At 40.3% G+C, this 72,089-nt stretch overlaps 2 protein-coding genes and 1 pseudogene across 3 annotated transcripts in view; all 3 read left to right on the forward strand.

The window, feature by feature from the left end:
* The first annotated feature begins 26,490 nt into the window (after positions 1–26,490).
* On the forward strand, positions 26,491–54,025 carry LOC131242841 (protease Do-like 5, chloroplastic). 2 transcript variants are annotated; one of them, XM_058241751.1, is made up of 8 exons: positions 26,492–26,801; positions 29,865–30,011; positions 31,143–31,205; positions 31,944–32,033; positions 32,143–32,265; positions 50,183–50,270; positions 51,644–51,718; positions 53,767–54,025. In XM_058241751.1, exons 1-8 carry the CDS (start codon positions 26,520–26,522, stop codon positions 53,871–53,873), a joined length of 975 nt encoding a protein of 324 aa, XP_058097734.1. In that variant the 5' UTR covers positions 26,492–26,519; the 3' UTR covers positions 53,874–54,025. The 2 variants fall into 2 exon arrangements, with proteins under 2 accessions (XP_058097744.1, XP_058097734.1); XM_058241761.1 differs by lacking the exon at positions 51,644–51,718 and having other exon boundaries at positions 26,491–26,801.
* Positions 42,652–42,750, forward strand: LOC131222812 (small nucleolar RNA R71; annotated as a pseudogene).
* An 11,342-nt stretch (positions 54,026–65,367) lies between the features above and the next one.
* Positions 65,368–72,089, forward strand: part of LOC131242856 (probable glutathione S-transferase parC) — an 11,442-nt gene continuing 4,720 nt past the window's right edge. The window contains exon 1 of the mRNA XM_058241786.1: positions 65,368–65,896. Within this exon, the coding sequence (XP_058097769.1) occupies positions 65,579–65,896 (318 nt within the window). The 5' untranslated portion in view covers positions 65,368–65,578. The remainder of the gene's footprint in view (positions 65,897–72,089) is intronic.

The raw sequence follows: 72,089 nt of genomic DNA on the forward strand, positions 1-72,089 counted from the left end.
AAGTGTTACCGTTGAAAATTTCTTGGGGACCACAGAAGTTTTGGATGGAGCTGATATTTGTGTTTTCTCTTCATCCAGGTTTATGTAACTTTATGAATAGGTTGGATCCCAAATAAACATCACGGTGGGCCCTTGAAAAGTTTCAACGGTGAGAATCATTATCACCACTGCTTCCTCTGGTGTGGTCCATTTGAGCCTTTTATCTATCTCATTTTTGGACATATTCCCTAAAATGATAGTCAAAAATGGATGGATGGTGTGGATAAGATCCATACATCACAGTGTCCATTTAAAGCTCCTGCCCATTCCCAGCTGGAGCGGCCCATTGGACCACGCCCGGAATTTATCGTTTATATCAATTTTAACAATTATGAGCCAAGTCTTCTAATCCAGACCAATGGTTTTTTGGGTCCCACTGCGAATGGAGAAAGAGCCAAAATTTTAATAGAATAGAATAACGAAGTGATAAAAATAAGGACATCCTTCGGCTGAATGTGGATGGTTGGTTGATCTCTTTGTTTTCTCCACCGCCTCTCTCACTTTATAAGATAAGGCTAGGTGTCATGTCCCAAACCCGGAAATCGGATTCACAGGAATCCCAATTACCGAATTCGGTGCCGACAGTCTCCGTAGTACCCCATTCTCAACTCCTAGCGTCCATACGCCAGATTCCGATCCTGAGATCCTATAAAGAGGATTTTTTTTTTAATGTACATTTAACTCATAATAAGCATAACCACAAGATCACCCAATTCACAAAGGCAACATCAACAACACATATCCACTAATATAATCATTTGAGTACAATGCTGAAAGGAAAATACATAAATCGAAAATCAAGCTCCACAAGACCGCTGCACGCTCCAAGCTCAACAATGCTGCAACCTAACATCTCCTGCATGCATCTATCGTGCATAAGCTTATAGAAAGCTTAGAGGGTAGTGTAAGTGTGTGCACAAGATAAGTGCCAAGTATTCGATACAAAGTCATCATCATACAGTACCAGAAATACTGGTAATCCATAAATCGTACAATATCGAAATAAACAGATATACGGACAAGATCATGAATTATCAGAGTAAGCAGAAGTACTGACAAGAGCAGGAATTATCAGAGTAAACATAAATACTGACAAGATCATAAATCATATGATAACAGAGTAAGCGAAAATACGGACAAGTCCATGAGTCAATCAATATCAGAATACACAATATAGGATAGCTATCCAAATGAGGAGTCATAAAGAGCCAAATATCAGATGTCGAGGATGCGATGCAACATGCAATTCCTGATGAGTTCACGAATAGCGTCAGTCGTATCTAGACCATATAATGCAGAAACACAGTAACCCAAAATGTCATATGCTATGAATGTAATGCAATATGCGGTGCAAATGGAACGACCATGCTGGAGTGTGAAGTCGGGATGATAGTACGCAGTATCGCAGGCTATGGGGTTCATCACTAGGGACTTCTATCTAAACCAGTCCTATACCTAAATTTAGATAGTTAGACCCAATGTGGTAAACTCCTGATCTCAGGTTAGTCGCGCGCCCCAACCGAAATCCTGGTCATTGCGAGGGCACACGTAACAAATAGTTGCGCACCACCAACCTGAGTGGATAGTGAATGAATGAATGCATGAATGAGTATGCAACTCCTGCTCACTAAATCTACATATCAGTACAGTTCCTCTCTGGGATCATCACCAGGGTTTAGTACACTCCAAATGGCACTGTCGCTCTCCTAGCCGCACAGTCCAAGTGAGCGTAAGAAACCTCACTATCCGCCTGGCCAATAGTCTGCCAATACGTATCCGGCACGTCGATAGCGGACCCATTTACGAGCTGGTCAAACTTAGCCTAGTATTACCCCCTACCCTCGGGCAGGTAAGGCCACACCCCCTCCCAACCGACTACGACACAGTAGGAGACGCGACCTCCTAGTATTCGACACTCAGGTGCTCATGTATCCACTAGGTCTCGACGTTGGGGCGTCTCCTGGCCACAGAGGTTTAGAGATTTTTACCCAGAGACATCTATGACGCCCGTATGCTAGAACTAAATATTTCTGGTGTCCCATTTGGCCGTTCACAATATTCTTGTGGAGGCTACCGCCCTGATATCGCTAAGACGTACAGTAATCATAATACGAAATGCATGAGTCATACAATCCAGTCATGTATCAATCCTACGCATACCGTGTGCTCATGTGAGATAACCTCCGCCTATCAGAGAGTCTCATAATAACATGCTTAATGACATATGCAATGATCAACCATATCTCATAACAAACATGCAGATGATGCGTATGGGCATGTATCATGATGCTATGCTGTCACATACTCATAACCGGTATCAACAACCGGTATCGACAATCGACCTCGACAATGTGGACATTTAACCAACATTGCCCCCAAGGAATGGACCACATAGAGCCAAACATATAATGGACCCACGGCCTCACACAAAGGCCTGATATACAACACAGTGGGCCTTACTCAAGGGACACATATACACATCAGGCAAGCCCTGCTCATGGGCCTCAAATACATGACATGTGGGCCCTACACATGGGTCTCGAACACATCAAATTGGTCATGCATCATGGGCCATGAATACATCACAATGGGCCTTTCTCATGGGCCTAACATACATCATAATGGGCACCATAGCTTGATCCTCAAATGCATCACAATGGGCCTCAACAATCGAAATCGACATTCGGAATCGGCTTCAATACTCGGCCTCGACAATCGGGATCGATCGATAATCAGAATCGACAAATCGGTCATGACAATCGGGATCGATCGATAATCAGAGTCGGTAAATCATTCACGACAATCGGATCGATCGATAATCAAAATTGGCAAATCGTTCCCGTTAATCAGAATCGGCAATCGGCCACAAAAAATTGGGATCGATCGATAATCAGAATCGACAAATCGGTCATGATAATCGGCCTTGATCGCTAATCGGCAATCAACCATGACAATCGGAATCGGCAAATCGGTCGAACAAGGCCTAAGGAAGGTCACAATGTAGACATTCAACCATCATTGCCCATCAATGTGGCCGTTTAACCAACATTACTCCCAAGGAGTGGCCCATACAAGGGATTCATACACAACTTAACGGGCCATACATACATCGCACTGGGCCTCAACCATGGGCCTTGCCAAATGGGTCAGAAATACATCACAATAGGCCTTACCAAATGGGTCGGAAATACATCATAATAGGCCTTTACCCATGAGCTCCAAATACGTTACATCGGGCCTCATCAAATGGGCCCCAAATACATCTAATGGGTCGTAACCATAGGACTCAATATACATCAAGTGGGCCGTATCACATGGTCCACACTAATGGGCCAGTATACATCAAGTGGGTAGTATCGGTGGGCCAGGCCTCATATACAAAAGCACTAATGGGCCTCATGAACATCGCAATGGGCTACATTACATCAAGGTGGGCCCCACAGATGGCTACATATACATCAAAGCAGACCTCATACAACATGTGGGGCTCATATATATCAAGTGGGCCTGATGGGGCAGCCCAAGGTTTAACAAAACAGGTGGACAGCATGGTTGAAACACATTCATCATGGTGTGCCCCACAACACACACATAGGTGGGCCTCATCCCAGAAAAATGGATGGACAGCATAGTAGACTCAAGCATCAAGGTGGGTCACTACACAGACTGCGCAGATCCAATACTGCATCATAGTACAAATAACATTGGTGATAGTGGTCAAAAGATCAGTTGGACCACATCACAAATAGCAGTGAAGACGGTGATGTCCACTGTACAAAATCTCACAGGAGCCATCATAACATGTATTTTCCATCCAGTCTATTCATAAGTCACAAGGACCTGAACCAACTTGAGAAACTAATATCATATTGGTCCAGAACTTTTATGACCCAAAACGGGTTTCAATGGTAGACGTCCAATCTTTATTGTTTTGGTAGTGTGGTCCACTTGATAACCAAATCTGTTTCTTTCTTTTTTTTTCTTTAATATTATTTTTTATCCCAAGCCCTAGGATGGGCTGATCAAATGGATGGACGGTGAGGAGTACATATATCAAGGTGGGTCCCACACAGGTGGCCCACCAAAAATCATATTAATATATATAACATACATTATATACCCACTCCAGCGTCCAGATGGATGGCCTGGACGGTTGGATACAATACATACATTGAGTGCGGGTCTCATGTTCATGGATGGTGTGAATAAGACATACATCAGTGGGTCCCATCAGATGAACGGTCTAAATATATCATGGACCTCATGATCAGATCTAGAGAACTGGCGTCAATCCAGCAGTTGCATGCTGCTGGGGTCCACATCAACGTCCTGATGATGGACGGCCTGAGATGAAACGCCTATATCACAGTGGGATCCACGGATGGATGGCGTGGACATAAGATACATACATCATTCAGTCCCCCATGGGCACTGACGCCAATACAGCAGCTATATATATATATATGTATATATATATATATAGCTATGTGTGGTACACTTCCCAATCCGTTTCCATGCAAGTGGGTCCCATGTAGGGCCCACCAGAACATTATTTTCCATTCCATCCGTACATAAGGTCACATGGACCTGGACTAAGAGGAAAAACAATTTCATATAGTTCCAAAACTTCTATTGCCCAAAAAGGGTTTCAATGGTGGACGTTCAATCTCCACTGATTTCTGCAATGGTCCACCTGATAGATAGCGTGGATATAAAATACATCAATAGTGGGTCCCACCATCCAGCCATCTGGACGGTGTGGATAAGACCCAAACATCACAGTGGCCCTCACAGCAAAGTGCTTTTATAGGCTAAGCACATTTTCACATGATTTAAGATGGTGTGGGCCACCTAAGTGCCGTGAACGGATGATTTTTGGGATGACGCGCTGATTAAAGGGGGTCCATCAAATTCACGGTGTGGATGCTCCATATGCATCACGGAGGGCCCAGCAGCAAGTGCTGCATGCCTAACGTTTTTTTTTTTTTTTTTTGTTTTTCTATGAATTTTACTAGGTGGGGCCTACATACGAAGAATCTGACCCAACAATTGCATCCCATGGCTCAAGATCGACCAAAACAAGCCCAATATTGGGCATGTTTCGATGTGTAGAATCATCAGGTGGGTTTTAACAGTAGAAAATACTATTTATTATGGTATGGCCCGCCAGAGAGTTTGATCAGGTTCATTTTTTGACTCAACACCTAAAATGAACTAAAAAATAGGGTGAACGGTGTGGATTAAATCTATACATCAAAGTGGGGCCTGCATGAGCAGCCCACTAAGAATTTTTGAATCAAACTAATTTTTTTTTCTATTTTCCTTCCCAACCTCCAGCGTCCAGGGAGGTTGGCAGTATGGGTGAAAACACCCATCTCTCACGGTGGGTCCCATCATCAGATAGATGGTGTGGACACCACACGTGCCTCGCGTGGGTCCCGCTCCTGATAAACGGCGTGGGTATAAAACTCATACATCATAGTGTAGCCTGGGATGGGTCCCATACACATACCTCATGATATAGACCCACAAAACTTGCTGCTGTCAACACAGCAGATGGGTACATGTCCAAATAAATGGACAGTTGCATCAAGGAGAGTCCACGTAGGTGGGCCACCCACTACTAGAATGGAGCTGATATTTGTGTCTTCCTCAAGACAGGTATGTCCAGACGGTGGGTCCTTAAATCACATCAAGATGGGTCCATCTTTGGTACAAGATATACATCAAGATGGGTTCCACCATATGTGAGCCCTTAAATCACAAAAAAATAAAATAAAGATCACCCACCTTTGATCTCCTATTCCTTCTTCCGCCAACGTGATCTAGAGCTCCAAAGGACAAACTTTCGTGGTTAAGATTGTTTTTGGAGGGTGGGGATGAGAGATAGGAAGTGGGCCACACAAAGCCTCTCATGGAGTTTTTTTGCTTGGACGAGGGTTGCTCCCATGGGAGTTTCTTGGAATGATGAGAGAGAAAATGGGAGGGAAAGAAGTGGTGAGGTGGAATGATGGGATGAGAGGGATGGTGAGTGATGGGTGATGGTTTTTGTTGACTTTTGGGTGGAAAGAGGAATGGGTGTCATTCTTTATTGGTGAAAAATGGATGGATAGGTAAAATTGTATACTTACTTTCATTAATGGATTGATGTGATGTTTAGGGTAGAGATTTTCTTGGAGATTGCGACGCACAGTGTTTTTCTCTGACTGAACGTAGGCCTACATCTCTTGGCCTGGGTACCGCATCGGCGTGCAAGACACGGCATCGGAACTGCAACGACGGCGCGGTCGTAATGGTACAAGTTTCGGTTCGAACCGACTCCAGTATGCGGGACCCGGTTTAGGATCGCGCGCAAACGTCGGATACGGGTTGAGGGTTGCCGGAATTCGACCGAAAGGATGGCGGAAGCCAACGGAACGGTACGGACTAAGACACGTGTCTTACATTAGGATTCTATCAAGATAATTATAGCCATTAAAATGGTGGGACCTAATGACGTGTGTTGCCGAACCATGGCCCCAGCTATCATGATAGAAAACTAGTGTAACAATTTCAAGGATAAAGGTTTGAAATGGGCAGGAGCTTTGAGTGGACACCGTGATGTATGGATCTTATCCACACCGTCCATTCATTTTTTCGTATCACTTTATTATATAATCAGGATAAATGAGGCATATATAAGGCTCAAGTGGACTACACAATGGGGATTAAAGTGTTACCGTTGAAAATTTCTTAGGGACCACAGAAGTTTTGGATGGAGCTGATATTTGTGTTTTCTCTTCATCCAGGTTTATGTAACTTTATGAATAGGTTGGATGCCAAATAAACATCACGGTGGGCCCTCGAAACGTTTCAACGGTGAGAATCATTATCACCGCTGCTTCCTCTGGTGTGGTCCATTTGAGCCTTTTATCTATCTCATTTTTGGACATATTCCCTAAAATGATAGTGAAAAATGGATGGATGGTGTGGATAAGATCCATACATCACCGTGTCCACTCAAAGCTCCTGCCCGTTCCTAGCTGGAGCGTCCCATTGGACCACGCCCAGAATTTGTATCGTTTATATCAATTTTAACAATTATGAGCCAGGTCTTCTATTCCAGACCAATGGTTTTTTGGGTCCCACTGCGAATGGAGAAAGACCCAAAAATTTAATAGATTAGAATAACGAAGTGATAGATATAAGGACATCCTTCGGCTGAATGTGGATGGTTGGTTGATCTCTTTGTTTTCTCCACCGTCTCTCTCACTTTATAAGATAAGGCTAGGATTCTGTCAAGATAATTATAGCCATTAAAATGGTGGGACCCAATAACGTGTGTTGCCGAGCCATGGCCCCAGCTGTCATGATAGAAAGCTAGTGTAACAATTTCAAGGATGAAGGTCAGATGTCATGCTCCCCATGAGCGGGACTTGGCTGCTACCCGGAAGAGGATGTGGGTGAGATCCTGACCGCAGGACACACCTCTATGTATTCATTGTATATCCACTCGGTCCATCTGTTTTTTTAAATATTAGTTTAGGTTATGGTCACAAAAATGGAGCAGATACAAATTTCAGGTGGACCACACCACAGGAAACAGTAGCCATTGAACGCCCACTATTAAAAACTCCTAGCATCCACCGTAATGTTTATTGACCATCCTACCACACCACAGGTAACAGGTGGACCACACCACAGGTCACACATAACTAGATAAATTAAAGGGAAAAAAAAAAAAAAAAAACAAATATCAGCTTGATCCAAAACCTTCGTGGCACACAAAAGGATTTTAATAGTTAATAACCACTGTTTCCTGTAGTGTGGTCCACCTTAAATTTGATCTACTTCATTTTTGGGACCATGGCCTAAAATAATTTAGAAAAACAAATGGACGGTGTGGATATATAATGAATACTTCGAGGTTGGTCCCTAGCGTCTGGGCCACAACTGCACTACTGGTGTTTTTTTTTTTTTTTAAAGGGGGTTGGTTTATAACAGAGTAGACATTTGGTCTGTCTTAATTATGTAATTAGGCAGCCTTTTAAACTCTTTTTTTTTTTTTTTTCCGGACTAAATTGCTCCTACACTATTGAAACTTTCATTGGATGTAGTGCATGGCCATCCTGTCGTACATTGAATCTGTCACACGTGTCTAGATGAGTGGAAGTCTGCATTTTTGCCTTAGTAGAAAGGCCCACTGGCCCACACAGGCTAGCAGCCCAAAATTACATTATTTCTTCCTTTCCTTGGGATAGGTCTACCCCTAAGTTAGATCAAGCTGATATTTTGTCCCATGCCCTAAAATTAAAATAGGAATCGTATGGGGTCTACCCCTCTGGAAGGCTCGACAGTTATTTTATTACTTGGTTGGAAACCTAAAGTTACTTGGTCCAACAAATCCAGAGGCACAACAAGTAAGAGAATGCACTTCTTTTATAATGTGGAAGGTGACGTTTGTGGGTTTGAGGATTGTGGGAGTCTCATTTGGAACGTTTGTGGGTTTGACGTTTATAGTAATATGCAAACCAAGACCTTAACATTCAACATTATATTGAGACTCTTTCCCATACAGGGAACTCTTTACAATCCTAGGATTTCGGAGTTTTAGTTTCATGTGAGGGATCTCTTTTGGAGAACTAAGACCCTTTCCCATATAGAACTCTTTACAATTCTAGGGTGTTAGGGTTTCAGTTCCATGTAAGGGATCTCTTTTAGAGAACTAAGACCATTTCCCATATAGGGAAATCTTTACAATTCTAGGGTAACAGGTTTCAGTTCTTTGTAAGGGGTCTCTTTTATAGAACTGAGAACCCTACACGGAAGGCAATTGGGAATAAAGACCCTTACAAAAATGCGCAACTAAGAATTGAAACCCTCGAAAGAAAGGGAACCATGAACTGAAACCCTTACATGAAGGAGCAACTGAAAATGAAGACCCTTAAAAAGAAAGAGCAACCACAAACTGAAACCCTTACAGGATTGGGCAACTGAAAAGGAGACCCTTATATAAAAGGTCAACTGCGAACTGAGTCCTTGAATGCAATATTGAAATTGAGAACTGCGAACCAAGACCTTATGAGTATTCTTCAAAGTGAGAACCGAGACTGTTGTAAGGGTGAGCCAAAATTGCGGCCTAATACACTTAAGCAATGAACCAATACCACTATATAAGTCAAGTACTATTTAATTTATTCATTATAATTATCTCTTTTAATATTCTTTCTTTTACAATGTTATTAATTTTTCTTCCATGTTTTGTAGTATCCAAAGTTTCATAAAAGGCTCCCTACTTGCACTACTACAAATATCAGATGTTAATGGAAGTGTACAATTCAGTTTTTAAAGTATTTTTTTACACACAAATACCACATGCACACCCACACTCACACACATACCCGAAGTACACAGGCACTCGATCCTATAATCTCAGTGTTGAAACAGAGTATATATCTTACTGGGAAATGATTTTGACAAATGCGGTGTTCAGAAAGATATGTTTAGAAATAGTTGCTTCAAATATTTGTTGAAATTTAAATTATAAAATTTTAAATATAAAGGGCAAGTAACACAGTATTATAGAGGCACATTGGTAACATCCGATTTAATTTGCAAATGATTATTGTATCTTTCATCGAAAAAAACTTAGCATTGATTATAAGAATTATGTTTATAAAAAATAACCTTATGAAAAATATAAATGGAAAAGGCAATTGAATCGGTGAGAAGTATTACTCCGACGACAGTACTAGAGGGGTCACTATGGAATACGAGTCCAAAGGTATTCACTTCCTTGTATAAGTTGGCTGACATCTTCCTACCTTCACTTTCAGTCCTTGGTGGGGCCCATAGTGTATGTTTTTTTAATCCACGCCGTCCATCCATTTTTCCAGCTCATTTTAAGGCAGGATCTAAAAAACGAGGCAGATTCAAATCTCAAGTGGACCACAAACAGTGGGGATTGAACTGTTATGTTGAAAAGATTTTGGGGGCAACAGAAGTTTTGGGTGAAGCTGATATTTGTGTTTTCTCTTCATTCAGGTCTGTTGATCTTATCAATAGGTATTGGCAAATAAACATTACAGTGGGCCCTAGGAAGTTTTTAACAGTGGACGGTGTGGTCCACCTAAGATTTGGATCTACCTCATTTTTTGTTTCATGCCCTAAAATGAGCATTCAAAATGGATGGATGGCTACCGTGAAACACATACATCATGGTGAAGCCCACAGAGCTTTGACACCAACTAGCGTGTTGGGTCACTAGCCAAATCTCGTATGGGCGCCATTGCTTATTTTAGCTTTTAGCACACGTGTCAATGCCCACATGTGCAATCACCACAAAGGACCCCTGACGGGATGGCTGCCAATGAGCCGGGTTCGGATTGGGCCGAGTTATCTCCAAGCCTGACCTTAAGAACAAAATCTTAGCCTAAACCTGACCCTGGCTCATGACCAGCAAAAACAAATAGGGCCGAGCTGATCCATGTTAATTATCCACCTCACGGGTCCAGACCCGAACCCGGCCACCTTTTTTTTTGTGTGTGCGTGCACCTATTGCATGCCCTGCATGATATGTTTCAAAACATGCCTAGCCTGAGACTGGCCGTCGACTTAACAGTCTGTAATCTTAGGCCCAAGCATGGTCCTTGGGCCTTTGTAGCCCAAGCTCATCTTAAAGTGAGCCAGGTCGTAAAGACCAACAGGCCAACCCGACCCATCAACGGTCCTACTAATTTAGATCTCGATCCATATTTTGGGCTTAGTAATAATGTTCCTGCACCTATTACATACCAAGTTAGTGCGTTTGCCATTTGTTGCATTTAAAAGCATGTGGGCCCACATCGATAAGGGTTGGCTTGCATCGTAACCTAGTGTTATTCGTTGTTGCCCGTAATTGGAAAACTCAGAAAAAAAATTCAGTTGTCTTCAGGTCCAAAGTTTTTAAATCACATATGGGATGAGCTCTTGTTGATTTGAACGGTTGATTTACTCTTACAAATATAAGAAAGTTATGGTGCAAAAATCATTTCAATTGGATCATGTAAGTTACTTATGCCATAAGTAGCTTATCTTGGTTTTAACTTATCCAGTAGGTGAGTATGCATGTCTAGTAACTAACATACTTATGAACGAAAATGTATAAAAGCATGTTTAGTTTCCAACATCACAAGTAATTATCCCTCAAGTTTATTTAGTCCCCCTCACATTCAATGTTCATTATGTGGGGCCAACTTTTGATGTGGACCCTACCTTTCATGTGGACCATCTATCATATTGGGCCCACCTTGACGGTGAGCCATTCATTATTATGGCCTGACCTTTAATGTGCACTTATGTAGGGCCCACCCTTGATGCTGGTCATTCATCAAGTGAGGTCCACCATCAATGTTATTATCAATCATGTGGGGCCCACCTTCAATATTCACTACCCATCATGTAGGGCTTGTTGTAGATGTGGGTATTTCTTTGTTAGGGGTTGACCTTTAATGTGGACCCTCCATTATGTGGGGTCACTTCAATATAGGTTGTCCATCATGTGGGGCCCAGCTTCAACGATCACTGCCCATCATATGGAGCCCACCTTTGATGTGGATCATCCATCATGTAGGCCCGCCTATGAAGTGAGTTGTCCATCATACTAGCTCGCTTTAGATGTGGGCTTTTTATCAATATGGGTTGACCCTTGATGTGGACCATTAATATGTGGCCCACATTAATATAGGATCATTCATCATGTAGGGCCCACCTTTTTATATGGATTGTCCATTGTATGAGCTCCACCTTTGGTGTGGATGGTCCACCACATGGGGCCTCCAATTTGATATGGACAGTGAGAGAGAAGTAGAAAAGTCGTGTGTTAAAAAACTAAAAATAATTATTTATTAAGATAAATAATTTTTTACACAAATGATTTTTATCATGATACTTACTGAACTAACTTAAATGAAAAAAGTAACTTAATTACTTAACATAAGTTAAAAAATAAGTTATTTTGTGGTATTCAAATGGACTTGATCTGTGTTTGGATACCACTTAATAAGTAACTTTTTAATTTATGTTAAGTTAATAAGTTACCTTTTTATAATCATTATTTTTCCTGCTAAGGACCTTATATAGCTAATCATTCAAATTTTTGTAATTTTACTCATGAAACAACCTTAACAAGGCAAGCGATTCAGTTTAAGGTACTGCAAGTGGCTTTGCTTGAGTTGACTGAATAATAAAATCTCACTAAGTAGAGTTGACTGGCATGGGTTTTAGACCTATATTGCTAACAAGTCCACATCACATCGTAACAACAATTATCAATATGCTATGATCATTATATTCATAACTATTAGATTTTGATTATAAAAATTTCTACATTCTACTAACTTTTTTAAAAAATCTTTTTATTAAGTACCTTAGTAAATTTCATGAAACATGATTCAAGTAGCAGATCTTACTCACCCACCCACCCACAACATGGGTACTCAATCGGCGGTCTCAACATTAAAACAGAGCTGGTCTACCATTGAGCCATGGAACTTGATCTATAATTGCTAGAGTTATACTCTATCCATCATAAATAATAAGAAAGAATTATTATATATCAATTAACATATTTATCGGCCTCTTACGTACTCTTCCGTGTATTCTTCTCATTTTCATTAATGGATTACCGTTGATCCAACGTCAGATCACTTGTTCAATTGATTATGCCAAATCCATATTAACCCTCCCTGTCCATATATGAATTCTCTATTTTCATTGGCTCACATTGAGGTAAATTAAAATTTTAGAATCCTCGGTGAATCATGAAACATGATTCAAGTACCAAATCTCAGTTTATTGGAATAAGGAATTAGATGATAATGATGGTGATGGTGATGACTTTATTCATAATAGTTATAAGAAGATGACATTTCAAATCATTTTGGGCCATTTCACCATGCATGCCCAGTGGATAGCTGCCACAAGATGGACCCCCTAGTTGCGGATTAGTGGGTGTTACCCTTACCACAGGGCCCACCTTGATGATGTGTTGTATATCTATGTTGTCCATCTGTTATTTCAGACCAAAAACTTAAATAGACCGAAATCACAGGTGGGCCACACCTCAGGAAACAGTGGTGATTGAACGACATCGTTGCAAACTTCACAGGGCCTACCATAAGCAGATCTGCGGTGTTTATTGGCTATCCAACCCATTGATAATGTCAAATAGACCTGGATGAAGAGAAAATATAAAGAGCAGCTTGATTCAAAACTTTCGTAGCCTGCAAATAATTTTTAATGGCCATTCATCTCTTCTTCAAATGCTATGGCATACCAGAGATCCAAATATGTTAAGTTTCATAATAATATCCTAAAATAAGCTGAGAAAACGGATGGACAGATGCATATAGTAAATTCATCAAGGTGGGGCTGTAGCGTATTGCATAGCGAGTAAACGGTGGGGCCCACTGTAATATCTGTTTTATTCACGCCGTCCATCCATTGTACCAGTTCATTTTAAGGTATGGTCCTAAAATTGAAGCACATAAGCTCAAGTGGACCACACAACATGAAACAATGTGAATTAACACCTACCGTTGAAACTTCTTAGCGACAATAGAAGTTTTGGGTCAAGCTGATATTTGTGTTTCCGTTAATCCATGTCTGCCTGATCTTACCAACAGGTTGGATGACAAATAAACATAACTGAGGATCCTAGGAAGGTTTTAATGGTGGATGTTATTATCGCTCTTGGTGTGGTCCCATTAAGCATTGAATATGCTTCGATTTTTGGGTCATTCCCTAAAATGATCTGGAAAAACGGATGGACGGCGTGGATAAGACACATACATCCACGGTGGGTCCCAAGAGTTTATTCAGTACGCAATACCATCCGGCAAAATGAACTCGGAAATAAAAAGACAAGAAATTTATGACTGTGGACCCCACCTTTTATCCAAACAATACAAACTTAACATACGCACTTAGACCTCCTTGTACGGACACCGAATTTGAGGACGAAAATACCCCTGCCTTCTTCTGGCTGACTGACGGTCCGGTGATGGGAACTCATGTGGGGCCCACTGTGATGTTTGTGAGAAATCCTCCCTGTCTAAGTTCATTCATAGGGTCACAAAGACCTGGATGAAGAGGAAAACCAAATTTCATAATCCAAAACTTCTGTAACCCCCAAAAAGGTTTCAATGGTAGACGTTCAATTCCCCACTACCTTTTATAGTGTGGTCCATCTGATAGTGAGGTCTATCTTATTTTTCGTCTCAAGCCTTAATATGAGCTCGCCAAATAGATGGACGGTTTGGATATAAGACAGACCTCATGATGGAACCCACAAAAGCAAAAAAAAAAAAAAAAAAAAAAAACAACAATACTTTTTTGCTTTTTGTTTTTTTTTTTTTACAGGGAGAACTTTTTCTCCCTTACATTTTTCTCTAATACATAATTACGTAAATATGTATATATAAGTATATAAAAATATTTTTCTATCTTTTAATTCATTTCTTTGCCTATTTATTTAACAAGCATATCTCCAAAACTAGAATGATTTACTTAACATACCACGTATGATTTTGGGGTAAGAGAAGCTAATTTAGCCAACCAGCCTAGTTATTTTCCAAGATTCTATTGGGTCGATGGTTGAAAATCTATTTCATTCACTTTGTGGTCAATTTCAATCACTTTGCGGTCAAACTGAAAATTGAGCGGGGCAAACATGAAATTGAGCGGGGCAAACATGAAATTCAGTGGGGCAAACAATAAATTCAGCGGGGCAAACTTGAAATTCAGCGAGGTAAACTGAAAATTGAACGGGGCAAACACAAAATTCAGCGAGGCAAATAAAGAATTCAGCGGGGCAAACATGAAATTGAGCGGGCAAACATTAAATTGAGCGGGGCAAACTAGAAATTGAGCAGGGCAAACTAGAAATTTAGTGGGGCAAACATGAAATTGAGTAGAACAAACATAAAATTGAGCGAGGCAATCTAGAGATTAAGCGGGGCAAACATGAAATTGAGCGGGGTAAACTAGAAATTCAGCGGGGCAAACATGAAATTCAACATGGCAAACATTAAATTGAGCGGGGCAAACTAGAAATTCAGTAGAGCAAACATGAAATTGAGCGGGACAAACTAGAAATTCGGCGGGGCAAACATGAAATTGAGCAGTGCAAACTAGAAATTTAGTGGGGCAAACATGAGGTCTATGTTAGGGACCGAATGCATTTTATATAGGGGAGTGGCTATAGGAGAGAATTCACCCATTGTAGAACTCTTTTACTTACCTACGTCTTCTCAATCTCTCACTTACAATGAGAGAAGTCATTCTTCAATACAATTCTATCTTGAGTTGTCTATAATATTTCATGCCTATAAAACCGTATATACTCAATGTGATTAATTTAAACCAATCATTGCATTACTAGATGAAAACATGCCATACATGGCCAATGATTCCAACATTCTCTAACTTGGGATAATCATGATATTCTTCAATATGCAATGTATTATATGGTAATTTATTAATGATCGAGATTCTACTAAATATTTTAATAGATTCTATAAAGTATCCTAAATTAGCTTGTTAGTACAATCCACTGTCAGTGCACACTCCACTATTAGCCACCCCCACTAGGGAATCGATACCAAGACCTTAATGTTAAAATGAGGTATCTTCACTTAGTCTACCACTTGAGATATGATCCAGGGTGTAATCTTTTCTAACCCTTAAGCATGTCTAGCAGTAACCCTAATATCTATTACACCAGTATATATAATCAAAATTAGAAATAGAAACAAATTGCATAAAAACACTCAAAACTGTGTAACCTATCTATCCATCGAGTCAACCGGTCGAAGCGCTTTGATTGATCAGTTCGATATGTTAACTAAAGTTTTCGATATGTCGAAAACTCCAAAAATTGTATAAATTTTTTTGTCAAAAATTTAAATTTCTTTGATAACCTTCAACCTTCATGTTTGCCCGCTCAATTTTTGATTCACCCCAGTGAATTTCATATTTTCCCCGCTCAATTTCATGTTTGCCTCGCTCAATTTTCTATCCATCTCATGCTAAGCTCGCTCAATTTTCAGTTTTCCTCGATCCCTCTCATGCTAAGCTCGCTCTAAGTGCAGTTTTCCTTGCTCCCTCTCATGCTAGGCTCGCTCAATTTTCATTTTCCCTCGCTCAATTTCAGGCTACTTAAACAATATTAATAATATTTGATCCTCTCTGATGCAATAGATCCTTGTTGCATCATAAAAGCATGAATGCTCACTAAGGTACCCATGAAACAATTTCTATGCACTGTAAATTCCTTTCATTTGACTTGGCATATCCCTTCTTTCACATCTAATGAAATTGTTGTCTTTCATTAGATATTGGAGATTGGATTGACAAATACAATAACCACTGTTCAAAACACATCAACCAAAGAGAAATGTTCTTAAAGGCTAAGTTGAAATGATGTTTCCTTATCACTAACTTGTGTTGGTGTAAGGTATTTGGCTTTTAGGGCCTATTTGGATATCCCGAAATAAGTTACTTTGTATACTTACAGTAGTAGATAAGTAGCTTATTCGAGATAAGTAAGCTTGCTAAGCTAGGTTTAGGATCAATTATAAGTAACTTTTTTACTTAAAGTTACATAATCACTTCAGCTCGGTCAGCTTGGTTTAAGATACAAGTATCGACATATATCGAGTGTCTCGATAATATCGAGATTCAATCTTCGATATATCAAGCGTTACTCGATAATATCGACTTTGCCTTTGAAATGTTCAGCAGCCAACATTGAAATTTCAATAATTTCTTAATATATTGAGTATGTCCTGATAATATTGACGTTTAAATCTCGATATATCAAGCAATGCTTGATAATATTGAACGATCTCTCGATGTTTGTTCCGCCGAAATTCAAATTTGACCCGCTGAATTTCTAGTTTGCCCGCTCAATTTCATGTTTGCCCCGTTGAATTTCTTGTTTGCCCTGCTCAATTTCGTGTTTGCCCTGCTCAATTTCTATTTTCCCTCGTCAAATTTCAAGTTTGCCCCGCTTAATTTTATGTTTGCCCCGCTGAATTTCTAATTTGCCCTGCTCAATTTTATGTTTGCCCTGCTGAATTTCATGTTTGCTTCGCTGAATTTCTAGTTTGCTCCGCTCAATTTCTAGTTTGCCCCACTCAATTTCATGTTTGCCCTACTTAATTTCTAGTTTGTCCCGCTCAATTTCATATTTGCCTCGCTCAATTTCTAGTTTGCCTCGCTCAATCTGTAGTTTGTTCGGCTCAATTTCATGTTTGTCCCGCTCAATTTTATGTTTGCCCCCCTCAATTTTCAATTTGACCACGAAGTGATTGAAATTAACCACAAACTGAATGAAATGGATTTTCGACCATCGACCCGATGAAATCTTGTAAAATAACTAGGTTGGTTAGCTAAATTAGCTTCTCCTACCCCGAAATTATGTGGTACGTTAAGTAAATCATTCTAGTTTGGATCTTCTTGCTCGAGTGGTAGACTCTCAGGAGTTTCAACACCCAGTAAAGCGTTCGAGTATCCATAGGTGGTGAAATTCCACTAGTGAGAGTGTGTGAGGGTGTGTGTGCGTGTGTAAAAAGAAAAAAAAATAAAAAATCATTCTAGTTTAGGAGATACGCTTGTTAAATAAATAGACAAAGAAATGAATTAAAAGATAGAAAAATATTTTTATATACTTATATATACATAATTATGTATTAGAGAAAAATGTAAGGAGGCAAAAGTTCTCCTAAAAAAAAAAAAAAAATTTACCAGACTGCCGCGTACCGGCAGTAGTACTGCGGCAGTATGTTTATTTTTTTATTTTATTTTTTTGCTGGTGCTTTTGTGGGTCCTATCATGATTCCACCATTGCTTATTTTTGCTTTTAGCACACGAGTCAATGCCCACATGTGCAATCCCACAAAGGACCCATGACGGGATGGCTGCCAATGAGCCAGGTTCGGATTGGGCCGAGTTATCTCCAAGCCTGACCTTAAGAACAAAATCTTAGCCTAAACCCGACCCTGGCTCATGACCAGCAAAAACATATAGGGCCGAGCTGATCCATGTTAATTATCCACCTCACGGATCCAGACCCGCACCCGGCCACCTTTTTTTTTGTGTGTGTGCACCTGTTGCATGCCCTGCATGATATGTTTCAAAAGATGCCCAACCTGAGACTGGCCGTCGATTTAACAGTCTGTAATCTTAGGCCCATGCATGGTCCTTCGGCCATTGTAGCCCAAGCTCATCTTAAAGTGAGCCAGGTCGTAAAGACCAACAGGTCAACCCGACCCATCAACGGTCCTACTAATTTAGATCTCGATCCATATTTTGGGCTTATTAACAATGTTCCTGCACCTATTACATACTAAGTTGGCACGTTTGCCATTTGTTGCATTTAAAAGCATGTGGGCCCACATCGATAAGGGCTGGCTTGCATCGTAACCTAGTGTTATTGGTTGTTGCCCGTAATTGGAAAGCTCAAAAATTTTATTCAGTTGTCTTCAGGTCCAAAGTTTTTATATCACACATGGGATGAGCTTTTGTTGATTTGAACATATGGTTTACTCCTACAAATATAAGAAAGTTATGGTGCAAAAATCATTTCAATTCGATCATGTAAGTTACTTATGCCATAAGTGGTTTATCTTGGTTTCAACTTATCCAGTAAGTGAGTATGCGTGTCTGGTAACTAACATACTTATGAATGAAAATATATAAAAGCATGTTTAGTTTTCAACATTATGAGTAATTATCCCTCAAGTTTATTTAGTCCCCCTCACATTCATATTCATCATGTGGGGCCAACCTTTGATGTAGACCATTCATTGTGTGGACCCCACCTTCGATGTGGACCATCTATCATATTAGGCCCACCTTACTGTGAGTCATTCATCATTATGGCCTAACCTTTAATGTGCACTTATGTAGGGCCCACCTTTGATGTTGGTTGTTCATCAAGTGAGGTCCACCATCAATGTTATTATCAATCATGTGGGGCCCACCTTCAATATTCACTGCCCATCATGAAGGGCTTGTCTTAGATGTGGGTGATTCATTTTTAGGGGTTGACCTTTAATGTGGACCCTCCATTATGTGGGGCCACTTCAATATGGGTTGTCCATCATGTGGGGCCCAGCTTCAATGTTCACTGCCGATCATGTGGGGCCTAGCTTCAATGTCCACTGCCCATCATGTGGAGCCCACCTTTGATGTGGACCGTCCATTATGTAGGCCCACCTTTGAAGTAAGTTGTCCATCATACCAGCCCGCTTTAGATGTGGGCTTTTTATCAATATGGGTTGACCCTTGATGTGGACCATCCATATGTGGTCCACATTAATACGGGGTCATCCATCATGTGGGGCCCACCTTTTTATGTGGATTTTCTATCGTGTGAGCTCCACCTTCAGTGTGGATGGTCCACATGAGGCCTCCAATTTGATATGGACAGTGAGAGAGAAGTAGAAAAGTCGTGTGTTAAAAAACTAAAAATAATTATTTATTAAGATAAAGAGCGATTGACATAAATTATTTTTACCATGATGCTTACCAAACTAACTTAAATGAAAATAGTAACTTAATTACTTAACATAAGTTAAAAAATAACTTATTTTGTGGTATTCAAATCCACTCGATCGGTGTTTGGATACCACTTAATAAGTAACTTTTTAATTTGTGTTAAGTTAATAAGTTACCTTTTTATAATCATTATTTTTCCTGCTAAGGTCCTTATATAGCTAATCATTCAAATTTTTATAATTTTACTCATGAAACAACCCTAACAAGGCAAGCGATTCAGTTTAAGTTACTGCAAGTGGCTTTGCTTGAGTTGACTGATTAATAAAATCTCACTAAGTAGAGTTGACTGGCATGAGTTTTGGACCTATATTGCTAATAATTCCACATCACATCATAACAACAATTATCAATATGCTACGGTCATTATATTCTTAATTATTAGATTTTGATTATAAAATGTTTTACATTCTAGTAACTTTTTAAAAAAATCTTTTTATTAAAGTACCTTAGTAAATTTCACGAAACATGATTCAAGTAGCAGATCTCACTCACCCACCCACCCACCCACAACATAGGTGCTCAATATGCGGTCTCAACGTTAAACAGAGCTTGTTGACCATTGAGCTAAATTAAAATTTTAGGATCCTTGGTGAATCATGAAACATGGTTCAAGTAGCTAATCTTAATTTATTGGAATAAGGGTTAGATGATAACGGTGATGACGATGATGATGATGATGATGATGATGATGATGATGAGTTTATTCATAATAGTTATAAGAAGATGACATTTCAAATCATTTTGAGCCATTTTACCGTGTCATGCCCAATGGATAGCTGCCACAAGATGGACCCCCTAGTTGTGGATTAGTGGGTGTTACCCTTACCGTGGAGCCCACTTTGATGATGTGTTGTATATCTATGCCGTCCATCTGTTATTTCAGACCAAAAACTTAAGCAGATCGAAATCGCAGGTGGGCCACACCTCAGGAAACAGTGGTGATTGAATGGACATCGTTGAAAACTTCACAGGGCCTACCATAAGCAGATCTGCGATGTTTATTGGATATCCAACCCATTGATAATGTCAAATAGACCTGGACGAAGAGAAAACAGAAAGGTTAGCTTGATTCAAAACTTTTGCATCCTACAAATAATTTTTAATGGCCATTCATCTCTTCTTCAAATGCTATGGCATACCGGAGATCCAAATATGTTAAGTTTCATAATAATATCCTAAAATAAGCTGAGAAAACGGATGGACAGATGCATATAGTAAATTCATCAACGTGGGGTTGTTGCGTATTGCGTAGTGAGTAAACGGTGGGGCCCACTGTAATATATGTTTTATTCACGCCATCCATCCATTGTACCAGTTCATTTTAAGGTATGGTCCTAAAATTGAAGCACGTAAGCTCAAGTGGACCACACAACATGAAACAATGTGAATTAACACCTACCGTTGAAACTTCTTAGCGACTATAGAAGTTTTGGGTCAAGCTGATATTTGTGTTTTCCACTAATCCATGTCTGCGTGATATTTCCAACAGGTTAGATGACAAATAAACATAACTGAGGATCCTAGGAAGGTTTTAATGGTGGATGTTATTATCCCCTCTGTTTCCTGTGGTGTGGTCACCTTAAGCTTTGGATATGCTTCGATTTTTGGATCATGCCCTAAAATGAGCTGAAAAAATGGATGGACGGCTTGGATAAGACACATACATCCACGGTGGGTCCCAATAGTTTATTCCGTACGAAATACCTTCCCACAAAATGAACTTGGAAATAAAAAGACAAGAAATTTATGACTGTGGACCCCACCTTTTATCTAGTGGTTTTTACGAAACAATACAAACTTAACATACGCACTTAGACCTCCTTGTACGGATACTGAATTTGAGGACGAAAATACCCCTGCCTTCCTCTGGCTAACGGACGGTCCGGCGATGGGAACTTAGGTGAGGCCCATTATGATGTTTGTGAGAAATCCTCTCTGTCTAAGTTCATTCATAGGGTCACAAAGACCTGTATGAAAAGGAAAACCAAATTTCATAATGATCCAAAACTTCTTTAACGCCCAAAAGGATTTCAATGGTAGACGTTCAATTCCCCACTGCCTTTTGCAGTGTGATCCACCTGACAATGAGATCTATCTTATTTTTCATCTCAAGCCTTAATATGAGCTCGCCAAATAGATGGACGGTTTGGATATAACATAGACCTCATGATGGGACCCATAAAAGCAACAAAGCAAAAAATTAAAGAATAAAAACAACAACAACACTTTTTTTTTTTAACAGGGAGAACTTTTTCTCCCTTACATTTTTCTCTAATACATAATTATGTAAATATGTATATATAAGTATATAAAAATATTTTTCTATCTTTTAATTCATTTCTTTATTTATTTATTTAACAAGCATATCTCCTAAACTAGAATGATTTACTTAACATACCACATGATTTTGGGGTAGGAGAAGCTAATTTAGCCAACCAACGTAGTTATTTTCCAAAATTCCATTGGGTTGATGGTTGAGAATCCATTTCATTCACTTTGTGGTCAATTTCAATCACTTTGCGGTTAAACTGAAAATTGAGTGGGACAAATATGAAATTGAGCCGGGTAAATTAGAAATTGAGCGGGGCAAACATGAAATTGAGCGGGGGAAACATGAAATTCAGCGGGGCAAACATTAAATTGGGCGGGGCAAACTTGAAATTGAGCGGGGGAAACTGAAAATTGAGTGGAGCAAACACAAAATTCAGTGATGCAAATAAGAAATTCAGCGGGGCAAACATGAAATTCAGCGGGGCAAACTAAAAATTCAGCAAGGCAAACATGAAATTCAACAGGACAAACTAGAAATTCAGTGGGGCAAACATGAAATTCAGCAGGGCAAACATTAAATTCAGCGGGGTAAATTAAAAATTCAGCGAGGCAAACATGAAATTGAGTGAGGCAAACTAGAAATTCAGCAGGACAAACATGAAATTGAGCGGGGCAAACATGAAATTCAGCAGGGCAAACATGAAATACAGCAGGGCAAACATTAAATTGAGCGGGGCAAACTAGAAATTGAGCGGGGCAAACATGAGCAAACATGAAATTGAGCGGGACAAACTAGAAATTGAGCGAGGCAAACATGAAATTAAGCGGGGTAAACTAGAAATTTAACGGGGCAAACATGAGATCTATGTTAGGGAGCGAATGCATTATATATATGGGAGTGGCTATGGGAGAGAGTCCACCCATTGTAGAACTCTTTCACTTACCTATGTCTTTTCAATCTCTCACTTACAACGAGAGAAGTCATTCTTCAATACAATTCTATCTTGAGTTGTGTATAGTACTTCACGCCTATAAAACCATATATACCCAATGTGATTAATTTAAACTAATCATTGCATTACCAGATGAAAACATGTCATACATGGCCAATGATTCCAACATTCTCTAACTCGGGATAATCATGATATTCTTCAATATGCAATGATATGGTAATTCATTAACGATCGAGATTCTACTTGATATTTTAATGGATTCTACAAAGTATCCTAAATTAGCTTGTTAGTACAATCCACTGTCAGTGCACACTCCACTATTAGCCACCCCTACTAGGGAATCGATACCAAGACCTTAATGTTGAAACGAGGTATCTTCACTTAGTCTACCACTTGAGATATGATCCAAGGTGTAATCCTTTCAAACCCTTAAACATGTCTAGCAGTAACCCTAATATCATTACACCAGTATATATAATCAAAATTAGAAATAGAAACAAATTGCATAAAAACACTCAAAACTATGTAAACTATCTATCCATTGAGTCAACCGGTTGAAACGCTTTGATCGATTGGTTCGACATGTTAATTAAAGTTTTCGATATGTCGAAAACTCCAAAAATTGTATAAATTTTTTTTGTCAAAAATTTAAATTTCTTTGATAACCTTCAACCTTTATGTTTGCCCCGCTCAATTTCATGTTTGCCTCGCTCAATTTTCTATCCATCTCATGCTAGGCTCGCTCAATTTTTAGTTTTCCTCGCTCCCTCTCATGCTAAGCTTGCTCTAATTTCAGCTTTCCTTGCTCCCTCTCATGCTAGGCTCGCTTAATTTTCATTTTCCCTCGCTCAATTTCAAGCTACTTAGATAATATTGATAGTATTTGATCCTCTCTGACGCAATAGATCCTTGTTGCATCATAAAAGCATGAATGCTCACTAAGGTACCCACGAAATAATTTCTATGTACTGTAAATTCTTTTCATTTGGCTTGACGTATCCCTTCTTTCATTTCTAATGAAATTGTTGTCTTTCATTAGATATTGGAGATTGCATTGACAAATACAATAACCACTGTTCAAAACACATCAACCAAAGCGAACTGTTCTCAAAGGCTAGCTTGAAATGATGTTTACTTGTCACTAACTTGTGCTGATGTAAGGTATTTAGCTTTTAGAGCATATTTAGATATCCCAAAATAAGTTACTTTGTATACCTATAGTAATAGATAAGTAGCTTATTCGAGATAAGTAAGCTCGGTAAGCTCGGTTTAAGATCAATTATAAGTAACTTTTTTACTTAAAGTTACATAATCACTTCAGCTCGATAAGCTTGGTTTAAGATACAAGTATCGACATATATCGAGTGTCTCGATAATATCGAGATTCAATTTTTGATATATTAAGTGTTGCTCGATAATATCGACTTTGCCTTTGAAATGTTCAGCAACCAACATTGAAATTTTAATAATTTCTTGATATATTGAGTATGTCCCGATAATATCGACGTTCAAATCTCGATATATCGAGCAATGCTTGATAATATTGAATGATTTCTCGATGTTTGTTCCGCTGAAATTTAAGTTTGCCCCGCTGAATTTCTAGTTTGCCCCGCTCAATTTCTTGTTTGCCCCGCTCAATTTCATGTTTGCCCCGCTCAATTTCCATTTTCCCCCGCTGAATTTCAAGTTTGCCCTGCTCATTTTCATGTTTGCCCCGCTCAATTTCTAGTTTGCCCCACTCAATTTAATATTTGCCCCGCTGAATTTCATGTTTGCCCCGCTCAATTTCATATTTGCCCTACTCAATTTCTAGTTTGCCCCACTCAATTGCATGTTGCCCTGCTGAATTTCATGTTTGCCTCGTTGAATTTCTAGTTTGCCCCGCTCAATTTCTAGTTTGCCCTACTCAATTTCATGTTTGCCCCGCTCAATTTCTAGTTTGTCCCACTCAATTTCATATTTGCCCAGCTCAATTTCTAGTTTTCTCCGCTCAATTTCTAGTTTGCCCCACTCAATTTGTAGTTTGCCCCGGCTCAATTTCATGTTTGCCCTGCTCAATTTTATGTTTGCCCCGCTTAATTTCCAATTTGACCACGAAGTAATTGAAATTGACCACGAACTGAATGAAATAGATTTTCGACCATCGACCCGATGAAATCTTGTAAAATAACTAGGTTGGTTGGCTAAATTAGCTTCTCCTACCCCAAAATCATGTGGTACGTTAAGTAAATCATTCTAGTTTGGATCTTCTTGCTCAGGTGGTAGACTCTCGGGAGGTTTAACACCCAGTCAAGCATTCGCGTATCCATAGATGGTGAAATTCCACTAGTGAGAGTGTGTGGGGGTGTGTGTGCGTGCGTAAAAAAATAAAAAATCATTCTAGTTTAGGAGATATGCTTGTTAAATAAATAGACAAAGAAATGAATTAAAATATAGAAAAATATTTTTATATACTTATATATACATAATTATGTATTAGAGAAAAATGTAAGGGAGAAAAAGTTCTCCTTAAAAAAAAAAAAAAAAAAAAAACCGTCAGACTGCGGTGTACCGGCGGTAGTGCCGCGGCAGTATGTTTATTTTTTTATCTTTTGTTGCTGTTGCTTTTGTGGGTCCCATCATGAGGTCTTTGTTATATCCAAACCGTCCATCTATTTGGCGAGCTTATATTAAGGCTTGAGACGAAAAATAAGATAGATCTAACTATCAAGTGGACCACACTGTAAAAGGAGGTGGGAAATTGAACGTCTACCATTGAAAACTTTTTAGGGGTTACAGAAGTTTTGAATCATTATGAAATTTGTTTTTCCTCTTCATCCAGGTCTTCGTGACCCTATGAATGAACTTAGACAGGGAGGATTTCTCACAAACATCACAGTGGCCTCCACCTGAGTTTCTAATGGTTGACGCTCATTCAATACCGTTTCCTGTAATGTGGTACACTTGAGATTTGGACATACCTCATTTTTGGCGTCATACCATAAAATGATCTGGAAAAATATATGGACCGCATGGATGAAAAGCATACATCATAGTGGGGCCCACATACCACCGACGATCCGCCATTGGCAGGGGCAGGGGGAGTACCCAATCCGTTTCCGTGAAAAGGAGGGGTATTTTCGTCCTGGAATTTGTCGTCCATACGAGGAGGTCCATGTTAAGTTTGTATTGTTTCAAGAATATCCAATGGATAAAAGGTGGGTCTACAGTCGTAAATTTCTCTAAAAAGACAATGAAAAGAGGATAATGCACCGTGTTAGGTGGAACTATATGATACGCTACTCCTCCATCTTTCTACTGTATTTTTGGCTTTTCAGTCCTGACAACTCGGGCCATACTTAAGTAATCCATACCGTTGATCCATTGAATCTAACCACCGATAGACTATGATCCAGAAATTTCTCAGAATATATGAACTTTTTCTAAGTTGAATGTAGACCATTGTAGTTTTCTCTTTTTAGCTGTTTATCTCTAGGACATAAATCAAATGGTTAAGATCATGTTATCAATTATCTGTTGTGTGGGATGCAACATACGTGTGGTCTGATTATTGAAAAGTGGACCCCACTTGTGAAATCCAAGAAACCCCGTGTACTATTACAAAGACGCCGGCCGTGTATCATATAATTTCTCCTTTTAATATAAAGATTTTATGAAAAAAGCCTGTGGACAGCAATGGTGGTGTTAGGATTCCTCCCATGCCATCTCTCTTCTTTCCATCCACCGACAACGGCAGAATCTCCTAAATCCAACGGTCTCAGATCAACGGTCTACGCTTCTTCTGACCTTCCAAAGAGGGTTTTGATCAGGAGGCGAGAATCGATCGTGGTAGCCTCTTCTTCTATTCTAGCTGCTCTTCTACCAGTGGGCCCCACCTCCAATCCCTCATTTCAGAATGCAAAGGCCGAAGAAGACGAATTTCAGCGGGATGAAGAGCGAGTCGTTCAGATCTTCCAGGTTCTCTCTCTCTCTCTCTCGTGAAAATCATGGCTCGGCCGAGTTAAATCGGTGACTCGGACGAGTGGTATTCATAAGACTCGTCCGAGTCACATCGAACAGATCATCCGTATATGATCCACATTAGATGGCCCATTCCACAAACTGACAACGATCGGACGATCCGAGCCATTCATTATGTTGTAGACAATACATTATTGTGAAAAATGTCAAACGATGTACCCTTCACTGTCAATTTTTGTTTTTTTTGTTTTTTTAACTAATGCATCATCTAATCGAGGGGTTAGGATTCTTCAACCTCCGGCATGGCCCACCTGAGTCGATTTATGTCTCGTTCACGTTTACCTCGTGTGCTAAAAGCTAATCCGTTGGCACTGACGTTCAAGATTTTCTAATTGGCAATCGCACGTGGCGCACGTGACAACCATAGAGGAACTTTCAAAAAGGGCCGGACCCCATTACGCATGGCAGAGATGAATTGATCTGGTCCTTAAAAAAGCATTGGCAAACATGGCCCCAGCACATACGCTTTAGTTGATGGGCCTGCCAATTTTTCGTAGGCATATCCGTCTTGTAATAATCGAGCCGGAGCCCGTCTCGTCATGGATGGGTCCAGCCACAGAAGCCCAATGGACCCTCTAGGCTCACTGATAGCAATCCACCGAATCTGGGCCATTCATCAGGTGGGGCTCACCTTAGGGCCTGTTTGGGAGTGTGGATTTGGAACCCCCTGGATTTGAAATCCTCCGGTTGTGTTTGGCACCCCGGATTCAGAATCAACTTTAATCCAAAAGTAGTTATCTGTAGTATATTTACTGCGGTTTGAATTTAATTACTAAATTAACTTTAATATCTCTAATTAGTGAACGTATGTAATGTTTGACACAATGTTTGTAGTATGCCCGATGAGTTATATACTTTGCCTGAAAATGATGAAATTCCAAGTCTCGGATGGGCCACAACCACAAGATCATGTCCGGGTGATTAACCAACTATTTTTAACCGTTGATTTACATGGACAATGTTTGGACGGTGCTGATCATCGTATTAAAGTAATTATAGTGACGCAATTGATGATCTATTTATTTTGGGATATGATTAGTGGACCATGTGTCCAATAGATTAATAGTCTAGTGACACACATGTTACACATGTAATTCTTAGAAGGATTTTAGATGTAATCCAAGCTTTCACCGTGAATTTCAAACCCCTTATTTGAGGGGATTTAAAACCCCCTGGATTAAAACCCCTAGTTACTTTATGGTGTCAAACAACCAGGGGATTTCAAATCCCCCCAAATCCATGGTGCCAAACGACCCCTTAGTATTACCAGGTCCAGAAACTAGTGTAAACACCCCATTTTCACTCGTCAATTCTCACTCTTTTCCTTTTACAATGCTTCCATTCCTCTTGCATACATGTGTGCGAATTCACACATGCAGGCTTTGAATATAGAGTTCCCGCCACTTACTCTTAAAACCATCAATCTTCCTCATGAACATGGGGCCCATTCGATTGGACCGGTCTGCTTTTTGGTCTATAGTGGGCCCTGAATGATAATTTGGTTGGATCTACAACATACATGTGCCATGGATCACCACTTCAACCTTTCCTCGCACCAATCACATTAGCATTTTTGCTCGTGGGTGATAGTTTTCATGACAGCCTTATATTTGAAGAAGGTTGTTTTTCGAATTTCTTGAATAGTATTTCATGTGGGCTATAATTGTTTGTGCCGATTCGTTGACAAGGGAGTGTGCAACAGCTCAAAGTACAATGGTTTGTGTGAAAATCCTCCGTGATCCATTAGATGATGATACAGCTTGCATTGAATATCCTGGCCAAACATGTTCAAAATCAAGGCCCAGATAATCTCAGGTGCAGCCCATTGAAGTGCTAATTGAAGACTTAAGGGGTCATTTTGAAGCATGAGTTGGTGTGAACCGGTGTGTTTGGGAGGGGTGTATTTGATGTGAATTGGAATCTAATTCACATCAAATACACCAAAATGCACTTTTTGGAAATCACAGCAAAACCATGTAACTCCATTTCACATGGATTCCGATTGCTATTGATAACCACCGATTCACAAGTTATGGTCATCTCTCTCTATTCTAAATATAGGCTTCCAAACACGATTCGGTGAATTTCGATTACTAAATTGTTGGATTCCAGTGAATTCTGATTACAGGCTGCCAAACACTTCTAGTGATTCCAATTCAGTTGGATTCCATGATAATTGCCAATGCATACCAAATACAAGCTACCAAATGATCCCTAAGAGTAAAATGATAGTGTGTTGTATTTGGGTCATGATCTAGCGGAAATGTTTCCATTGTAATTAGAGTGCAGACAAGTTGGGTGGGCCCCACCATGATGCGTTCACGACATCACGCACACCATCCCTTGTTTGGCCATGGGCCCAAAAGTCAGGCCAATCCATAACTTAGGTGGGCAACACCAGCAGGATGGTTAAGAGGGAGACACCTACCATTGATTTCCATCTGCCCCATCCAAGTTCCAGGCCTGATTTTTTTTTTTTTTTTTTTTAAATTTTTAATTTTTTTTTTTGTTTTTAATGTTTGCCATCATCTGTGGCCATCATCTGTGTTAGATGTTTGGTTTCCATTGATTGGATGACATACACAACACGGTAGGCCCTCTATGAGAATCATAGATGGTCATCTCCTGCTTGCGGCTCATGAATTCATATGATTCTTGGGTGAATGGCACTCAGCAACCACATTTGCACTTGATCATTCTCCTTTGTACACATGAATCATTGATTACTCGAATCATTAAATTGGAATGACATTTCAGTATGTAATCTTTAAATTCCAAGTCTAATGAGTGAGACAGGTTGTACTTACACAGTTGAGATCCAATCTCATAAGCTTGTTTCTTCTTTGAATTTCACATTACTATGTAGGCCATATGCATTCACATTTCTTGATCATGAATGCACTGCTTGGATCTTCTTTCACTTTGTTCCAATGAACACCCTATATAAACACCAATTATGTTTAAGTCCATTGATTTCATTTATCTATTTTAATGGTGTAGGGGACTTCGCCTTCAGTTGTTTTCATCAAAGACATTCAAATAGTGGACCCCAGAAAGAGAACTGGCCAAATCGATGTGGACGAAGATGAAAATACAAGGGTTGAAGGCACAGGGTCAGGATTTCTATGGGACAAAACAGGCCACATTGTAGGCATTCTTCACTTGTATGCATTCTGCATTACATTTGGTTGTACAGTTAGTGGTTCCAGTGTGAAATACAGTAGATGATCCAATAGAAGAATAATAATTAAAAAAAAAAAAAAAAATCACCCTAGACAAGCAATCCTAGCTGTTGGTTTGTGATCTGCAAATTGAAGCAGAAAATCAAACAATATTGACAGTTTTGATTGAAATGGGGAAGGTCTATTAATCAGATGCTAGTACTATTCACTATTCACTATTCAATGGGATTGGTTTCTGTCTGTACCATCAGCTACATAGCAAGGCCCACTGTTTGGATGGTCTGGAATAGCCAACTGAACATTAACATGTCCTGTAGTGAGGAAACAAACCATAACTAGTTCACTCGCTACAAACTGGAAAACTCTTCAACACCCAACCTATGATGCCCATACACGATATTGGTATGATATAACGTACAGGCGTATATGGAAAAATACAAGTAAGATACCTTTTTTTATGCTCATGAAGAGGGATGATCATTCCAAATATTTGCCTTTGTTGCATGCGGGAAGCAGAAACGGTTGATCACCTTCTTGTCAACTGTCCTTTCATTCAACCTGTTTGGGCGGGTTTACTTAGCTCTTTCCACGTTAGTTGGTGTCTGCCGGAGAAGACTGACACCCTGCTTTTATCGTGGCATGGTGTGCAAATAGGCAAGTCCAAAACTAAACTTTGGAGGATGGCGCTCCTCGCGGTCTGGTGGTTTGTGTGGGAAGAGTGAAACAATTGTTGTTTTCGGGACATGGCTAATTCTGCTGTCTTTGTGCTGTCTAAGGCTAAAAGAGCCTTAATCGAATGGGCCGCCCATGTTGCTTCTTTTAAAGATAGTGATTATCTTTTTGTACGATTTTAGTATCAATCTGCTATCTCAGCAGATCTTCCTTGTTTCTATTTTCTGTTTTATCTTTTAATGAAATCGTCATCTTTCAAAAAAAATATGCTCATGAAGATATTTCCCGCTAGTTAATGTACAAGAATTATCCTCTCATTTTCTAATGAAATCATGATAATTCCAAATCTTTTTTGTTTTTGGGAATTTACATGATTTTTTATGAAATAACGACTCTTATTTACATCTAACATGGTTGTTTGTAGGTCACCAACTACCATGTCGTAGATAAATTGGCGACAGACACAAGGGGTGTTCAGCGTTGTAAGGTCCAGTTCAGTTTTTTTATTATTATTATTATTATTATTATTATTATTTTTTCCTGATCATGATAAATGCTGCTGAACTCGACCATGATTATATCTACTATATATAATGCCAATAGGTTTAGACATGTTCCCCCTCGCGACTGATCTTCAAGGCGTTGGTTAAGAGAGCGTAAATTCATCATAAAAATGTAGCTGGACAGTCGAGAGTTTACTCCACAGGGGACGGCTTAGATTGGACCCTCTTACTCTCACTTTTGTTTAGTGTGTAGTCCCCATCGAACTTCTCTTCCCTGCTTGTAGCCCACACAAAGCATCCTGCATAAAACACACAAGCTCGATGGGGTCCACCATGTTGTATATGTAAAATCAACTCCGTCCATCAGGTGAGACTCATTTTTTCAACTGTGCAAAAGATAAGCCCTATTAAAGACCCGCATGTGCAACACCTTACAGGGACAATGTAAAATTGCTCCCAAAACTGCTTAGTTCACACGGTGTGGCCTTTCTGAGTTTTTCATCAGGATGATTCTATATCTTCTCTTCATCATGGTGAGTTAGACACTTAAAACTTGATTAGTAGCCCCACACACAAACCTATGGTCAGCATCCCATTCCCACTGTTTCATGTGGTGTGGCCCTTCTGAGTTGTGGATCTAGCTGATTTTTGAACTTGACCATTATCATATGTATTGGGTTTTTCCTGTATAAGAAGAATAACATGTTTTTGTCTTGCTGTAGGTTTTTCTTATAGACGCCAATGGTAATACATTTTCCAAGGAAGGCAAACTTGTAGGTTCTGATCCCGCATATGACTTAGCTGTTCTAAAGGTATGGAGTTTAACTTATCATGTAATTCTTTTGTTTGAAGCTATACTTTTAGAACAAATCCCTCGACAGATTTGCTTTTTCAGTTCTTATTTTGATGGTCGGGCTGTAGGTTGATGTCGAAGGGAACAAGCTAAAGCCAGCGGTGATTGGTACTTCTCGTGATTTGCGTGTAGGTCAGAGCTGCTTTGCGATTGGGAATCCATATGGTTACGAGCACACTCTAACTACTGGGGTATTTGTTCTTTCTTCCTATTCTCATGTGCAATGTAATCGTTACAGTTGATAAAGGCATTGCTTGTAATCAGTTTGCACATTGTCCCATCAATTCTGTCAAAGTATAGACTCTGACAATGTATCGAAAATCTTCTCTCCACACGATCACTGGCAATGATGCCGGTGGCAGAATATGGTAGAATTCTTAAGACTGTTGTGTCTTTGAAGAGAAAATGTATGATGTTCAGTTAAGCAATTTGATCGGCCCAATAAACTCTACGTGTGGGTCCCACGTTTTGGTGACTTAAACAGTTCATAAGGTGGAGATGTCCAAACGTCTCCCCCCTTGGGACAATCGTAATCATATGAGTAGGGCCTGTTGAAAAGAACCATTGGCTGTAATTGTTCATTTACTAGCAATCAATCAGATGGCTAGATTATCTGACATGAAAGATATTGGGGTTGTTAAGATGTGGAGCCACATCTGGGACCGTCCTCGACTGGTTGTGAGACATGCTCGACCTGTCGTAGGGTCCGGCTTGACCGGTCGTGGACCGGCTCGACTCAAAGTCCAGTGAACACTGTTTTTTATCCCGAGGTGTTCGACCGGTCGTGGCCCATTCACGACCAGTTGTGGGGTCCTCTCGACCGGTCATGCAGGCTGCACGACCAGTCGAGGTTACGCAGATTCATATCGCGATTTTACGCGGATTTCGTGTCGCATGTCCTTTCGCAACTGGGATGCAGAAAGGGGAGTTTCTAAAACTATAAACAGGGGTTCCTAGGGTTTTTCATATTGAGAAAAAGCAAGGGAAAATTATTCTAAGGTGTGGGCAAAGGGTTTTCTATGTGCTTCCAAGGGAGAGGTTAGTATATTGCTTTGTAATCTTCGCTCTTCATAGTGGAAGTTTGCATCCGTGGTTTTTTACCCTAGTTTGAGATTTTTCCACGTATATCTTGTCTCGTGGTTTGTTTTAAATGATTTGATCTATTTCTAGTTTATATTTCTTCCTATTTATCGTTTGTGGGTGAGGCCTGAGATTGGATCTAGGCTCACTGCGTTGTTGGTGTGCTGCGTAACAACTGGTATCAGAGCTATTGGTTTAGTTCTATTGAGAGCGATGACGGAAGAAGGGAAAACTAGAATTGAAAAGTTTGATGGTTCAAACTTTGCCTTCTAGAAGATGCAGATGGAAGATTATCTATATCAGAAGGACCTCTAAATTCCTCTAGGAGGAAAAGAGAAGAAATTAGAAAAGATGACAGATGATGAATGGTTCTTACTGGATAGGAAGGCTTCAGGAACGATCCGACTCTCTTTGTCTAAGAGCGTCGCCTTCAATATATCCAAGGTAAAAACGACAAAAGAATTAATAGAAGCCCTAGCCACCATGTATGAAAAACCCTCAGCATCTAATAAGGTTCATCTTATGAAACAGTTATTCAACATGAAGATGTCAGATGGTGGGAGCGTGCCTGAACATCTAAACAAGTTCAATACAGTCACGAGCCAGTTGGAATCTGTTGGCATTATTTTTGAGGATGAGGTAAGGGCGTTATTGATCTTATCCAGTTTACCAGACAGATGGGATGGTTTGGCGATTGCTGTGAGTAATTCTTCAGGGTCAACAAAGTTAAAATTTGATGATGTGGCCAGTCTCATTCTTAACGAAGAATCTAGAAGAAAGGTATCAGGAGTTTCAGGGGATTTAGGGAATGCTCTAAATGTTGAAGAAAGAGGAAGATCGCTGAACAAATGAGGCAATAAACATGGGCGTTCTAAGTCGAGGAAGAAGTCCAAGGGTCCGAAAGATAGAGACGGGTGTTGGCATTCCGGCAAGAAAGGGCACATGCAACGTGATTGCAGGACACTAAAGAAACAAGAAAGAAGCTCTCAAGGCGGGAAAGATTCAGTGAATCTATCTGAGGAAAGTGATACAGAGGCCTTAATCTTATCTCTTGATGCGAGGAATTAGTCTTGGATTATAGACTCGAGTGCTTCGTTTCATGCCACTTCATGTAAGGAAGTTCTACGTGATTATGTGTCAGGTGACTTTGGGAGAGTGTTTACACCCCAAGTGCAGGGTTGTGATGTAGTAATAAACTCGGTAAGACCGAGGTCGAATCCACAGGGACTGAAACCTGTACGTTATCTGAAAATAACCAGATCTAGAACTAGGCTAAGATGAAATCTAAACCAATTATGATTTGAGGAATAATTATCTAATAACTTAAGGAATTCAGAGGAAGGAAACTAGGGATTCAGAGGATCCACTTGTAGAGATCAGGGAGATCTTATGCCTGCTTCGAAAATCATGGAAATCAACTAGACTTCCTTTGATATAGTTTTCAAGAGATGAAAGGTATATGAATTAGAATGGATTCCATCACCAAACCATGCCCAGGAGACAAAGTAAACAACATAATTAAACTAATTACCAACCAACCAACAATGTATGAAGATCAGGAAGGGTACTGTCATCCTACCATGCCCATGGAACAATGATGAACAACAGGGCTTCCTGACTTCATAAACATAAAAAGGGGAAAGAAATACTCAAAGCCATTGCAAACCCATTGTAATTTCAGTCACAAGAGACCATTAAAGACTAAGAAAAATATTCTTTTAATAATCAACTAAAATCAAATTCAGTTTATGAATTTTAAATTAAAGGCACAAATAGAATCTCCCATCTCGCTACAGGCTTCACCTCTTAGCCCTAGCTAAGAGGTTTAGCCACACACAGGCATGATGTGGCTGGATTTAAAATAAAAAGAGAGAATAGAGGAAGAACCAAATCTCTCTCTCTCAGCTCATGTGCAGCTACGTCCAGCCTTACATCCACGTTCCACCCGAGATCCAGCCCACGTCCCCGTTGCTCTCGCCGTTCCCTCCTGTGTGCTCCACGTTCAGCCCTCCTGCTACCTCCAATTCCCCGTCAAAAAGCCTTTTCTTTCTTTTTCCTTCATAAAACTCCTGTTCTCTCCCTTATATCCTCTTCTCTGGTCCCCTCCGACGTGAAGACTTCATGCCGAAGTCTAAGTTGCTGCGTAGGGGGAGAGGGACAGCTGTTTACGCAACAACGTTCGCATGCGCAGCGAAAGCGCAAGACATCTTGCATTTGGAGTGTATTTCCGGCGCGATATCAATCTATCCGTCATTTCTGAAATCTTGGCTAGGTTATTGGCCTCCCTGTGGACACATTGGACGGTCTGGATCACTCAAAATATTGATGACCGTGGCCCACTACCCCCCGCAAATCCCGGACTCGACCGGATGCGGAAACAGGGCCTGCGCACGCGGGGATCACTGTCGAAGTTAGTGGGGCCCACTTTGATGTTATTTTGAGAAATCCACTCCGTCCACTGGATTCCTCTCGAAATTTCAGTCTGGAATGGCTGATTTTGAGTCCGTTTCGGTGTGACCCCCGTGATCTTTGTTCCACCGTCCGTCATCCGTTTTAACGCTCGAAAACCGATCTCTGGTGTCTTTTGACATTTATCCACCTAGGCCTGAGTGATAGGGGACATGTGAGTCTCATAGACGGTCCGGATCTGACCGTTGATGCATGGTGGGGCCCACAAAGATTCGTCCGCACGTCCGTGTGCGGACGCTGGAAGAAAAATCACTGACTTGGAAGGAGTCTCGGTCAGAGACGGATTTAGTTTTTTTTTTTTAATGCCGTGCACAGCTAGTGCACTTATGCACTATGCACACCTGTCTCATATGGGATCCACATATGATGTTCGCGAGAAATCTGCACCGTCCATCTTCTGAATCGTCAAAATTAAGGGGTTGAGCCCAAAGTTGAAGCATATCCGAAGATTAGGTGGGCCCAGAATCAACTGTTTATGGGCTGATCCGACAGTTGTGCCACTTCCAGAAGCATCCAATGGGTGAAAGTTTACGTGTACGGTTAATTTATGGCCCTTAAGCCATGTATGAAGTTTCGAGCCAAACAGATGATGGAAACCCAGTGATCTTGCATTTTGGCTGACTTTCAGGCCGCTTGAGCTTCAGTTTCTTAATTTTCTCGGACCCCTGGCGTGTAATTTCGTTAATCTTGGTCCCCTGGAGTCCGTCCCTTGCCTTGGTGAGTCTGGAGCGTCAAATCCATGCATTTAGCACCCCAATCCAGTCCCAGCTCGCAAATCCACCTTGCAACAGAAACATGATTAAAATTGGCTATTAAACGGTACCATGTTCATAAGTCCAGGCAATAACTGGGTTTGATATGCAATATTTGACCCTCAACACAATCCCCAACCAGCATTTTGCTAGTCCCGAGCAAAATATGCGAAAAGTAAATTTAGAATTACAGAACAATTTTTATAAACTCGAGTGATTTTTGCAGAATAATCCAGATGTGAGAATTCTCAGATTCATGAATGCTGGGTACTACTTTCTCCTAGACTCAGGCGCACGGTAAACTTCATAATCAAGTTTAAAGAATTTATGTATTAATTAGAACAATTCTAAACAATGAGTACCATGAGTGTATAATGAAATCTTGGCTTATCATCATTAAGAAATCCAATAGATAATTTCTATGATAACATTGATAATCAAAAGAGCATTTAGGATACTCAAAACCTAAACCAGAACTTACCTTACAATTCTTTCTTTTCATTCTTCTCGCTTTTGATTTTTCCATCAAGGGAGAGGAGAATCGAATGCGCACCTATAGGTAACAAACCTATGGTAAAGATCGTACACCCAACCCTTTTCACCTATCATCCATGGGGAATTAAATCTACACTTATAGGGAGCAAACCTATGGTGAAAATTATTTGTACAACCCTTTACAAAGGTATCTGTCTTTTTTTTTTCTTTCTTTTTTTTTTAGGTATTTTCTTTTTCTTCAATTGATCATGACGGGCAAATTTTTCAGGCTGGTTCCTTACATGCTTAGTGATTACTAAATTAACCCTTCCATATCAAACTGAAACCTTTATGTGAAAGCAAGATGTGTCTTGTGAAATCATGACTCAATCAATGTTTAAAACTTCTAATCATGGATTAACAATTCAAACTTAACTGTGAAATCTAAAAGATACTGAATCCAAGAGTCATAAATTACCAACATCACTTATCTTGTAATTCTAAATCCAAGATGGCCGTAAAAATCACTTCGAATTCATACAAAATTCCAGAAAAATTTAAAAATTTTCACAATTTCTGCTCAAGATCAAGAAAACACTGATTAGGTAGCCTAATCTCCCACCCCCAACTAAAAATCTACATTGTCCTCAATGTAAAAGAAATAAGCATGCAATGCACATGGGACAACGAAAATGTAGGAGTGATGGAAAGATAATACCTGGATGAAAGAATCAAGAGGCTTTCCAAATATATCTACGTAAGAGTGCGTCAGCACAAGAGAGAAACCAACAGAAGTAAAATAAATATTACAAAAATAAAATCCTACCTACACCACTTTCGCAAGTGCTCTCGATTGCATTTAGCGTATGCAACAAGCCTTTAAACCCCTAGGTTGCCCCTAGTGGACGAGTTGTAGTCTCATGAGGGTTTGCAGTAATGCTACCCACAAACATTGAACTAACTAATGAAATGAAATGAAGAGTTGGGTTGCCTCCCAGGAGCGCTAAGTTTACCGTCTTTAGCCAGACAAATAAAGCAACTACCCTAGTCCTATGAAAGCGATAAACCTACCTATACCTCCATCAGACTAGGAGATCAATCCTGGTAAACAGCAGTCAGGGGCATGGACATGTCCTCTGAATCAAATTTCTCGACAAATGGTTTCAATCGATGCCCATTGACTTTAAACTCCTTGCCATTGTCGGGATCTCTTATCTCAACGGCCCCATGAGGAAAAACAGTAACAACAATGTAAGGGCCGGTCCAACGAGATCGAAGCTTACCCGGAAAGAGATGTAATCGAGAATTGTACAAAAGGACCTTCTGACCAGCTGTGAATGATTTTCGCAGAATGTGTTGGTCATGAAATGCTTTCATCTTGTCCTTGTAAATTCTCGAATTATCATACGCATCATTCCGAATTTCCTCGAGTTCATTCAATTGAAGTTTGCGTAGCTAGCCAGCGTTGTCCAGATTGAAATTAAGATTTTTGATCGCCCAGTACGCTTTATGTTTCAGCTCCACAGGTAAGTGACAAGCTTTCCCATAGACAAGTCTAAAGGGAGACATTCCAATAGGGGTTTTAAAGGTAGTACGGTATGCCCATAAGGCATCGGTCAATTGGATTGACCAATCCTTACGATCAGGGTTAACCGCTTTCTCCAAAATCTGTCTAATTTCCCTATTAGAAATCTCAGCTTGCCCACTTGTCTGTGGGTGGTACGGGGTGCTTACCCTATGAGAGATACCGTATTTCTTCATTAAGCTCTCAAATGGTTTATTACAAAAGTGTGAGCCCCCATCACTAATGATGGCTCGAGGCGTTCCGAATCGAGAAAGGATGTTTTCTTTTAGGAATTTAATGACCGTGCGATGGTCATTAGTTCGACACGGAATCGCTTCGACCCATTTAGTGACATAATCCACGGTGAGTAAAATATATAGATTTTCAAACGATTGGGGGAATGGTCCCATGAAATCGATGCCCCAGCAATCAAATGCTTCAATGATAAGGATGGGATTCAAAAGCATCATATTTCGACGGGACAATGCTCCCAATTTCTGACAACGCTCACAAGCTTTGCAAAACTCATGAGTGTCCCTAAACATAGTGGGCCAGTAAAAGCCACACTGCAGAATCTTGCCCGTGGTCTTTTTAGCAGAAAAGTGACCACCACAGGCCTGTGAGTGACAGAAGGAGATGACGCTCTGATGCTCATCGTCTGGTACACATCTCCTTAGGATTTGGTCTTGGCAATATTTAAATAAGGGTCATCTCAGAAAAAGTTGCGCACCTCGGTGAAATTTTTTTTCTTATCTTGCATAGTCCATTGTGTCGGTATGGCACCTGTAGCAAGATAATTAACAATATCAGCGAACCAAGGTGAATGAGAGACTCTGAACAGTTGTTTATCAGGGAACATGTCGTTGATATGGGTCGTCTCAAGGGACTCAGAGGTATTAAGGCGAAAAAGGTGATCGGCCACAACATTTTCTACTCCCTTTTTATCTTTAATTTCCAAATCAAATTCTTGGAGTAGAAGAATCCATCGTATTAGGCGGGGCTTAGAATCATTCTTAGAAAGAAGATACTTCAGTGCCGCATGATCTGTATAGATAATGATCTTGGATCCGATCAGGTATGACCTAAATTTGTCCAAGGCGAATACTACGGCTAAGAGTTCTTTTTCCGTAGTTGAGTAGTTCACTTGGGCTGGATTTAAAGTCCTACTCGCGTAATGGATGACGTAGGGTTTCTTATCTTTTCTCTGGCCTAGAACCGCTCCAAGAGCATAATCAGAAGCGTCGCACATAAGCTCAAAAGGAAGGCTCCAGTCGGGTGGCTGCATGATAGGTGCAGTGGTTAACGTGCCCTTAAGCTTGGTGAAAGCTTCCTGGCATTGCTCAGTCCACTCGTACGGAGCATCCTTTTGAAGAAGATTACATAAAGGACGAGAGAGGAGACTAAAGTCCTTTATGAATCGCCTGTAAAATCCTGCGTGTCCTAAGAAGGATCGCACGTCTTTGATGTTCTTGGGTGGAGGTAGGTTAGAGATAAGATCAATTTTTGCCTTATCTACCTCGATTCCCTTGGACGAGATGATATGCCCAAGGACAATTCCCTTCTGAACCATGAAATGACACTTCTCCTAATTAAGTACCAAGTTCTTTTCTTTACATCTTTTCAGCACACATTTAAGACTTTCCAAGCACTTGCTGAAAGATGGACCGTAAACAGAGAAATCGTCCATGAAGACCTCTAGATATTGCCCCACCATATCAGAAAAGATACTAAGCATACATCGCTGAAAGGTGGCAGGGGCATTACATAGTCCGAATGACATCCTTCGATAGGCAAAGGTGCCGTAGGGACATGTAAATGTGGTCTTTTCCTGGTCTTCAGGAGCTATCTCTATCTGGTTGTAGCCCGAATACCCGTCAAGGAAACTGTAATAGGAATGACCAGCTAACCTTTCCAGGATCTGATCAATGAATGGTAAAGGAAAGTGGTCTTTCCTCGTGACGGTATTCAACTTTCTGTAGTCAATGCACATTCTCCAACCAGTAGTGACTCTAGTTGGCACGAGTTCATTATTAGCATTGGCTACGATGGTGATTCCGGACTTCTTAGGGACCACTTGAGTTGGACTCACCCATTGACTATCAGATATAGGGTATATGATACCCACGTCCAATAGTTTAAGAACCTCGGCCTTAACCACTTCCTTCATGTTTGGATTTAGTCTGCGTTGTGGTTGCCGAGCGGTTTTTGCATTATCCTCAAGATATATGCGGTGAGTACAAATCGAGGGATCGATTCCCTTGAGGTCCGCTATCGTCCATCCCAGGGCTCCTTTATGCTCAATGAGAGTAGATATGAGCATACTCTCTTGTTCTTTCTCCAGGTGGGCAGAGATCACCACCGGGTATGTCTCATCTTGACCTAAATAGGCATATTTCAAATCAGAGAGCAAAGGTTTTAGGTCAAGCTTCGGCGGCTTGAGGTTAGACGGTAGAGGCACTACATCGGTTTGTGGCAATTTTTCAAATTGTGGCCTCCACCGGTTAACTTCAAGTACCGGTGCAGTATCAAGCAAGGCACACGTCTCCCTAATCATGTCATCATCAAAATCATGGGAGTGGGCCAGGCACGTCTCTAGATGGTCGGAGGATAAGGTTAGAGGTGTCGTATCTTCCACAAAAGAGTCAATCATGTTAATGTTATGGAAATCGTCATCCTCCTCTAAGTTTCTGCCGTTATTGAAAAAGATATTTGACTCCAATGTCATATTCCCAAAAGACATAGTCATGACACCATTCCTGCAATTGATAATTGCATTTGAAGTGGCAAGGAATGGGCGGCCAAGAATGACGGGGATCTGAGTGCTTATGTTATTGATGGGTTCGGTGTCCAGGATGATAAAATTTACAGGGTAGTAAAATCTATCAACTTGAACCAACACATCCTCAATTATCCCTCTTGGTACACGAACAGAGCGATCAACAAGTTATAGTGTGGTTAGGGTGGGTTTTAATTCACCCAAACCTAACTGTTTGTTTACCGAGTAGGGAATCAGATTGACACTCGCTCCTAAGTCAAGAAGTGCGTGATCAATTCGATGGTTCCCGATTATACATGATATGGTTGGGCTACCGGGATCTTTGAATTTCTGTGGCACGTCTTGCTTTAGGATGGCACTCACTTTCTCAGTCAAGAAAATCTTCTTTTGAATACTCTGCCGTCGTTTGGTTGTGCATAAGTCTTTCAGGAATTTGGCATATGAAGGTATCTGTTTCACGACATCAAGTAGAGGAATGTTGACTTTCACTTGTTTCAACACCTCTAGGATATCCTGAGAGTTAGAGAGCGGTTTTGGTGAAACCAACCGTTGGGGGAACGGAGCACCTGGCTTCTTTAGAAGTTCCGGTTCTAATTTTTGTGGGGCATCACTAGCTTCATCATTGTTGTCCTCTTCTGGTTCTTGAGGTTTTTCGGGTCTAACCGGAAGAGTTTTATCAATGATCTTCCCACTCCTAAGAGTGGTGATGGATTTAGCGTGCCCCATCTGATTTGAAGAGCTGGGATCATTAATCTCGTACTGCGGTTTAGGATTGGGGAGAGGTTGTGCAGGAAGCATCCCTTTTTCTATAACTGTCATACGAGAATTTATCTTTTGCATAAAATCTGTAATTCCCCGCATTGCCTGAGCTAGCTCTTGTATGGAATTTTGAACCGGTTCCTCTTGAGGTTTCACTTGATTTGGATTTTGATTGAAGAAACCTTGAGGAGTAGCCGTTTGTCCATTCCTCCAACTAAAGTTTGGATGATTTTTCCAACCAGGATTGTACGTATTGGAGTTAGGTCCAGTAAAAGGTCTTTGATAGTTGTTTACGGCATTGGCTTGTTCATTCAACACTCCTCGAAAGGCGGGTATTGTAGGACAATTTTCAGTTGTATAAATGTTGCAATCACAGATGCCGCAAACAATTTCATTAACCTTATCCTTCTTTCCTTCCATGGCCTCAACTTTCCTTATGAGCGTAGTCACTTTACACTTGAGATCATCCTCTTCTTTCAAGAGATATAATCCACCTTTCTCCTTTAATTGAGTCGGCCTACACGTGGTGTTCGACTTTGGGTAATAGTCCCATGATTGTGTTTTTTCAGCAAGACTATCAAGGTAATCCCATACCTCGTCAACATCTTTATTAATGAACTCTCCATTATACATTGTCTCGACCATTTGGCGCATGGAAGATTGCAGTCCATCATAGAAAAAATTTGTAATGCGCCACGTTTCAAATCCGTGTTGTGGGCATGAACTGACCAAATCTTTGAACCTTTCCCAACATTGGAAGAATGTTTCATCTTCCTTTTGGGCAAAGTTCATGTCTGAGGGTAATTGTTTTATGATGTGGGAAGAATTTTTTTATGAATTCCCTCTGCATATCGTTCCATGTGCCAATGGATCTAGGACGCAGTGAATGTAACCACGTCTTAGCTTTCTCTTTTAAGAAAAAAGGAAAGAGTTTCAGCCTAATTTTATCCTCAGATACATTAGGAAAACATAATGTAGCTATAATCTCATCGAACTCTTTCAAATGTAAATATGGACTCTTTGATTCAAGTCCATGGAATTTGGAAAGGAGTTGGATAACTCCTGGCTTGATGTCCATTTGTCCTGTGTTTTCAGGGAAAATCATGCATGAGGGCATACTCACTCCCGCCGATTGTAGATAATCTCGTAAAGTACGAGACAGGGGTGCCTGATGCACCTCGTTCTCATCTTGGGTATCCTCCACCCTGGGTGGAAGTAGAGGAGGTTGGTCTTCAGCCATAATTTCAATTAACTCAGGAGATTTCGAGCGGTGTCTAGTCCTGCGATGGATGGTCAACCCCTCAACCAATCCTCCTTCAGTCAAGAGACGTCGAGTGTCGTCACGGGCCCACTTGGGCATGAAACACTCGCAGTCCTCAATTAAAAACCTAATCCTAAGAAAGGAAAAGAAAATCTAGAAAGAGAGAGAGTTGGAAAGAAATTACCAAATTGGAGTCCTAAGTTAAAAACCTGCAAAATAAAACAAAATAAGTTAGATTCTAAAAAGAGAAGAACAATCCTTTAAAAGAAAAATAGCAGTAAATTGATTTCTAAAAGAAGGAATTCCTAAAAGAAAGTGGAAATTTCTAAATTAGGAAAGTCCTAAACTAGATGGTAAATTACTAAAAAAGAACTGAAAAATAGAAAGTAGAGAAGGAGCTTACCGAATTAGAAATTTCTATCTTAAAGGCCTACAAAATAGGAAGGTTAGTTTCTAAACAAAAATTTTACAAGTAAAAAAACTTCTAATAAATTAGGAAACAAAGTTAGATTCTAAAAGAGTTAAAATTAGAAAGTTTCTAAAAAAAAAACAAAAGAGGAAATTTTCTAAAAATAAACTACTTCCTATAAATAGAAAAATACTAGAGTTAGAAGATTTCTAAAATTTAAACCCTAATTTTAAAAGTAGAAAAAGTAGAGAAATTAGGAAGGAATTACCAATTTAGGAACTTATGTCAGGATCCTACAAAACATGGAAACAAGTTAGTTTTAGAAATCAATTAAAAATCTAAAACTAAAGTTAGTCAAATTCTAATATTAAACTAATTCTAAACCTAATTAATTTCAGAAAATCGCAACCGTCAGTCCCCGGCAACGGCGCCAAAAACTTGTTTACACCCCAAGTGCAGGGTTGTGATGTAGTAATAAACTCGGTAAGACCGAGGTCGAATCCACAGGGACTGAAACCTGTACGTTATCTGAAAATAACCAGATCTAGAACTAGGCTAAGATGAAATCTAAACCAATTATGATTTGAGGAATAATTATCTAATAACTTAAGGAATTCAGAGGAAGGAAACTAGGGATTCAGAGGATCCACTTGTAGAGATCAGGGAGATCTTATGCCTGCTTCAAAAATCATGGAAATCAACTAGACTTCCTTTGATATAGTTTTCAAGAGATGAAAGGTATATGAATTAGAATGGATTCCATCACCAAACCATGCCCAGGAGACAAAGTAAACAACATAATTAAACTAATTACCAACCAACCAACAATGTATGAAGATCAGGAAGGGTACTGTCATCCTACCATGCCCATGGAACAATGATGAACAACAGGGCTTCCTGACTTCATAAACATAAAAAGGGGAAAGAAATACTCAAAGCCATTGCAAACCCATTGTAATTTCAGTCACAAGAGACCATTAAAGACTAAGAAAAATATTCTTTTAATAATCAACTAAAATCAAATTCAGTTTATGAATTTTAAATTAAAGGCACAAATAGAATCTCCCATCTCGCTACAGGCTTCACCTCTTAGCCCTAGCTAAGAGGTTTAGCCACACACAGGCATGATGTGGCTGGATTTAAAATAAAAAGAGAGAATAGAGGAAGAACCAAATCTCTCTCTCTCAGCTCATGTGCAGCTACGTCCAGCCTTACATCCACGTTCCACCCGAGATCCAGCCCACGTCCCCGCTGCTCTCGCCGTTCCCTCCTGTGTGCTCCACGTTCAGCCCTCCTGCTACCTCCAATTCCCCGTCAAAAAGCCTTTTCTTTCTTTTTCCTTCATAAAACTCCCGTTCTCTCCCTTATATCCTCTTCTCTGGTCCCCTGTACATGAAGACTTCATGCCGAAGTCTAAGTTGTTGCGTAGGGAGAGAAGGACAGCTCTTTACGCAGCAGCGTTCGCATGCGCAGTGAAAACGCGGAACATCTTGCGTTTGGATTGTATTTACGGCGCGATATCAAACTATCCATCATTTCTGAGATCTTGGCTAGAATATTGGCCTCCCTGTGGACACATTGGACGGTCTGGATCACTCAAAATATTGATGACCGTGGCCCACTACCCCCCGCAAATCCCGGACTCGACCGGACGTGGAAACAGGGCCTGAACACGCAGGGATCGCAGTCGAAGTTGGTGGGGCCCACTTTGATGTTATTTTGAGAAATCCACTCCGTCCACCAGATTCCTCTCGAAATTTCGGTCTCGAATGGCTGATTTTGAGTCCATTTCGGTGTGACCCCCGTGATCTTTGTTCCACCGTCCGTCGTCCGTTTTAACGCTCAAAAACCGATCTCTGGTGTCTTTTGAAATTTATCCACCTAGGCCTGAGTGATAGGGGACATGTGAGTCTCATAGACGGTCCGGATCTGACCGTTGATGCATGGTGTGGCCCACAAAGATTCGTCCGCACGTCCGTGCGCGGACGCTGGAAGAAAAATCACGGACTTGGAAGGAGTCTCGGTCAGAGACGGATTTGGTTTTTTTTTTTTAATGCCGTGCACGGCTAGTGCACTTATGCACTATGCACACCTGTCTCATATGGGATCCACATATGATGTTCGCGAGAAATCTGCACCGTCCATCTTCTGAATCGTCAAAATTAAGGGGTTGAGCCCAAAGTTGAAGCATATCCGAAGATTAGGTGGGCCCAGAATCAACTGTTTATGGGCTGATCCGACAGTTGTGCCACTTCCAGAAGCATCCAATGGGTGAAAGTTTACGTGTACGGTTAATTTATGGCCCTTAAGCCATGTATGAAGTTTCGAGCCAAACAGATGATGGAAACCCAGTGATCTTGCATGTTGGCTGACTTTCAGGCCGCTTGAGCTTCAGTTTCTTAATTTTCTCGGACCCCTGGTGTGTAATTCCGTTGATCTTGGTCCCCTGGAGTCCGTCCCTTGCCTTGGTGAGTTTGGAGCGCCAAATCGATGCAATTAGCACCCCAATCCAGTCCTAGCTCGCAAATCCACCTTGCAACAGAAACATGATTAAAATTGGCTATTAAACGGTACCATGTTCATAAGTCCAGGCAATAACTGGGTCTGATATGCAATATTTGACCCTCAACAGAGAGTCTACCTGGGTGATGATGAGCTGTGCAGTATTGTTGGAAAGGGAGACGTTCATGTCAATCAGGAAGACGGAACGGTTTTGAAATTGAAGGATGTCAGACATGTACCGAGTTTGAAACGTAACTTGATCTCAGTGGGCCAATTGGTCGATACCGGTTATGTGATGACATTCACTAGTGATTCCTGGAAGATCACAAAAGGTGTCTTGGTGATATCTCGAGGGAAAAAGGAATGTACTTTATACGTGACTTCAGGATCGTATTGTTCACTCTCAGTCGCATCAGATGGAGTGAATGAGCAGTAATGACATCAAAGGTTGGGACATATGAGTGAGAAAGGGATGAAAGTGCTATTGTCAAAGGAGAAGCTACCAGGGCTGAAGTCTATTGACTTGGAATTCTATGAGGACTGCGTATATGGTAAGCAGAAGAGAGTAAGTTTCAAGAAAACAAGACGCACTCCAAAGACGCATCTGTTGGAGCTTGTACACACTAATGTGTGAGAACCGACACAGGTATCATCTCTTGGTGGCTCACGTTATTTTGTTTCCTTTATTAATGATGCTAGTAGAAAACTGTGGGTCTATTTCTTAAAGCACAAGTCTGATATATTTGATGTATTTAAGAAGTGGAAAGTTATGGTAGAAAACGAGACAGGTAGAACAGTAAAATGTCTCAGATTTGATAATGGGGGAGAGTACTGTGATAAGAGATTTAAGGAGTATTGTGCATCAAATGGAATCAAACATCAGAAAATGATTCTAGGGACACCACAGCAAAATGGTGTGGCTGAGCGCATTAACAAGACCATCCTTGAGCTCGCCAGGAGCATAAGACTACATGCAAGGTTGCCCAAGACCTTTTGAGCAGATGTTGTGAATACTGCGGCATATCTCATCAATAGAAGTTCCTCAACACCATTGGATGGTGGGCTACCAGAAGAAACGTGGACTGGGAAAGAAGTGAACCTTGCGCATCTCAAAGTGTTCGGTTGCACTTCATATGTTCATATTGATGTAGAGCACATAAACAAGCTGGATGCGAAGTCCAGGAGGTGCATGTTTATAGGCTATGGGCAGCATGATTTTGGCTACGGGTTTTGGGATGCAAAAAACAAGAAAATCATCAGAAGCAAGGACGTAGTCTTCAATGAAAAAGTGATGCATAAGGACTGTGCAAGAAAATAAGGCCGAGGAGAAAGAATTCGTAGAGATGGAAGAGTTACAGGACACGGGTGTTACAGCGCCACAGGATGATCATGCACAAGAGCATTATGAGGCAGAGCCGCATACACCGGTTGTGAGGAGCTCTACTCGGGAGAGGAGACCCATGGTCCGATACTCACCATCCTTACATTATCTACTGCTGACAGATAATGGTGAACCAGAATGTTTTGAAGAGGCATTAAAGACAGATACACGGGTTAAGTGGGAGCAGGCCATGGATGAGGAGTTGGACTCTCTTGAGTCCAATCGTACATGGGATCTATTCACCCTACCTATGGGTAAGAAAGCTCTTCATAACAAGTGGGTTTACAGATTGAAGGAGGAGTACGATGGTTCGAAATGGTACAAGGCTAGATTGGTTGTGAAGGGGTTTCAACAAAAGGCAGGTATCGATTTCACTGAAATATTTTCATCTGTGATGAAAATGTCTATGATTCGTATGGTCTTGAGTATAGTGGCTACAGAAGATTTATATCTAGAGCAGCTAGATGTTAAGACAGCCTTTCTTCATGGGGACCTTGAAGAAGAGATATATATGCATCAGTTGACAGGATACGTGGCACCAGGAAAGGAGAACAAAGTGTGCAGACTGAAGAAGAGTCTATATGGCCTGAAGCAGGCCCCAAGGCAGTGGTACAAGAAATTCGATAGTTTCATGTCGGGAAACGGTTATAGGAGATGTCATGCAGACCATTGTTGCTATTTGAAGAAGTTTGATATGTCATACATCACCCTTCCTCTGTACGTTGATGTTATGCTTATGGCCGGTTCAAGCATAAAGGACATCTCAGATCTCAAAAGACAACTGTCTAGAGAATTTGCCATGAATGATTTAGGAGCTGCAAAAAAAATCCTAGGCATGAGGATAAAGCGGGACAGGAAAAATAAGAAACTGTTTTTGTCACAGGCAGAGTACATAGCCAAGGTACTTGATCGATTCAATATGGGAGGTGCTAAGCTGGTTAGCACTCCATTAGCCAACCACTTCAAGCTATCTAAGGAGCAAGGTGCAAAGACGCAGGAGGAACGAGACTACATGGCTAAAGTCTCATACGCGTCAGCTATTGGGAGTCTCATGTATGCTATGGTGAGCACGAGGCCAGACATTGCTCAAGCAGTGGGAGTTGTTAGCAGGTTCATGAACAACCCCGAGAAGGAACATTGGGAAGCTGTGAAGTGGATTCTTAGATACCTGGTAGGTACTAAGGATGTAGGGCTGTGCTATGGTGGATCAGAAATCAAGCTACAGGGCTATGTGGATTCAGATTTGGCAGGAGACATCGACAGCAGAAGAAGCACTACAGGTTATGTCTTTACTCTAGGTAGTGCTGCAGTCAGTTGGGTCTCTCAGTTACAGAAGATAATATCTGTCAGTACAACAGAAGCGGAATATGTTGCGGCTATAAAAGCGTGCAAGGAGATGGTGTGGATGCAAGGTTTCATGGAAGAGTTGGGTAAGAAGCAAGAAGATTGCAAGATGTACAATGGCAATCAGAGTGCAATACACTTGGCTAAGAATTCAGCCTTTCATTCAAGGACCAAGCATATTGTCATCAGATATCACTTCATTCGTTCGTTACTGGAAGATGGATCGATTGCTCTGGAGAAGATTCATACAAGTGAGAATCCTGTGGATATGCTGATCAAGGCGGTCACACGAGAGAAGCTGAAGCTCTGTTCAACTTTGATTGATCTTCATGCTTGAAGACAGGGAGGTGATGCACTCCGGATGAAGAAGACGAAGGTTTAAGGTGATATGTCTCCAAGTGGGAGATTGTTAAGATGTGGAGCCACATCTGGGACCGTCCTCGACCGGTCGTGAGCCATGCTCGACCGGTCGTAGGGTCCGGCTCGACCGGTCGTGGACCGGCTCGACTCAAAGTCCAGCGAGCACTGTTTTTTATCCCGAGGTGTTCGACCGGTTGTGGCCCATTCACGACCGGTCTTGGGGTCCTCTCGATCGGTCGTGCAGGCTACACTACCAGTCGAGGTTACGCAGATTCGTTCCGCGATTTTGTGCGGATTTCGTGTCGCAAATCCTTTCGCAACTGGGATGCAGAAAGGGAAGTTTCCAAAACTATAAACAGGGATTCTTAGGATTTTTCATATTGAGAAAAAGCAAGGGAAAATTATTCTAAGGTGTGGGCAAAGGGTTTTCTATGTGCTTCCAAAGGAGAGGTTAATATATTGTTTTGTAATCTTCATTCTTCATAGTGGAAGTTTGCATCCGTGGTTTTTTACCCTAGTTTGGGGTTTTTCCACGTGTGTCTTGTCTTGTGGTTTGTTTTGAATGTTTTGATCTATTTCTAGTTTATATTTCTTCTTGTTTATCGTTTGTGGGTGAGGCCTGAGATTGGATCTTGGCTTACTGCGTTGTTGGCATGCTGCGCAACAGGGGTATGGCCCATATGGCCATCCAGATCAAGATGATCTGGTTTGGTTATGGAACAAGAACCCTGCCTCTATACTATTGTTGGGTCAAGCAAAAAACTGCTTTCTTTTTTTTCTTTTTCTTTTTTTTCTTTTAATTGAGTGGTCATATGATAATCCCTCATCATTTAGATGCTTCTGTTTCTTTGATGATATATTTCTGCCCATCAACTAAAAACTACAACTATTTCCGAATCTTTTTTCCTATTGTGTTGAAGTTTTCACCATAATCAACTGGATTTTATGTTGTAATGTAAATGATATGATGAATGCAGGTGGTGAGCGGATTAGGAAGAGAAATACCCTCCCCAAATGGAAGGGCAATTCGAGGAGCAATACAGACAGATGCAGCCATTAATGCAGGTAAGAATTATTTTTTCTGTTCCCTTAGGGGTTGCGTTTTGTTGCACCAAATATCTTGAAATTTCATGATTAATCAATTTAATTTGGCACAAAATATCACGATTAATCAGTCCAATTTGGCACAAAATATCATAAAATTTCATGATATCTAGTGCAATCAAACACATCCTTATCTTTTATGAACTGCAGCTCTCTTTCAATTGGGATGTGCTTAATTCATCTTCGTAGAACCTGTTTGGCAGATGCCAAAAAATGAGTTCATCTCGTTTTAGTTAATCAGATTATGCATTAGAGACATGGATTGCCAGCTCGTCAGAGTCGACTCAGACTTGGTTCAGTCTGATCCGGTCCTCCCCTGACCCGTGAGTCATGACTCGACTCAATACCCAATGAGTCAGTTCGAATCTACAAGTAAAAAAAAAAAAAAAAAACCATGATTAGAGATCATATTTCTTTTTGTAGGGTGCACTTGGTTGCTCCAGATATCATAAAATTTCATGATATTTCAAGATTAATTTACTCTAATTTAGTGCAACCAAACATGCCTACAAGGATTAAAAATAATCTTGATAACCACATAGCAATTCATATCATTTCGACTCCAATGCGAAACAGAGTTGCAATTGGGGGTTGGTGGTCATGATGAATTAAAAAATTCCTCATATTTATTGAAGTATTCCAATTCAGCTCAGCTGAGGACTCAAATGAAGTTATGAGATGTGCAATGGCTGGAATGGCCATTATAGTCAATTCAGCAGCTTTCTACATTGAGCTCACTTGCCATGTTGAGCTGATTTGATGGACTTTTATCTATTGAACGAAATGCAGATTGATCTTCCACAATTTCCCAACAAAATCCTATTCAAAAAATGCAAACCAGCAGCATTGAAATAGTGCCAACACTACTGGGGCCCACGAAACCTGTGCAGCATTGAAATATTCCTTGGGGGTTTGATGGAGGGGTGTAGCCTGCTTCCAGGCAATCTCATCCGTTGATCAAGGCCAATCCCCATCCAATTTCCATATAGTCCATTGGATCTTAGGATTACATGCTGTCTTTCTTCCCATGATTGGCAATGTACAAAGTGAATTCTATGTATGGATTGACGACTTGTTCAAGTAGACTCGACTCAGTTGAGTCCAATTTGATTTGGTGCCATGAGCCAGTATTGAAAAATTCTAGCATCTAGTTTCTACTCTTCTTCTTTCTTTTTATTTTTTTTCTGGAAAGTATCATGAGAAATTTTCAATTTTGTTTTTCAAAAATCTAATAGCATAGCACCGTCATCAACTGCAAGCCATTGAGCCAACGTCTCAGATGCCACAAACTGTTTCAGCCAGCCTATTTTGCCATTGATCTCTCTCTGTGACAGGAAACTCAGGCGGGCCTCTGATTGACTCCTACGGTCATGTCATTGGTGTTAACACAGCCACTTTCACTCGCAAAGGTAAACCAAGCCAGGGATCCTTTTTTTTTTTTTTTCTCATTCTTGGGCCATCCTAAAGTAGGTTGTGCCCACGTCTCCATTATCTATATGGTACATCTTGTGGGTCACTTCATAGGATGAGCTAGCCTTAGGGCCTGTTTGGACAACAGATTGACCATAAACTGGTTTTTCTTTTGAAACCTGGTTTTGTCGGTGCGTCCAAACATGCCCTTAAATGTTTCCCACCAGACAATCCAAACTGTCCAACTCTGGGGTGGCAATGGATTGGGTCAGGGTTAACCCAAGCCCGACTCATTTACTAAATGGGCCAGCAATTCCAAGCCTGTACCCCACCTGTGCAACCCATTGCCTAGTGGTCTACCTCACCTAAAATTCATCAATGCCAAGCCCAACCTGACCCAACCCAACCAGTTTAATTGTAATTGGGTTGGGTTTGACCCACCCAACCTGACCACACTCAGGTTTAAGAATAGAAAATAGGGCGCAATGACCAAATTAGGAGATACATACTAACATACACCATGACGTGCTCATACATTTACCGAATACTAATTTGATTTGGATTTTGAGCCAGTTCCACATTACCTGTTTGGCAATTTTCAAATTTCTATTGTTTTTATCTTATATAAGTACATAAAATAATTATAAAAACTATTAAAGTAAGTATTATTTATCCAATAAAGTCAAGTAAAGACTCGTCCGAGTCTTCGAGTCAACTTGACCAAGCCGAACATCAAGTGAGTTGGAGTTTTTGAGTTTCTATGAACTATGGTTGACGCAGGGGCTGACTTGATCCATTGCCAAATTGGATTGACAACTCGACCAGGTCAGATGCAACTCATCCAAGTCAGTATTGAGAACAGAGGGTGACTTGACCCAACTTGGACGAGTCACTCCCCAACCCTACTGAGTCACAACTCAACTCTAGACCCAACAACTCAGTCCAACTCACCATGTAAAGAACCATGATTGTTGCTACACCTATGCATAGTGACAATTGAAAATTCTAGTTTCTCCAATTTCTTGACTTGGGCCAATTTCTTGACTTGGGAATTTCATGGGAGATTTTCATATTTTGATGTTTTTATTACAAAGAAAATCTTGTTGAAAACGAACTATTTAAAATATTTATTATAAAGGGGTTCGAAACCCTCCTCATCTTCATGGGGATGTTAGCAATGTTTTTGAAGCTTGTAAATGATATGGGGATGCCCAATCATCAATGGGATAATTTATTCAATTGTACCATTGGAGCAAGCCATGGGGCAAAAATCATGCCAATCAGATGATATAACCCCTTGAATGAGGGTAATTTGTTAAAGCATCTGTTACGAGCCACCACATAGTTAAAATAATCAAATCAAAGTGCTACTTTGGAATCATAAGCAATACAAAAATATAATCTTCGATTAGATGTTTCAAGATGATGATTGGACTAATTTTGTTTCTCTGATCAATCTTGATTATCCATTTTCCATGCTATTGATCATATGTTTTAGATCATCCCTTTGGAATGATTTTTGAACAATGGCTTGCTCCTAGTTGTGGGAATGAACAAATAGTTCAAATTGACATTACATGTGCATTTAAAAGTTTTAGAGACATTGCTAACGTCCTCATTAAGGTGATGATGTTGGTAAGACTGATTATAAATTAATAAACCATTTTCAAAAATATAAATATGTTGTCGTAGAATGACTTATTTTTATCTATGGATGTTTTTTTATATTAAAAGCATGATAATACTGTTTGATCAGAGAATGTTGCTAGGTTTTCAAAATCTCATAGATATTTATCACAATGTCCTTATCTCCAACTGGTTTCCAAAAACATAGACGGTTGCAAACAAACAAAGGAAAAGGGAGGCAATTGTCCACATTTAACTATAGAAAAATCCGAATCAGATGGGCCATCGTGACAGGACCCACCATATGAACTGTCTAGTTCACCAAAAAGGTGGGCCCCACCCTCTTCTGAATCGAGGTAATGAATTGATACGAACTGTTCTTTCATGAGAATGTGATGCATTTGTTCTTCACCATTCGCAGGGACAGGAGCATCCTCAGGCGTCAATTTTGCAATCCCCATCGACACCGTTGTGCGGACCGTCCCTTACCTGATTGTGTATGGAACATCTGTTAGTAACAGGTTTTGATTCTATCCTATCGGATGTGTGGCCCACCAGCTTTGATGCATGCTTGTACTCTAGGCTTAAGATCATAAGATCATAAGATCATGTCTATGGTGATTACTGAAGAAGATCCAACGGCTGTAATGCTGAGGGAATGGGATATGAGTTATTCAACACACGGAAGGTGTCCTGATTTATCCACTTCGTTCAGGTATGACCTGTAGTTTGATGATCCAGACCATTCATCTGACGTGTTTCACCATTGATGGGAGATTCCTTAAAAATCTCAACGATTGGAAGATCCCAACCTTTGATCAATAGACTGCAAATAGGTTTAAGAAAAGAAAACAGCAAGGGTTGACAAAAAAAAAGGCCAAAGATTGGATATGCCTGTTGCTCTTGGAAGTCCTGTTTGAATCCCCATGTGGACTGTGAGGCCCATCAGATCAGCGGCCTTGATCACCAAATAGTTGGGCCCACTTGTACGAACTTTGAACCTGAGTATAATCTGCATATGATCAGGAAGGTTTAATGGCTACACACGTTTACACACAAAACACATGCCAGCCTGCCAACTGGGTGGCCGTCCAAAGTTATACTATTGAGTCTATGTTGGAAAATTTTCGTAGAGAAATTTTGATTTATATGAGAAATAATTGAGAAGGAAGGATTAAACAGAGGAAAATAATACTATTAACCCATTATTTGATGCCTATATACATAATTGCTTATGTATATAGAACTTTTAATTATTTTAATTTAAGTTTTATATTTGAATCCTATGCTTATAGTTTTCAATTTGAATATTAATTTAATTTAAGTTTTAATTTGGAATTCCCATGAGTTCGAGCTGTGCGCGCCTGACGGTGATGTGTGAAAGACATCCCCTCCATCAATCAGATGCAACCTCCTCGTATTCTACTTCATTGTTGGAGGATGGGAGCCGAATCTTAGGGTATATTCTACATTGGTCTGGTTGGGTGCGATGGGGATCAGACCTGCTCCACTTCCTTTTGAGTTTGATGACCCATCGATGTAAAGGGTCCATTCCTACGGATTGGTTACTTGTTCGTTCTCTGCCTCTTGCTGGGGAACGTGATAGGTGAATTCAGCAATAAAGTCGGTCACAACATGTCCCTTGATGGTAGATCGGGGTCGGTATGTGACATCGAACTCCCCGAGCTCAATCGCCTACTTCGCCAATCGCCTTGATGTTTCGAGCTTTTGGAGCACTTGGCGAAGTGGTTGATTGGTTGGGATAGTGATAATGTGAGGTTGAAAGTATGGTTGGAGACATCGCGATGGTATGATTAGTGCTAGCGCCAATTTTTCTATGCCGGAATATTGCATCTCAACCTAAACCATAGCTTTGTTGACGTAGTATACCTGGAGTTGTTTTTTCCCGACCTCATGTATTGGGGTTGAGCTGACTGTTGTAGTCAAGATTGCTAAATATAGCAACAGTAGTTCCCCCAGTTTGGGTTTGAAAAGTAGCAAAGGCGATCCCAGATATTTCTTGAGTTGTTGAAATACTTGTTTGTTGTTGCTTATCCAAATTGGCTTCATGTTCTCTTTTAGTTGCTTGAAGGCCGCTTTAGTACTTTTGACGAGCATGTCGTCGATGTAGACTTCTATCGTACTACTAATATGTTTGGTGAACATCTTATTAACAAGGCGCTAGTAGGTTGCCTCGACATTCTTCAGTCCAAAGGGCATGACTTTGTAGCAATAAAGTCATTTATCGGTGACGAAGGTTATTTTTTCTTTGTTGTGCTTATGTATGACGATTTGATTATATCCTGAATATGCATCTATAAAGCTAAGGAGCCCATCCCTGGTAATGCTATCGACCAGTTGGTCTATCCTTGAGAGGGGAAAGCTGCCTTTTAGGCATGCCTTGTTCAGGTTGGTATAGTTGACACACACTCGTCATTTCCCGTTAGCCTTTTTCACTAATACAACATTCGCCAACCAGTTGGGATAGTAGATTTCCTTGATGAACTTGGACTTGAGGAGTTTGTCAACCTCTTCACCAATGGTTGCATACCTTTCAGGGTCGAACACACGTCACTTTTGTCTTACTGGCTTGTGGTCGTTGTCGACCTTCAGTTGGTGGACCATCACCTTTGGTTCTATGCCGGGCATGTCTTGGTGGGACCAAGCGAAGATGTTACCGTGTTGCTTTAACAGGTCAACGATCTCTGCCTTACATCCTGGTTCAAGTTACGATCTGACCTGTACCGTGTGGGTCAGGTCACTCTCGTAGAGTGATATCGCCTCCAGGTCTTCCACTAGCGATTGCCTTTTAGTAGACTCCTCCCGTGGATCCAGGGAGGTGATGTGCCTTATTTGTTGTTGTTGCGTTTTTGCTCGGAGCGTTGTCGAGTAGCATTGTCGAGCCTCATGTTGATCGCCCCTAACTTGGTTAGCACCGTACTCAGTCGAAAATTTCATTATGAGGTGATAAGTGAATACCACACCCCTCATAGTGTTTAAAGACGGTTTTCCCAAGATCACGTTGTAAGTTAACGGACAATCTACTATGAGGAAGTCGGTCATGGTGGTTGTATGGTTAACACCTTCGCCAGCAGTCACAGGCAGTGGGATACTAACTTCATAGGTCACTTCTCCCCTGTGAAGCCGAGTAAGGGAGTCTGGATAGGCCGCAATCTAGATTTCCCAACCCCCATCTTCTCGAATGCGGCAGTGAATAGAATGTCAGTTGAGCTACTAATGTCGACCAATATCCAGTGTACCTTGTAGTTGGCTATGGTCATGGTGATCACCAGGGCATCGTCGTGCGGGTGGTGGAGCCCTCGGGCATCTTCTTCTATGAAGGTTAGGCTACATGAGCTCAGCCTTTGTTCCTTCACAGTCCTACCAGTAAGGTAGACGTGATGCTCCTTCTCGCTGTTATTCATGCTTCGAGCTTGTTCTCATCGTGCTCGGTTAGAGTCTCCACCACTGGCTGGTCCTCCAAATATGGTGTATCTCACTTGTCGATTCGTTATTATTCTAGTCGTCATGTTGCTCTGCGTGCTTAGATAGTCAGTTATCCCTTTTTTTGTCAATGAACTCTCGTAGATGCCCCTTCCCGATGACGGACTCGATCTCTTCTTTCAGGTCAAAACACTCCGTCGTATTATTACTGTGGTCTTGATGGGAATGACAATATTTCATCTTATCTTTTTTCTCAGTGTTGGCTTTCATCTTGCTTGGCAATTACATGATTCTTTTATCTCGTATTTCTATGAGAACTTGCTCTGGTGTAGTGTTCGAAGGAGTCTAAGAGCGAAAGTGGCTTTCCGGTCGACGGCTAGTACGTTGGCCTTTGTTTTGGTCGTCCTCCTTTATTTTGGTGTTAGCGGTAAAAGGTTCTCCCTCTTCCTTTCACTTTGTCCTTAGCCAAGTTATTTTCCACCTCGAGTAGGCCTCTGTGAACTGAAGAGCTCCTTCGCATTTGAATATTTTTGGGCTCAGTTAAGTAGGGGGTTCTTACTGATTGAGAAAAGGAACTTTTCCTATTTAAGGCCAACTACCATAGCGGCAAGAGCTATCTAGTCGGAGTATCTGTCGACTTGGACTGCTTCGGCATTGAAGCGGATGATATAATCTATTAGTGGCTCGTCCTCCTTTTGAATACTCGTGAGAATGTGAGTTGTCGGCTTTCTCCTGTCCTTCCCACTGATGAACTGAGTGATGAAGGCCTTGCTGAGCTGAGTGAAGGAGACAATGGGCTTTGGCTTCAGGTATCCGTACCATTTCCACGTAGCTCCTGACAAAGTCAGGGAGAACGCCCTGCACATCACGGGTCCAAAAGCATCGTGAAGTTCCATCTAGGCTCTAAAGGAATTTAGGTGCTCGGCCGGATCTCCCTATCCTGTGGGGGGGGTTATCTGAGGCATCAGAACCTAGATGGTAGCTAGGATCTCATGATGTCGTCTGTGAACAGGGGCTCGACTTCCTTAAGCAGAGCTTCAATACAGGCAGGGGCTTTCGTTCGACATACTTGTTGGATGTCTTCAAGTTGATCTCGAATTTTCTTCAGTTTTGCCTCCCATGGAACTTTGCTTTCTACTGTAACCTCAAGAGCTTTTTCTCACATTCTCTTTTCCAGAGTGTGACATAGATCATACTCAACGAACTTGGTCGTTCCCATGGTTTGTGTGGGGACACACCAACTTCACGTTGGTCGATTATTTACCACTTATGAGTCGTGGGATGCCTGCGAAGGTCGAGATTGCTCAGTTGCTGCCCCCAATTCGACGCCTTGGTTAGGAAGGGGATGTTGTCTTTCCAATATTCGTATAGTTCGATCAACATTATTGGACAAAGCCTCATCTCTAGAGAGAGAAGTCAACCCCCTCATTCCGGGATCTTTGTGCGACTATCGGGGAAGGGGATCAGGTTGAGGATGTAACTGTGGTGATTGAGGGCTCTCAGGCTGTTCTTCCAACATTGGCATCTGTGGTGATTGAGGGCTCTCAGGCCGTTCTTCCAACATTGGCATTGGCTCAGGTCGAGATCGAGGTCGGTTGGTGAGTCTTGCTTCCAAACCGGTTTAACTATTTCAGCTCGGCCATTGAGTCTTCTTGCTCAGCTCATCTTCTCTAGCCTCTTGGTAGTTAAAAGAGTCTGTTAGGTTGATCTTATTGCCACGTGTCTCATACATCAGGTCAGCTCGATTTTACCCATAATACTAGTCACTTCGTCTAGCGGAACCCCGTCACTTTGTCTAGTGGAACGACATTACTTTATCCGGCAACTCTATCACTTCTTCTAGTGAAACTCTGTTGCTTTATCCAGCGACCTTGTCACTTCGTCTAATGGAACCTCATCACTTTGTTTAGCAACCCCATCACTTTAACTAATGGAACTCCTTCACTTTAACTAGTGGAACCCCGTCACTTTGTTCAACAACCCCATCACTTTAACTAGTGGACCCTGTCACCTTGTCCAACAACCTCATCACTTTGTCTCATGGAACCTCGTTACTTTGTTTGGTAACATCATCACTTTGTCCCATGGAACCTCATCCCACTCACATTGTTGGATGTTGGATTGCAGCGAAGTCGCATTCTTGCATAGAGTTGTTTTTAGATAAGAAAAAAATAAAATCTCTAGGGACACTACTTATTATTTTGATGGGGTCCACCATGACATTTATGTAGGATTCACTCCAACTATTAGATATTGAGTCCCATTTTAGGTCTAGAGACAGAAAATTAAGTTTTCATGTTATTTTAGTGGGCCACACCAAAGGAAGCAATTGGGAGAGAGATGTCCCACCCTGATTTATACAAGGCCCACCATGATGGTTATATGAAATCCACTTAGGCTATTAGATTACACAAACATATAGGCATGTTGTCTAAAAATCCTACCCATATGTGAATCACTTGGACCACACTAATGGAAATAATTTAAAGGGCAAGTGTTGGCTTGTACATTGTTTTAGTCAAGTGGTCCACCTGTATTATAGATGGACTTACTAATTTTTTTGCCCTTAGTCTATCATGAAGTGAGAAACTTGGTGGTTGGAACAAGTGATGGGTTTCTATTGGACAAGGTGATGGTATTTCTAGATAAAGTGGCATGGTTACACTAGATGAAGTGACAAGGTTCCATTAGACAAAGTGATGAGCTTGCCGGACAAAGTGACGAGGTTCTATTAGACAAAGTGATGGGGCAGTTGGACAAAGTAACATTGTTACATAAGACAAAGTGCTGTGGCTTCACTAGACAATGAGATAGGATATTGGACAAAGCGACGAAGTTCCATTAGACAAAGTGACAGGGTTGTCTAACAAAGCGACGAGGTTCCACTAGACAAAGTGATGGACTTGTAAGACAAAGTGACGGGATTTCACTAGACAAAGTAATGAAGTTCCATTAGACAAAATGATGGGGTTGTTGGACAAAGTGACAGGGTTCCACTAGACAAAGTGACGAAGTTCCATTAGACAAAGTGATAGGGTTGTTGAACAAAGTGACGAGGTTCCACTAGACAAAGTGATGGGTTTGTAGGACAAAGTGACGGAATTTCACTAAACAAAGTGACACAATTCCCAAATAAAGTGATGGGGTTTCATTTGATAAAGTGACGATGTTGTTGGACAAAGTAATTAAGTTCCATTAGACAAAGTGATGGGGTTGCCAAACAAAGTAACAGGGTTGTTGGACAAAGTAATTGGGTTCCATTAGACAAAGTAATAGGGCTGTTGAACAAAGTAATTGGATTCCACTAGACTAAGTGATGGGGTTGCTGGACAAAGTGATGAGGTTCTACTAGGCAAAGTGACTGGGTTCTACTAAAAAAAAAAGTGATTGTGTTATACTAGAAAATGAGAGGGATTTCTACTAGAAAAAGTACAAGGTTTCCAGACAAAATGGCGAGGCTTCACTAGACAGAGTGAAGGGGTTCTATTAGATAAAGTGATAGGACTGTTGGACAAAGTGATAGGGTCGAAGTGCCATGGTTCTATTAAACAAAGTGACAATGTTTCATTAGGCAAAGTGACAGGGTTGTGGGTCAAATTGACCTGGTTCAACTAGAAGAAGTGACAAGGTTGTCAAACAAAATGAATGGGTTTCACTAGATAAAGTGACGGATTGTTGGACAAAGTGATCGGGTTCCACTAGACAAAGTAATAGGGTTGTTAGATGAAGTGAATGAATTCCACTAAACAAAGTGATGAGATTGTAGGAAAAAATAGCAAAGTTCCATTAAACAAATTGATGGGGTTGCTAGACAAAATGACGAGATTCTACTAGAAAAAGTGATGAGGTTATCAAACAAAGTGACAAAGTTCTACTAGACAAAGTAATGGAATTACAATAGACAAAATGACGAGGTTTAACTAAACAAAGTGATGGGATTGTTGGACAAAGTTAAGGGGTTGTTAGAGATTTTGGAGTCGATTCTATATAGATGCCGATTGCCTATGATAGCATATTGAAAAAAGTTCTTCTACTCGTAAGCAAGGGGAGGCCCACTGTGTTGTTTATGAGAAATCCACCCTGTCAATCCATGATCTAGAAAAACGGATAGATGGGGTGGACTTCTCACAAAGATTGCGGTGGGCCTCTCTAGCCTCTTCATGGGAGAATTTCCAGCAACACGATGTCACAGGCAATCATCGTCCATTTAATATAATCATTAGGTGGGTACTTGAAAATTCAAAGTTGGACGTTTCTCTCAAATATTTTCTTTGGTGTGACCCATATAAATCACAAGTCAACCAAATTTTTTGGATTCAGGCTTAAATTGGGATTACCCATCTGTCAGAGTGGATTTTGTATGCACATTATGGTGGGCCGCACTAAAAATCCAGCCCAATGTCCCTCTAGAGTTTATTTAAGGAAAAATTATTTGTATGGGATGTGGTTTTATATTTTGACGGGGCCCACCGTGATGTTTATATGCAAGATCCACTACGACCATTGGCTATTAAGTATATATTAGGCTTAAAGATTAAATAACAAAAATCTGATTGACTTTTGTGGTGAGCTGCACCAAAGGAAATAGTTGGAAGAGTGATGCCTACACGTGATTTTTAAAGGGCCCGCCATAATACTTATATGAAATCCACTCCAACTACTAGATTATACAAAAAGAAAAGGGCATGTGGCCTAAAAATTGTGCCTATACATGAATCACTTGGGCCACACTAATGCAAACAGTTTCAAAGGTCCCTGTACACTGTTTTTAATCATGTGGTCAACCTAAATCATAAATGGCCCATGGCTTAACATAGGGTGACACACCTAATAGTTGGGGTTGATTTTACATAGGCATCACAGTGGGACTCAACCGCAGCCACCCAGTCATTTCCTCTTATCGGCGGTTATGATAGGACCGGAATTGGACTGCCAAGGTATCACACACCACTCGCGGTGGTACGGTATTGTGTGCTATTGGAAAAGCTCTATGCACTCCACCCTGATGTATGTGTTTTATCCATGTCGTTGATCCAGTTTTACATATCATTTTAGTGCATGAACATAGAATTGAGGTAGATACAAATCTTAGGTGACATTTTAGTGCATAAGCGTAAAATTAAGGGAGATACAAATCTTAGGTGGACCACACCATAGGAAACAGGGGTGATTGGATGCCCACTATTAAAATTTTCTTGGGGGATATAAAAGTCTTCTATCAAGTTGAAGCTGATATTTATATTTTCTTTAAATCCACATTTTTAAAACCCTTTTTTTCACATGTACTCACACATCCCACGCAGGCCTGTGCACTCACGCTACAATGGGTGCTCAAGCCCATGGCCTTGACCTCGTGTTGAAACTCTTGTGAGTCTACCCATGAGGCTACATCTTTGTGACCTTATCAACAAGTTGGATGGCAAACAAATGATAATGTAGGCTTGGGAAGTTTTTAATGGTGGGTGTTGATTCACCACATGAAATTTGGATCTTCCTCACTTTTGGGCTCATGCCCTATTATAGGCTGGCAAAATGGATGGACATCGTGAATAAAACACTCCATCATGGTGGGGCCCACATAGATTGTTTAAGCTCACTTGGATGTATATATTATATATCTATGTCATCCATCCATTTTGCCATTTCATTATAGGAAAAACAGATCCAAATCGTGGTTGACCATGTCATAAGAAATAAAAGTCATTGGCTATTAAAAACTTTTTCAGCCCACAAAGGTTTTAAATAACTGATATTTTTGTGTTTACCCTTCATTTGGGTCGTGTGACCTTATCAACAACAGGTTGTATGGCAAATAAATATTATGGTGGACACTAGGAAGTTTTCAATAGTGGCCATTCAATGACCATTGTTTGATCTGTGTGGTCCACCTGAGACTTTTATCTGCTTTACTTTTCGGACAATGTGCTAAAATAATTAGGACAAATGGATGAATGACATAGACAATGCATACATCAAGTTGGGCCCACCGTAAAGCTCCCATTGGTATCACTAGATCTTAGGCTGCAGCAAAGGGGCATCACTGAATAAGGTACTGGAACCTAAGGTGCCGTTTGGATGCATGTAAAGTCTTTAAGTAAAGGGATTACAGGTAATCTGATAATTACAAAGACTGTTTGGATGTATATATTTTCCTGTAAAGCCTTTACAGCTGTAAACATATTACAACTTTTAGCTGTAATTTGAAACTATGGTAAAGTTTTTACAGCTAAAAAGCCATTGTTTATATTAAAACACAATGTTTAGCATACACTCATGATATATGGAGCCCACCGTAATATGCACGTACTTTCCTTGATGCTCTCTTGTGGTCTTAAAAATATAGCTCCTCTATTGTCAAATGAACCACCCGAGGGGAGAATGGGACGTTCACCATTAAAAACTTTTAAATTGCATTTGGGGCCATTGTGCTGGGATGGTTAATACACATGATATATGAAGCCCACCTTAATATGTATAGTACATCCAATCAATCCATCATGTACTTCCCTTGATGCTCTCTTATGGCCTTAAAAAACCACTCGGCCATTGTCAAATGGACCACACCAGTTTCGCCATTAAAAAATTTTAGATTGCTTTTGAGGCTCACTAGGCTAGGTGAAAGATGTTCAATCTACTTAGTATGTGATTTGTAAATTTTGGAAGGTTCACCATCCAAGCTCTATAATATGAATACCTGCTATTAATTGTAAACCCTTTAGAAGTTATCCAAACATGCTATATATTTACATATAAATAAATTATCACGCGCAAAAACAATACGAAATATCATGTAAACCGGTTATAGCTGATACAGTTTTAAAATAGTGGATTTATAACTAAAAAAATTACATACATCCAAACAAACCCTACCATTCGTTATCAATCAACCATTTTTTTTGTAAATTTATTTTTATCTTTTTAAATTAATATGCTGATGTCAGCACAGATGATGTGTCACTTGTGAGCTGGAAAGGACAATCTCCCTCCTTTCCTTCCAGTCTCTACTCTCTAGTAACTCCAAGGGGAGAAAGATGTCATTGCTTGCGTCAACGGAATCTTTATCGACGGAAAGCAGATTGGGTAATGTTGGTACGCTGTAGTGCAGTGAGTAGACTCTTCCGGTGACATTATGTATGTGTCTCATCGACACCGTCCATTCATATCATTTTAAGGGGACGTGGATTGGCTGGTGACCCTGCCACTAGCCAATGGCTAGTGATCAGTGCCATGTATGCCCACCATGATAGATGTGTTTTATCCATGCTGTTCATTTTTTTTCATATCATTTTATGGTATGAGCCAAAAAAGAGGTAGATCAAAATCTCAAGTGGACCGCATTACATAAAACAATATTAATTGAATGCTGATCATTAAAAAAAATTGAAAGCCACAAAAGTTTTGAATCAAGTTGATAATTGTTTTTATCCTTTATCTAAGTTTGTATCACCTAAATCAACAAGTTTTATATCAAATAAGCCAGAGGTTTTTAATGGTATAAATTCAATCACTGCTATTTTCTTGTGGTGTGGTTCACCTTGATATTTAGATTTGTCTTATTTTTAAGATCACGCCTTAAAATAATTTGGAGAAATTGGTGGAGGGCATGGACAAAACAAATACCTTATGATGAGGCCGACAGATCACCTAGCACTGGATGGTAGCAACGTCTCTAGCCAAACTAGTGGCATTTCAGGGCACGTGCATATCCTTGGATCACACCACAGGAAACAAAGTGAGTTGAATGCTGGCATTGAAAACTTCCCCGGCCACATAAGTTTTGGATAAGCTAATATTGTCTTTTGATTCATATGGAATTGGATCCTATACTTGCCACAAGCAAGAAAATCCTGTTTGTTGGAATCTAATTAGGTAACATTATCTCATCACACATTGCATTTAGGGTTCATTTGATTTTTCAAATCTCATGTAAATGCCTAATGAATTAGTAGTTATTATTTCTCGAACCCATTTGAAAATGCAATTACATTTCAATTTTAAAAATCGAGTAAAAAAGATTAGTTTAAATTTTTGGGCCCCACTTTGATATATAAGATATATCTGTGTTGTCTATCCATTTTAGCGTAACATTTTGACGCATGAGCCAAAAAATAAGACTGATTCAACACTCAAGTTGCTTATACTAAAGGAAATAGTGGCATCGATAAGTTTTTAACGATAGATGTTCGATTCCCTAAATCTTGCGGTGTGGTCCACTTGAGCTTTGTATCAACCTCATTTTTTTGGTTAAGCCATAAATTTAGCTGGCATAATAGATGGACGGTGTGGATACCACATGCATCAAGGTGGCCCCCAAATATACTTCATAGTGTCCTCTATTTTTTAGCTAAAAAAGTAACTGTCAAATCAAGCACAGGTAACAACCCTGCAATTATTGAGAGAAATAATCATTAATCCCATTTGCCGTGTATTTACGATCAGTTTAGAAAATCAAACACGCCCAATGTAACCGTGTTGACAACATCAATGATAATGTGGACCAATAATAAGAAACTGAATTTTTGGGGTGGGCATCAAATCGAGTCGGACCGGATTGGCTCATTCTAGCATTGCATTCACTAAAATTCAATATCCGCCGCCTGCAATTGCATATGGGAATTTTGACCATTGAATACCATTTATGATGGAAAAAATGCTACAAATTCCCGTCAGGCCATCCAAACGCTCTCCATCCCAACTTCCTATTTTTCACATACCAACGATCAAACACCTTGCCAGCAGAACCCCTTTCTCTCCCATTTCTCCACCGATTTCAAATCTCTTTTGCTCTAATGGCGGATGAAATAATCCTCTTGGATTGCTGGGCTAGCCCTTTTGGGATGCGAGCTAGAATTGCCTTGGCCGAGAAAGGGATCGACTACGAATACAAGGAAGAAAACCTCCCAGACAAGAGCCCTCTCCTGCTGAAATCCAACCCCGTTCACAAGAAAATCCCTGTTTTGATCCATGGTGGAAAATCCATCTGTGAATCTCTCATCATCGTCCAATACATCGATGAGGTGTGGAAGGGGAAATCACCGGTGCTGATGCCCGCAGATCCTTACGACCGTGCGAATGCGAGGTTTTGGGCAGATTTCGTCGACAAGAAGGTGAGCCTCGTTCTTGATCTTTTTAAAGCAAGCTATCCATTGATCGAACGGTTAGGATCGTACACTGAGGCATTTTAAGTGGTGTCCTGTTGCTTGGACGGTTGGGATTAGTTCGCTGCGCGTGCGCACGTGCATGCTAGTGATGGTTTCAAAACAGTTTCATTGACAAAAGCTCAAGTTCGCACAAATGCTTTTAAGACTTGCCGACGCTCCGATCTTTGATCCAGACCGTCTATTCGATCTGGTTCACTCATTTAGGTCCACCATGAAAAATTCCAACCGATCAGTGTATTATTTGCATTTAATCAAATCCCGGTAATTTGACGGTTTGAATTATATATTTTTTTTTCGAGGTGACCCACGGAAAGTGGGTTTAACCTAAGAAACGGTCGAGATTGATGATTCAGAAAAGATCGGGCCCGTGAAAATATTATTGAGACCGGTCACTCCATTTACGCAGCTATGTGTGGGGCCCACCGTGATTTCTAAATGCCATCCAATCCATTCACATGGATGGCTATAGAAAACAAGGTCAAATCATGGATGGACTGGATTATCTAGATAGTAGCCAATGAGTAGTGTTGCAAAAATATTGATTTTTATAAAATACATTTTAATAATAAAAAATAATATATGATATATAAAAAGTTGTTTTGAAAAAACACCGTTTCATGGGTTTTTAGGAATAGTCTCACATGGGAAAGGGAAGAAAAGAAAAAATGGTTTAAATGAAAGTAGTGGAGTATTATAATATTTACTCGCCTAGTCCAAGGACTATGGACCTTGTGTGTTCCAGTGCGTACGCTCGTGCTCAGGCTTTGTACATGGGCACGGGCTCGGTGCGAGGGTGTGGGCATGTGAGGCAGTGTGGCTGTAGAGGCGCTAGTGGCGCACTTTGCACTTCGCACATCCGCATCGTGTCGCAGAGGGTAGATTAGAAGACTGAGAGAGATATCCCTTAGTATATATAGATGGACTGAAAAGAAGTGTTGCAGCAGAAACTGTGACAGCTGTGCCATTAGTGTAGAGACCAGCTGTAACTGCTGCATGGCTACCCCAATAGTTAGAAAACAGCTAGCTGCTATCTCACAACAGTCAGCATACAGTAGATTAATGGCCATGCACAACAGCCATAAAACGGCTAGTTTTCCAACAGCCAGAAATGGCTTAATGGAATTTATGTCTCTGGACTATAACCCTCTAGCCACCATAGCCTATAAAAGGAGGGTCTGGATGGGTTTCCAAACTATCTCTCAACCCACTCCAGCAGACCCATACAAATTGAGATACAACTTACTACTTTTCTCCAATACTCCAGTGGTTCCACCAAGACAGCAAGGGTTGAACCTTTGATAGAAGAACAGACCAATGGTGTGGTCTAGAACGATTCATCTGAACCAGTGGCTGAAGAACTGACCAGTGCAATCGTCTAAATCAAAAGGAATTTCTTCTCTTTCTTTCTTTTTTGGATTTTTCGTATATTGTAATTCTGACAGATAGAGTGTATAAGAGTTCCATTTAGTGAACCTTTATGTTTGTTGAACGCAGACCCACACCAAGCTAGTCGTATCCTAGAAGCGGTTTGCTTGTAACCTATCAGCATACTCAATTCACTTGAGTAGGGGCAAATAACGCTTTAAGGACAGCATTTCAGATGTGCTTCAGCCTGTCCTGATTTCAGATTATTTTGCAATTTTTCGGTTTCCACATTATAAATAAAAATATTAATCTGTATAATTTACAACAATCTTAAAGCGTTATTTTGTAATGGAAGCCGACAGTGTTTCATCCATCAAGCTGATGAATCAGAACTTGATACGTCTTGATCGGTTCGATGGAACCAATTTTACGAGGTGGCAAGACAAGATAAAATTTCTTCTGACGGCGCTAAAGATCTATTACATATTATATCCAAATTTGCAAGCACTACCTGAAGCATCCAACAACGACACACCTGAACAAGTGATTGCTCGCACCAAAAGAGCCGAAGACGAACTCTTGTGTCAAGGACACATTCTGAACGCTCTCTCCAACCGTCTGTATTATCTATACCAACAGACGTCATCAGCAAAGGAGATCTGGGCCGCTCTGGAATTCAAATATAAGGCTGAAGAAGAAGGTACCAAAAAGTTTCTCATCGCCAGGTATTTTGACTTCAGTATAGTAGATAATAAACCGTTGCTGCCTCAAATCCAAGAACTGCAGCTAATAGTAAACCAAATCAAAGCGATAAAAATCGATCTTCCTGAATCATTCCAAATCGGGGCTATAATCGCCAAATTGCCACCGATGTGGAATGACTATAAAAAGAAGTTGTTACATAAAACTGAGGACCACACATTAGAACAAATCCAAAAACACTTTGGAATTGAGGAAAAATCCTGTAATCGCGACAAAAAGAATGATAACCAGAATGCATCATCCAAAGTACATGCAGTAGAGAATACTAATAACAAATATCCCGAGAAGGACGATTCCCTGAAACCCAATAAAGGGAAATCCAAGAAAAACACTCAAAAGAAGAACGGAAAGTTCAAAGGCCCATGCCATGTCTGTGGAAAAATCGGGCACTATGCTTGAGTATGCCGATATCGCATATCTAAAAAAGAAGCAAGTGCAGTAGAAGAAGGCGATATCGTAGCTATGATCACTGAGGTGAATACCATCCAAGGCAAAGTTCCAGGGTAGTGGTATGATACTACCGCTACTGTACATGTATGCTACGACAAATCAGCCTTCAAAACCTATGAGGAATTGACCGATGGTCAAGAAGTCCAAATGGATAATGAAGTCCGATCAAAGGTCGTCGGCAAAGGAATTGTCGACTGATATTCACCTCTGGAAAGAAAGTGATTCTGATTAATGTACCGCACGTCCCAGACATGAGGCGAAACTTAGTTTCTCGAGATCTTCTGGGAAAATCAGGCATACGAGTGGTGTACGAGTCAGGTAAACTGATTCTGTCCAAGAATGAGAATTTTGTCGAAAAGAGATATACATGTAATTGGATGGTTAAGTTTTCTTTAAATGAAAGTAGCAATTCTGCGTATATGGTTGAATCTGCTAAACTGTGGCATGATAAGCTAGCCCATATAGGGTATAGTACCTTGAAGTTCATGGCTAAAAATGGTTTAATCTTATACATAGATAATAAAACCGATAAATGTGAAGTGTGCATAAGATCCAAAATGACGAAGAAACTTTTTCCAAGTATTGAAATAATCTCAAGTATTGGATCTTGTGCACAGTGATATCTGTGAGTTAAATGTCATTCTTACTCGTGGAGGTAAACGGTACTTTAAAACCTTTATAGATGATTGCTTTAGATATGTGTATGTTTATCTGTTAAAGAGCAAAGATGAATCATTAAATATGTTTAAAATATATGAAGCAGAAGTAGAAAATCAACTAAATAAGAAGATAAAAATTCTCCGTAGCGATAGAGGACGAGAATACTTTTCCAATGAATTCGATAACTTTTGTGAAGAACATGAACTAATACATCAATGTACAATGCCATACACACCTCAACAAAATGGAATAGCTGAAAGGAAGAATAGAACATTAGTAGAAATGATCAACTCAATGCTGATAAGAGCAAAGTTGCCACTAAGTCTATGATGTGAGGCACTGCTTGCAGCATACCATATAATAAACAGAATTCCGTCTAAAAAATATAAAATATCTCCATATGAAACATGGAGAGGTAGAAAACCTAACTTAGGATATCTAAAAGTGTGGGGGTGTCTTACGTATTGCAGAACCCCTGATCCAAAAAGAACTAAGTTAAGACCAAGAGCTATTAAGTGCGCCTTCGTAGGGTATGCACAAAATAGTAAAGCTTATAAACTTCTAGACATAGAGTCTAATATAATAATAGAATCAAGAGAAGTTGAGTTCTTTGAGAACTTACTATCCTTGGAGTCAAAGGATAATGAAATCCAAACTCCTAATAGCGAATCATATAGCACAGCTCCACAGATAGTGAAAGCTCCTGTTGAACCTCGTAGGAGTCAAAGGACAAGAATAGAGAAGAGTCTAGGAGATGACTATATAGACTCACAACGCGTTATTTTCTATCTTGTAAAAGGAGATAGAAAAAATGTTATAAAAAAAAATACCTATAGTAATGACTATAGAAGATGATCCTAAAACATATAAAGAGGCCGTATCCTATAGAGACTCAGCTTTCTGGAAAGAAACTATAAACGATGAAATAGAATCCATACTATCAAACTAAACATGGGAACTAGTAAACTTACCTCCAGGTTTTAGACCCATAGGTTGTAAGTGGGTATTTAGGAAGAAATATCACACGAATGGGACTATCTAAACTTTTAAAACTCGACTAGTAGCTAAGGGTTTTAGACAAAAAGAATGGATAAATTACTTTGACACATACTCTCCTGTAGCTAGGATAACATCCATTAGGATATTATTTGCACTAGCTTCTATACATCATCTTCACATCCACCAAATGAATGTAAAAACCGCATTTCTGAATGGTGACCTTAATGAGGAGGTATATATAGAACAACCTAAAGGTTTCGTTCTACCAGGAAATGAAAATTAAGTATGTCGATTAGTCAAATCTTTGTATGGATTAAAACAAGCACCAAAACAGTGACATGAGAAGTTTGATTCCAAAATACTATCTCATGGTTTCATGCATAATGTAGTTGACAAATGCATATATTCTAAAGTAGATGGTAGTTATATTGTTATTGTTTGTCTGTATATTAATGACATGTTAATCATAAGTAATAAAATGGAAGGTGTAATTGAAACAAAGAGGTTTCTATCTTTCGTATTCAAAATGAAAGATCTTGGACAAGTTGATACCATCCTAGGTATCAAAGTTAAAAACATTGTGGGGGTTATGTTTTGTGTCAATGTTATTATATTGAGAAGATACTAAACAAGTTTAACCATCTAAATATAAATGAAGCAAAAACTTCATTCGATTTAAGTATCAAGCTAAAAGAAAATACTGGAAGAACAGTTACACAATTAGAATATGCGAGTGTTATAGAGAGTCTTATGTATGCTATGTAATGCACTAAACCTAATATCGCATATGCTGTGAGTAAACTTAGTAGGTTTACTAGTAACCCCAGTACTGAATACTGGAATGCAATCAGAAGAGTCCTTGGTTACTTAAAGGCAACTTAGGACTATTTTATTCAGAATTTCCTACTGTATTGGAAGGATATACCGATGCGAGCTGGATATCGAGTGCATGAGACAATAAGTCTACTACAGGGTGGGTATTCACCCTAAGAGGTGCAGTTGTATCTTAGGGATCCAAAAAACAGACTTGCATAACGCATTCGACTATAGAGTCTGAATTTATAGCCCTGGCTGCAACAGGCAAAGAGACTGAGTGACTAAGAGATCTTCTATTAGAAATTCCTTTCTATGTAAAGCCTACATCGGCTGTGTCACTACATTGTGATAGTGAAGCCACATTAGCTAGAGCCTATAGAGGCACATATAATAGTAAGTCTAGACATATCAGTCTTCAACATGATTATGTCAGACAATTAATTCGAGATGGAATCATTGCTATTTCTTATGTGAAATCAAGCAATAACCTAACAGATACTTTCACTAAACCTCTACCGAGAGAGGCAGTAAAGGCTACATCTAGAGGAATGGGATTGAAACTCTTCAACAAAAGTTCCACCAGTGATGGTAACCCAACCTAAAGTCAGAAAATCTCTAATTTTGAGTTTAATGGATAGGAACAAGTCACTGATATGTGGAAAGTTTTTAGCACTAAATTATATAACCTCATCTATAATAGATAAGTGTTGAGCGTTACAAAAGAAGGTTGAGTCTTAGAACTCTTAATGAAATTCAGTCTATAAGGACAAGTGTCTTATAGTAACGGAGACACTGGAAGGATTTCACCTATATGAACGTAGAGATGGCGCCGTCTCTCATAAGAGTTAGGAGTTTTCTCTCGGAATCGTTCACGAATTAGGATAAACACATGACCATTAAATGTGTTGAGCAAGATTGTGGAACTCTAACAAACACATAACGAATATGTGTGTGGTTTCTCCGACTCTGTCATTTAGGAATAACTGATTCAACGCTACGGCTACCAGTCATTTCGACAGAGTTTTGAGATACTTACACTGAGGAAAGATTAAAATCGAAAGATATCTTTCTTTATGCATATAAGTTA

Source organism: Magnolia sinica, chromosome 1 (assembly GCF_029962835.1).
Source record: "Magnolia sinica isolate HGM2019 chromosome 1, MsV1, whole genome shotgun sequence".
In the NCBI taxonomy this organism is placed as follows: Eukaryota; Viridiplantae; Streptophyta; class Magnoliopsida; order Magnoliales; family Magnoliaceae; genus Magnolia; species Magnolia sinica.

What these genes read in the sequence shown, in the direction of transcription:
- LOC131242841 (XM_058241751.1), top strand. Translation starts at nt 26,520, where the DNA reads ATGGTGGTGTTAGGATTCCTCCCATGCCATCTCTCTTCTTTCCATCCA. An exon ending in ATGACTTAGCTGTTCTAAAG is followed by an intron (nt 32,034 to 32,142) that starts GTATGGAGTTTA and finishes GTCGGGCTGTAG; the next exon opens with GTTGATGTCGAAGGGAACAA. An exon ending in AGCACACTCTAACTACTGGG is followed by an intron (nt 32,266 to 50,182) that starts GTATTTGTTCTT and finishes TGATGAATGCAG; the next exon opens with GTGGTGAGCGGATTAGGAAG.